Genomic DNA, 72,089 nt, shown 5'->3' on the forward strand with positions numbered 1-72,089 from the left:
AAGAATTAAAATCAGGACTAGAACTTCTATAAATATTTATGGCATCAGGATCCAACAAATCCACATCATCTTTAGGAGAAATATACAAAGAAATACTTATGTATACAAGATATAGAAATAGGATACAAGAACAAAAATATTGGATCAATAAAGGATGTACATCTGTACGATCAAAGTATAAACTTAGCATATTTAATCTAGCAACTAAAAATATCAGTTTCAGAATAGATATGACTAAAGATCTATTAGAGACTCATACAAGATTAGAGACTCATACAAGAGCCCTAAATTACTCTTCGATTCCTGAAGAAGACGATATAATAATCCAAGATATAACAAATATTGAACAAGAACTTATAAATCTTGAAAAAAAAGGTCTTCCGTTATTTACCAACGAAAAATCTAGAAATAAAAGAAATTGAGAGTAATAAATAATATGATTTAAATATCATATTCAACCAACAAAAATTCTTAGAAATTAAGAAACTTAAAAAAATGATAATTATTCACAACAATTGCTAATTAGCCAATGAATTTTTACTAAAATATCTCAAACATTAAACTCAAAAAATAATCATATATTCTATTCTTTAAAAACAAAAGAAAAATCCTTACGAATAAACCTTGAACATAAAAATGAAATACTTCTACTAACGACAACATAAGTAAAATCAATTATGAGATGAGCAAAAGAATCCGAAAGAAATAAACTAAAATATATCTATATTGGAGGAATTTAAATAACAGTTTCAGCTCATTTTAAGAAAGGAATCGATTCACCAATAAAAATTATTGTACGAGATAAACGAATAAATGACTATGAAGATTCTATACTAGGGATAATTACAGGTAATCTCTGTTATTCAAAACTTAAATTTTACTTATATCCAAAATTCTCAGTATCTATACAAGATAGAGATATTAACAGAGTTTTAACACTAGAATATCACTTTAAGAGAAAAGATCTAATGAGATCAGGAAATGCACCAATCAACATACATTATGTTGTTGGATTAGCATTATCAAACAATGTGCATTCAAACAGTTCACAATCTAAAGAAATGATCGAGATTCCAACGATCTTTTAGGACATCACAAGGGTTGAAACACTCAAGAAAGTATTCATTGAAGAAATAAATCCCCATAAAAGAGTTCAGATGATCTCCAAATAACAAAACATTCAATACCAAGAAGATCATTATCATTTGCTAGAAATGAAGATATACTCGAGAAAATTGGAACAATGAACCAAAATATTTTAAAATCAAAACGGCTATCGTTAATGAATCAACTTCATCATAACTATTTTAAATGTCATCCATACTTAAACTAGAGAATGCTCTAGAATAATTAGAGAACAAGCATAACAAGATTAATCTAGCAATACAAGAATTAGAGAAAAATCTCAAGGAATACATCAAATTAGCCACGACCAGATTAATAATAGAACAAGAAAAATATAGCCTGAAAATATTAAGCTACCTTAAAGAAGTTCTTCCAAGGGAAAAAGGAAAAAAAAAGCTAGAAGAAGAACCACCATTCAAAATTGAATCATGGTATAGAAACTCTCTCATTTATGGAAAAACGAAGTATGGAGATGTTTAGTGAAACAGAGCAATCTGATTATGAACAAATAGGAATAAATATAGAAAAAAATGTATCATTCACATCAAGAGTCAGAATAATATAGAGATATGGAGATCTCGGAATCAGAATCAGAATCAAAAGATTATTCTAGACCACAATAACACTACGAATGAATGAAGAGAGTAGTAGAACCAAAAATGAAGAATTTGAATATAACAAAGACCAATACTCTGGGACATATAAAGATGTTAGAGATATCCTTGGGGAATAAAAAATATCAGGATTTGTAAAACAAAATATTTTAGATTTAGTATGCTCAACAACTAAACAAAGGAAATCAAGGATAATCATTGTGCAAATGAATTATAAGTACAAATTCAATTAACTCCATTGTTGGATAAAAGTGAGAATGTCCAAGTATTAACACATGAGATGATAAAAATGACATTGGTAGGAGCAGTAAGAACTTGGATTGAAAACATAGTGATTACAAATCTACCACAAGGTATGACAGAACATCGATATTTTGAATTATTTGTTGATGCCCTGCACCAAGAATTTTTAGGAGTACCAAATAATGATACCCATTTAGTAGCTAAAAACATAGAGCAAAATAGAGCAATTTTTCATTCTAGATAATATCAAATTATGCAATTTATGCTACTTAGAAGAATTTATCTGTGACTATGAAACAAACTATTATCAATTAATAGACGCTGATAAAAAAAACATTACAATTTAAGTATTTTTAATAATATCTCCAATATACCAATAAACAGTAAAGATGAATTCTTAACTAGTCCCTATGTCAAAACGTTAGGAAAAACTATTAAATTTATCAAAGATATTATAACAAAGTAATGTCATGAGGTGACATTAAATAAAAGGATATTCAAATCCTACAAAAAAAATAATAAGTTTTGTTGTGACAAAATAGAATTCATAATAACAGAGTATGACTGTAAAAATAACAGGTCACACAAAAATCTAAAACGGCACAAACAAACCAAAACGTATAAACCTTATAAATAATTCAAGAGAAATTCGTTCCTTATAAGAAAATAAATTCAAAAAAAATTTCTTCAAAAAAAACCTTACAATGAAAATTATATAAAAAATTTGATAACAAAAAACCACATTGCCCAAAGGGTAAAGGAAAGTGAAACGACCCAAACTACTATTTATTTTTTTAAAATACTTTATTTTTTTTCTTTACTTTAAAATAATAATACTATATATATGCTCATACATATATATACTATACTTAAAATAATTTTTCCATAAAATAATATACAATATATAAATATATATTACATGCAATTAAAAATATTATTGTAAATACTTATACTTTATTTTATATCCATGCATGAAAGTCTCATAACATAAAAACTTAAAAATCATAATCTAACATAAAATCTCATGCATACGTAAAAATTCCTTAATCATGCAAATCCATAATAATACTTAATTTTCATGTGCGAAATAAAATAATAACATATAAAATCCCATAATAAATCTCGTATCATAAGCGTGCGATGATCACGGGTAAGCTAGCTGCACTGGATACTCAGACGTCCTCACCGCCAGTAGGAACCACATCATCAGTCATAAAATCATGCTCAAATGAACCATTTAAATCTAGTGAGCCTAGAAGCTCAACACGTTCTATCCTTATATAACAATATGAAACCATATGCAAGCACATATCATATAAAATATCGTGAATATACTTATACATGCATGATTTTAAAAACATTACATAATGATGAATCTTAACCAACATCATCATCATATCTCAACATAAACATCATCGAATACATAATAATATGTTGAGCTTGATCATTATACATAATATCATGTGGCATGTCATAAATTCAAACTTTCATATAGGTTGTATCAAAGCCGAGTGACCGTGACATATTCGATTGATCAATCTAAAAACTAACGTACGTGGCGGTGCGATCTCCACCTCTTTTTCCACTTCACCATGGCTTGTCCCATATTCATAGGCGCATAAACATAATCATATGGAAAGGCAATCGGGCCCAGTATCCCGACTCACAGTCCCGCAAGCATATAGAAAGGGCTCCGGGCCTAGGCATCCCATCTCCAATCCCGTAATTGTCACACGCTCACTTCAAATTCATTAAAATATTTTTACATGCCCATAATCATTCATAAAATATTTCTTTCATAATGCATGAACTTAAAATTCTTCATAATTTCTCATTATCCTTAAAAAACTGCCCACAAATATATATTTAATTATTTTCTATAAAAATCATGCTTATATAAAAATAATACATATATATATATTAAATATATATTTATGAATTATTTTACTTGTCATGGGCTTAATCGATTGGCGAGCTGTCCCATTACTTATGCCCGTTAAACTAGACTAACTCATTAATACATAACCCGGTACATTAATACTTAGACCATCATAACTAAGTCCGATTACTCTCATGGATCACTAGACCCAATACAACTAATAGATAAACTTAAATTAATAACTTAAGCACAACAACCAACTTAAACACTCAAGCCCATTACTACTATAACTTAATAAACTACTTAGACCTATAATTAAATTATCCAGGCCCCAAACTAAACTAACCCGGACCTAGAACAACATGACTTGACCCATCTAACATCTAACCATACCCAAGAAGACCCTGACCAAGCCCCCTAACTGCTGCCCGTTTCAGAACACCACAACCCTAACCCTCTTCACGCCTACTTCTGAGCAGCTGCCCTAAACTCAATCGGACCAATGGTGGTCGGAGCCCCGCCACCCAGACCTTCCTGAGGTCTAGGCGGTCCTAACCAGCGAAGCCTCAGACCGAACACCCTCTACAAGAGCAGCCCGAACTAAAACAACACAGGCCATATCCTCTCAAGTGTAGCCCTGAGCAGTCTGCCAAATCATGTTCGTGTCGCCTGCTACGACCACCCTTGGCCGGAGAGCCACCGCCCAGAATTAGCCAACATCTGGGCGGTACTAACCTGAGCAACATTACCCCAAACCATGCCCTATAGGAGGAGAACAAACCACTCTTCCATGGAACCCTAAATCTGCATTTTCTGCTCCTGTTCTGCTTAACCTGTTCGGCCCTCTTCTTCATTGCTTCAAACGACTAAACCAACCTATCAAATAAACCCCTAATGACCAAAACTTGACCCATGAATGTCCCGGATCAGCCCCCTTCGACAACCATGATAAAAAAACGTAAGAAAATGTAGAGCAACAACCATAAAACATGAACATGCATGAAACTCATGTATTTCTTGTTCGTACCTAGATGCAGGGCGGTCAGACATCTTTCCGGTGCTGTACGGTGGCGCCGATGCTCAATGAACGGGTGAAATCCCCTCCCAAGTAGAGTTCCTCTCCCAAAGCAACAGAGCCATGATGGCTACAACGAGCATCCGAGAAAGAAACGGGCTAGGGTCCAAATTTCTTCGAGATGTTAGTATCCATAGGTAGATTAGATCAAATACCACCCAAAACAGTGGTCAATTTTCGATTTTCCAGAGGCCACGGCCTCAAATCAGGGCGGCGAAGTGGCGGGTGGGGTTGGGAAGGTGTTGGGGATCGATTGGGGGGAGAGAGAGGATATTTGTTGAGCGCATATATCAAACAAGCATATAATTTTTTAAATTTTTACCGTGAAAAAAAAATAATTTTTAGAATAATTTTTTAAAAAATAAAGACAACATTTTTTACAAAAACTGTTGTTGTAGCTTCAAAAAAACCCGCTCATAGACAACAGTTTTTAAAACTGTTTTTTTTACCCCTCAAAGACAATAGTTTTTTAATATTTGTTGTCTTTGATAACAAAAAAACGCTTAAAGACAATAGTTTTAGTTAAAACTGTTGTTAAATAAGAAAAAACAACATTGTTTTGAAAAATTTTTGTCTTTTGAATGTTGTTGTTTTGAGTTTTTCTTGTAGTGTTCATATTAAAAACAGTGTAATATGATCTAAATGGTGGCCAAGAATGGATTCGGGACATGCCATTGTGTTAATTACGCTCAAAACTACGATACCATCACATAGAACGTTGTCTGCGAAAGTGTGTGTGATGGTGAAAAAGACGACTGGTGATCAGATATGGGGGCTAGGTTACGTGAGACAGAGGTGATGAAGGGATTATGAGGGCTAATACAAAATATTTATTTGTATACAAATGGGCTAGGCTTAATAAATAACTTAAACTATTAAGCCCACTAATTTATCAGATTAAAACTTTAAAATTTCGTAATAATTTATTATGAACTTTTGAAAGTGTACTAGCTCGGTTTCATTTTACAAGATTAATTGATTAAAATTAATTAATCATGGATAAGAGGCTTAATATGGATTTTTGATCAAGGGTAGATCGGAAGGTCCGAACCCAATTTCGGAGGGTCCGAACACTTCCGAAGCTCTGTTCCAGGAATCGGAGGTTACGTTGAGTTTGGATCGTCCGAACCATGATCGGAGCGTCCAAACTCAGTTAGGCCATGCATCTGGTGAGGTGTCATCACTGATCGGACACGCAGAATTTTGAAGCCTCCGAAGTAGAGTTCTGAGCGTCCAAACTGTGCATGCAATGACGTGGTCTGCATGCAGAGATCGGAGCGTCCGAACCCCCGATCAGAGCGTCCGATCTTCGCCTATAAATAGGGCATCCGAGAGCCTCATTTCTCACAACATTTACACAATATTTCTCTCATTTTTTGAGTATTTGGGGCAATTTACAACCTTCCTAGGCTCTTTCCGGGAGTTGGCGAGGTGCTCCGGAGTTGCAGCGGAGTGGTGCCCAAGTTCTGGGGCCGTTGTCATCAGTAGGCTGACGACGGACGAAGGTATAGCTCTAGCTCCTTATAGAAAATAGGGAGTATGCTATAGCTTAGTTAAGGTTTTTAAAATCAGATTATGATGCATGAGTATTTTTCATTGTAGTGTAGACTATAGGCTTGGAGTTAGAGCTGGTGTAGCTTGCCTAGTAATTAAAGTACGAAAATATTGTTCAAGATATCCAAACTGAGTATGCATGTATTATGTGATTGCATGTTTTATATGACTTTATATGTATAGCATGTCATGATTGTTCGAATTGAAAGAGTGGGTGCCCAGCGAGCCAACTTGTGGCTAAGGGCTTTGATGACTCTTTGTATAAACAATCTTTTGTTTAATATAATTTACACTTTTATTAATGGCAATGACTTTATCTTTCTTCATATTGTTATATTGTGATATACTATTGTTGTTTTGATAAAGACCTTGAATATACTATAGTGTATGTAAGATGTGGTAGAACATGGAGATGTCTATCATGAAACACATCTTATAGTCACTGTATATTCTAAACTGTTCCTAGTCGATTGAGCCGTCCGATAATAAGGATAAGGATCGCTCGAGTTTGAGACTAGCATTTGCGATGCGGAGTACCACGTTTCATTGGTAAGGAACATAGAGATGTTCGAAGCATGCAAATGGATATTCATATGATGAATGATCGAACTACCCTATCCGGACTTTCCAAGTGGTTATCACTTATCGAGTGGATAAAGTCCGCGGTTTTGGTTGTACACCATTAGTCCTTATTACTTGAAACATCATTGAGACTCTATATGCTAGTACTGTGCTTTGACTCGTTTACCGACTCTATTGGGGTCATCAGGTGTCGGGATTGGGTACAGTTACAACACATATAGGAGTCGATGCTTTGTTGTCAAGGATTCACCACATACTTGCGAGTGTGGATATCCTATGCGATCTGAGGAGATATTAGTGTGACGAATCTCTGGCCAGAGTACATGATGTGATTTAAGAAATGGTTTCTTAGTAGCGCATGCGATGTCACTATTTGATCTTCAAGATGCATTTCATAGTTATCGAATCTCGAGCGACTCTCGATATACCAATGGTTGTTGATTCGATCGGGATATATGGATGAAGGGACCGTACTGTACGCTAACCAAAATCTACTGGTTCTTGTAGGCACTATCAGTGATACCTAGGGAATCATGGGGCGATGTTGCTAGGCGCTCATACCATGATTCGATGGGCAAGTCGGAAATTGTTGTTCCGAGTCACAAGGAGTTGTGAGCCCACGGCTAGCTGTATTCCTGAACCATTGAGGGTCACACAGTGTAATGGATTTTTAATCCCCGTTGAGATAGTTAAATTTAAAGAGTTAAATTTAATGAACGAAGAAGTTGGACTTCTTATTTAAGAGTAGAGGAGTAAGATTTCCTAAAATGACATAGGGATGGCCATTTTTGGAAATCACAGAATTCGGATTCAGAAAAATTTATCTTGACTTTAAAAGGTGCAGAAATGGTTTCTGTGCACATTGGTGAAATCGGTTTATCAATCGGAGTCACGATGAATTTTATATTAATTTCTGAACATGCGGGCTTTGCTTGTCGGGCTTGAACTTATGACTAATGGGCCCTAAGCTGTTAGTGGCCTGCATTATAAATAAGTTATTGCAGTACAGAAATTACAACATAACAGGCACAAAATTTTCGAAAACCCTAAGCTATTTTTCTTAAAGTGGCCGCCCCCTCTCCCTCTCTCTACTCGAGAAAAATTCCAGCCTGTGATTTTGAATTACAGTCTGGTTTAACGGATCAAATTCGTTAACTCTCTTCGTAGAAAACTTCTGATAGATTTTCTAGTGCAATCTATCAGAGGGATTAAATCTCTATTCGTGGACCTGATTGAAGAACTGTTCGTCCATCGGTTCCAGGGAGATACAACAAGAGCAGAGAAATCTGTTGGTGTCCAGAATCTCGATTCGAGATTAAAGGTAAAAATTTTATAATAGTTATTTAAATTTTTACACACACAATTTAATCGTAAAGATTTGATACCCAATATGGAATCGTTCCATATAATAAAAATTTTAAACTTCCGCTGCACCGGGTATCAATCTTGTTTGATCTGAACGCCGCGCACTCCAACAGTGGTATCAGAGCCAGGTTGCTCAGATCAAGCGATTAAATTAATCGATTGTACAAAAATTTTTAGGCCTCGGTTTTTGAAACAAAATAAATATTTTAAAATAAAAATATTTTTTTTTTCGGGCAAAAACCCGGGCAGCGATTGGATCGCTGCCCGGGAGGGGCAGCGCTGGGCGCTGCACAGGGCGGCGCACGGCGCTGCCCAGGGCAGCGCACGGCGCTTCCCAGGGCAGCGATCGTCGCTGCCCTAGGGGCAGCCGGGCTGCCCGGCCCGGGAACGTCCCGGGCGGCCCGCGGGAAAAATTATTTTAATTTTTTAAATTAAATTTTAATATGTTAAAATTCTATTTTTGGTCCGATCGAAAATTGTTTTGATTGGTCCACGAGGCGTCGGATCGAATTGTTCGAGTCCGAAAATTTTAAAATTGATTTTTGGATAAATTTGAATTTTTGGAAAATTTTAATATTTTATCCTTTAATTGAATTTTGAAATTAATTAATTTTTGGTACAATTGATGATAAGATGTGATCTTATGGATATATTGAGTAAAATATGATTTTATGTATAAAATTGGATTTTATAGATAAAATATGATTTTATTTGATAAAAGGATAAAATATGATTTTATATGTAAAATAAGATTTTATGTATGAGATATGATTTTATCTTTTTAAATTTAAATTGCCATTGCATGTTATCCAATAAATTAATTTTGAATTAAATGTTATTGGATAAGGATGATCGATTGCCATGACCAATTTTGTAGGTGTATGTTAGGAATTTACATTTGTTTTATTGTTGTTGGTTTTATTAATGGGCCTGGTTTATGGCCCAATATGAATGTCATATGTAATAAAAGTGGGCTTGGTTTATGGCCCGTTCCCACCCCTTAAAAATGTATCCCCTACTTGTCATTGTTATTTATTGTAAATACATTAGATTTAGTGGGAGATCAAGATTTGAAGATGGAGGTGGGCCCAGCAGACAATAAAGACAGAAGAAATGTAAATTGGAAGCAAATGTAATAGGATTGCATTTCATACTGCATATTACCTAGGATTGGACTAAGACTCGTGATTGGCAACCACGGGTCGATTAGAAATGGAATCGATCATCCTATATAATATGTGATATTATAGTTGTATGCATGTTTTAGACAAAATTGTGTGAATCCGACAAGCATACAAAATTTTAAAAATGATGAGACAAATTTTTATAATTAAAAATCCCTCATTTTAAATATGATTTAAAATTGATATCAAGATAAATAAAGGAAATTTAAATTTGTTTAAATGTTCCTACCTTCCATCAACGATCAATGTATGAGATGCTACCCGCGGATACGGTCCGGCTCATATTATTGGGGGGGCCCGTTCGTCGGAAAGCTGTACATTGGATCGACACATGTTGTAAGTTGGGTGGAACTCCCATGGGATCGGCTCATATTATTGGGGGATCCACATGGCGACCGTCCATCACAACTTAATATTGATGGGTCATCTTCACATGTCACAATAATCGGCGTCATATTATTGGGCCCTTATTGGACATGAGGTAAAAAACGTGGAGGTTGCTTTAGAAGCAATTGGGCTCTACCTTTTGAAAATTATGGTTGGCTGATATTATTCGGGACTATAAGTTTGTCAATTGGACTCCATGTTCTCACTAAGGAAAACAGTTTCCCGTTTTCACTAGAGGGTAGTGAAATCGTTAAAATAGTGGGAGTGAGATTCATAAAATAAATTTCGCCTATTTTATGTCTTAGTAAATTGCTTAAACAATCACTGATATTTGTCTGTTTCTTTTCAGTATTTCATACAATGAATTCGCGTAATCCACTTTTCTCGATCCTCGAACAAAATAAGTTGACTGGCGCCAACTATACGGAATGGTTCCGCAAGTTGAAGATTGTCTTGACTTCGGAGAAGATGCTCTACGTGTTAGAAAAATCTCCTCCGAAGGAAGCACCAGCTGACGTAAGTCCAGAGGAGTTAGCGAAGCTTGATACATGGTGGGACCATGATATCAAGACCAAATGCTATATGCAAGCCTCGATGTCTGATGAACTCCAGAGGCGATTTGAGGACACCGTGAATGCTGCTGACATTCACGTTCAACTCAAGGAACTTTTTGGGGCTCAATCGAGGGCTGAAAGGTTCGCTACTGTAAAGGAGCTAATGACGTGTCGCATGCGTGAAGGGACTTCGGTCCGTGATCATGGGGTACGAGTGATTTGGCTCATACAGAAGTTGGCAACCCTTGATTTGGTGTTGGAGCATGAACTCAACGTGGATTTACTACTTCTGTCTCTTCCTTCTTCGTTTAACAGTTTTGTGGTAAATTTCAATATGAACAAGATAGAGGCCACCCTTGAAGAGATGGTCAATATGCTTGTGACATATGAATCCACATTAAAGAAGGATAAACCGGCTTTCTTGGTGGGCTCCTCTTCTTCTGCTAAAAAGGGGCCAAGTACAAAGGGCAAGAAACGTTCTGCCCCACCCAAGAAAGTCGAACCCGAGAAAAAGTACAAGACAAAGGCTTCAAACAATGAAAAATCCAAGGATGTTTGTCATTACTGCAAGAAGCCCAGTCATTGGAAGCGTAACTGCAAGGAATATCTAGAGCAGTTGCGAACTGCGAAGGGTATGTTCTATATTGAAATAAATGTTTCACTTAATACTACTTCTTGGGTATTGGATACCGGATGTGGATCTCACATTTGCAATGATTTGCAGGTGATGACAAGAAGTCGCAGGCTTAGGATGGGTGAGACCCAGCTGAGGCTCGGAAATGGTTCCAGAGTTGAAGCAAAAGCCGTGGGAGATGTTTATTTAATTTTGCAGAATGGTTTTAAGTTACTTTTAAGAGATGTTTTATTTGTTCCGGATTTAATTAAAAACATTATTTCTGTTTCTATGCTTGATAGAGATGGTTATTCTTGAAATTTTGTGAATGGGATTTGCAATATTTACGAGAATGAATGTTTGATTGGAAATGGACAACTTGAAAACGATCTATACAACTTAAAACTAAAAGACGTTCCAATAAATTATGTTGATAAACCGGCAACAACAAACAAAAGGAAAATCGATAGCCAAAACCCGGCAAACCTTTGGCACGCTAGGCTAGGTCATATTTCCTCAAGGAGGATGAACAAGCTAGTGGGAGAAGGCATGTTTGATATGTCTGATATTAACTCTCTACCTACTTGTGAATCCTGCCTAAAAGGAAAAATGACTAAATCTCCTTTTAAGGGGAAACCTGAGCGTAGTCAAAATCTGTTGGATTTGATCCATACAGATGTTTGTGGTCCATTTAGAGTTGGGACTCAATATGGCCACACCTACTTCATTACCTTTACTGATGATTATTCAAGGTATGGGTATTTATATTTAATGAAATATAAGTCTGAAGCATTTGAAAAGTTCAAAGAATTCAAGGCTGAAGTAGAAAACAAGCTAGGTAAAAGTATTAAAGCACTTAGATCGGATCGAGGTGGAGAATACTTGAGTACCGAGTTTTTGGACTATCTGAAAGAGAATGGGATTCTCTCTCAGTGGACTCCTCCTATGACACCACAGCTGAATGGTGTATCGGAGCGTCGTAATCAAACTTTGTTGGACATGGTTCGATCCATGATGAGCTTCACTGAGCTTCCACCTTCGTTTTGGGGCTATGCGCTTGAAACGGCGGTATTGTTGTTGAACAACGTCCACACTAAAGCAGTGAACAAAACGCCATACGAGTTATGGAATGGCAAAGCTCCTAAGTATTCGTACTTGAGGATTTGGGGATGTCCTGCTTACGTGAAGCGGACAGTGGGAGATAAGTTGGATAGTCGATCCAGCTTATGTTATTTTGTAGGGTATCCGAAGAATTCAATCGGATATTATTTCTATTATCCTGCTGAAACAAAGGTGTTTGTTTCGAGGAATGCCACCTTCTTGGAGAAGGAGTTCTTATTGGATAAGAAAGGCGAGATGATGGAACTCGAAGAAATTCGAGAAGAACCCGAAATACAAAATAACGATCCTACACCTCAGGAACCATTGATAGACACGCCTGTACCTAGAAGATCCGAGAGGACTTCTAGACCTCCTATTCGATATGGTCTTCTTCTTGAAGGGGATCAAGATGAACCCGATGTTGGATGTGATCCAAGAAACTTCAAGGAAGCAATTTCTGATGTGGATTCAAATTTATGGCTTGAAGCTATGCAGTCGGAAATAGATTCGATACATACAAACCAAGTTTGGTCTTTAGTAGATCCTCCCGATGGAATTGTTCCAATAGGGTGTAAATGGATCTACAAGAGAAAGCTTGGGCCTGATGGTAAGGTATTGACCTACAAGGCGCGATTGGTGGCAAAAGGTTATACTCAAAGACAAGGAGTTGACTATGATGAAACCTTTTCACCAGTTGCAATGTTCAAGTCCATAAGAATCCTTATTGCCATAGCAGCATGGTATGACTATGAGATATGGCAAATGGATGTGAAGACTGCTTTTCTTAATGGAGACATTAAGGAAGAAATCTATATGAAGCAGCCTGAGGGGTTCACATCCATGGGAAGCGAGCATAAGGTATGCAAGCTTCAGAGATCAGTTTATGGTCTAAAACAAGCATCAAGAAGTTGGAACCAAAAATTTGATGAAACAATAAAAGATTTTGGTTTCATCAAGAATCCGGAGGAACCATGCGTGTACAAGAAAGTAGTTAAGGATGCTGTGACATTCTTAGTACTTTATGTTGATGACATCCTACTCATTGGAAATGATGTAGGGATGTTGCAGTCAACAAAAATATGGTTATCAGGTAGATTTTCGATGAAGGATTTGGGTGAGGCATCCTATATTCTTGGGATACAGATCTATAGAGATAGATCTAAGAGAATGATAGGACTCACTCAATCAACCTACATCGACACCATATTGAAACGGTTTTCAATGGATGGGTCCAAGAGAGGACATCTACCCATGTGTCATGGAGTTTCTCTATCCAAGTCTATGTGTCCCAAGACAGATGAAGAGATAGAGAAAATGACACATGTACCATATGCGTCAGCCATAGGTAGTATCATGTATGGGATGATATCTACCAGACCGGATGTAGCATTTGCTCTGAGTGTCACGAGCAGATATCAAGCTAATCCTGGTCAAATGCATTGGAAAGCCGTGAAGGACATTCTTAAGTACTTACGAAGGACTAAGAATATGTTCATGGTATATGGAGGAAGAGAACTAAAATTGGAAGGCTATACCGACTCTAGCTTCCAAAGTGACGTGGATGACTCGAAGTCAACCTCTGGATTTGTGTTCATGCTCAATGGCGGTGCTGTCTCTTGGAAGAGTTCCAAGCAGGACACCACAGCGGATTCCACCACTGAGGCTGAATACATTGCAGCATCAGCTGCTGCTAAAGAGGCCGTTTGGATGAGGAATTTCGTCCAAGAGTTGGGCGTCATTCCTGAAGTTGTTGGTCCAGTCCCGGTGTACTGTGACAACACGGGTGCCGTTGCTCAGGCAAAGGAACCAAGGTCTCATCAAAGATCCAAACACGTACTGAGGAAATACCACATCATCCGGGAGATTGTGGAAAGAGGAGACATCACTGTCGAAAGAGTGGCCTCTGCAGACAATATTGCTGATCCACTTACTAAGCCCTTGCCAGGACCATTATTTGACAAACATCGCGAAGCAATGTGTCTACGTAGTATGACTAGTTGGCTATAGGGCAAGTGGGAGATTGAAAGAGTGGGTGCCCAGTGAGCCAACTTGTGGCTAAGGGCTTTGATGACTCTTTGTATAAACAATCTTTTGTTTAATATAATTTACACTTTTATTAATGGCAATGACTTTATCTTTCTTCATATTGTTATATTGTGATATACTATTGTTGTTTTGATAAAGACCTTGAATATACTATAGTGTATGTAAGATGTGGTAGAACATGGAGATGTCTATCATGAAACACATCTTATAGTCACTGTATATTCTAAACTGTTCCTAGTCGATTGAGCCGTCCGATAATAAGGATAAGGATCGCTCGAGTTTGAGACTAGCATTTGCGATGCGGAGTACCACGTTTCATTGGTAAGGAACATAGAGATGTTCGAAGCATGCAAATGGATATTCATATGATGAATGATCGAACTACCCTATCCGGACTTTCCAAGTGGTTATCACTTATCGAGTGGATAAAGTCCGCGGTTTTGGTTGTACACCATTAGTCCTTATTACTTGAAACATCATTGAGACTCTATATGCTAGTACTGTGCTTTGACTCGTTTACCGACTCTATTGGGGTCATCAGGTGTCGGGATTGGGTACAGTTACAACACATATAGGAGTCGATGCTTTGTTGTCAAGGATTCACCACATACTTGCGAGTGTGGATATCCTATGCGATCTGAGGAGATATTAGTGTGACGAATCTCTGGCCAGAGTACATGATGTGATTTAAGAAATGGTTTCTTAGTAGCGCATGCGATGTCACTATTTGATCTTCAAGATGCATTGCATAGTTATCGAATCTCGAGCGACTCTCGATATACCAATGGTTGTTGATTCGATCGGGATATATGGATGAAGGGACCGTACTGTACGCTAACCAAAATCTACTGGTTCTTGTAGGCACTATCAGTGATACCTAGGGAATCATGGGGCGATGTTGCTAGGCGCTCATACCATGATTCGATGGGCAAGTCGAAAATTGTTGTTCCGAGTCACAAGGAGTTGTGAGCCCACGGCTAGCTGTATCCCTGAACCATTGAGGGTCACACAGTGTAATGGATTTTTAATCCCCGTTGAGATAGTTAAATTTAAAGAGTTAAATTTAATGAACGAAGAAGTTGGACTTCTTATTTAAGAGTAGAGGAGTAAGATTTCCTAAAATGACATAGGGATGACCATTTTTGGAAATCACTGAATTCGGATTCAGAAAAATTTATCTTGACTTTAAAAGGTGCAGAAATGGTTTCTGTGCACATTGGTGAAATCGGTTTATCAATCGGAGTCACGATGAATTTTATATTAATTTCTGAACATGCGGGCTTTGCTTGTCGGGCTTGAACTTATGACTAATGGGCCCTAAGCTGTTAGTGGCCTGCATTATAAATAAGTTATTGCAGTACAGAAATTACAACATAACAGGCACAAAATTTTCGAAAACCCTAAGCTATTTTTCTTAAAGTGGCCGCCCCCTCTCCCTCTCTCTACTCGAGAAAAATTCCAGCCTGTGATTTTGAATTACAGTCTGGTTTAACGGATCAAATTCGTTAACTCTCTTCGTAGAAAACTTCTGATAGATTTTCTAGTGCAATCTATCAGAGGGATTAAATCTCTATTCGTGGACCTGATTGAAGAACTGTTCGTCCATCGGTTCCAGGGAGATACAACAAGAGCAGAGAAATCTGTTGGTGTCCAGAATCTCGATTCGAGATTAAAGGTAAAAATTTTATAATAGTTATTTAAATTTTTACACACACAATTTAATCGTAAAGATTTGATACCCAATATGGAATCGTTCCATATAATAAAAATTTTAAACTTCCGCTGCACCGGGTATCAATCTTGTTTGATCTGAACGCCGCGCACTCCAACACGAATTTCAAACCTTTCAGCAAGATACATTCACAAAAAAAAAAATGTATATCCTAAATATGTTTAAAACAAATTGTAACAATAAGGAAAATTCTAACGCATGCAAAAAGAATGTTGCCAAGTGAAGTGTTATCAACAATGTTGGCAACATCTTGTAGTAACACTCAAGGTTTCCAAAAAAATTTAATGAAAAAACAGCCATATAGAATTATTTCAACAGAAGTGGTAGCCTGCACACTAAAGGAACGGTCTTCAAAGGACTTCTTTAGGTATCTTTTTCCATTTTCTTCTTATTTTCATAAAAGCTTGATGGTAAATATGATTGTCATTGATAAATTCATCAAGTTGAGCTTCTGAATTTGCGAAATCACTGTTCAAATGGACAAGATCATGGAATACACGAAATCCCTCAACTACTTAGTGATTTAGTTAGAGATCTATTCAAATTAACAACTATTAGGCTGTAAAAAAAACAATTTTTCATATAAACCTGATTGTAGACTGGTCGATGGTTACAAAGTATCAAACACTTCAAAAAAAATATGAATGCATGAATGCAGTATGTCTAAAGATCCTAGAATGTTCATGCATGTTAGGTGTTGTCTCAGGTGTTGGAAACACTCGAGACAACAAATATGACTTTTTTCAGTGCACACATGCTAAGAGACTTCCTTAGATCAGAAAATCTCTCAAAATCCAATGCTTTATTAAATATATCATCTAATTGGTTATTAGTTCCAATAAACTCAATGCAGATCATGCCTTTCTCGACCAAATCTCAAATGAAGTGATGTCAAATGTCAATGTGTTTGGTTCAAGAGTGTTGTACTGGATTTTTGAAAATGCCAACAACACTTTAATTATCACAGTATACTATGAGAGTTTCACTCCTTATGCCATAATTATCTAACATTTGATTCATCCAGAGGAGTTATGTGCAACAACTTTCAACTGCCACATATTCTGATTCAGCAGTAGAAAGAGATACACAATTTTGTTTTTTACTGTATCATGATACTAAGTTATTACCCAAGTAGAAACAAACTCATGTGCTCCTCTTCCTCTCATCTAAATCTACACTCCAGTCAGCATCACTAAATCCTACCAAATTAGTGTTGGTTTTCTTAGTGTACCACAAAGCCAAATCCAAAGTCCCTGCCACATATTTCAATATTCTTTTTACGGCCTTAAGATATGTAATTTTTGTGTTAGACTGATATCTAGCACACAAACATACACTAAACATAATATCTGGTCTAGTAGCATTCAAATACAATAGACTCCAAATTATGCTACTGTAGAGGGTGTTGTCAACATCATCGACAACATTTTCCCTACACAGTTTTTCACTAGACCCCATAGGTGTGCGCATGTGTTTAGTGTTGTCATTCAAAAACTTTTTCACAAGAATTCTAGCATACTTAGTCTGACACAAAAATATACCATCATCCATTTGTTTGACTAGCAATCCCAAAAAATAATTCAATTCACCAACCATACTCATATAAAAAGTAGAAGATATGCACTTGACAAATTCATAAAAAAACTTTTCAGAAGAAGCACAAAAAATTATATCATCTACATAAACTTGGAAAATAAGAATATTACCTTCAGATTTTTGCACAAAAATTGTCTTATCTAGCTCACCTCTTTTAAATCCAAGATCAAACAAGTACTCTATCAATCTTCCATACCAAGCACGAGATGCTTGCTGCAACTCATACAATGACTTGTTCAACTTATACACATGATCTAGGTATTGTGGATCCTCAAACCCCTTTGGTTGTCTCACATACATCTTTTCATTCAAAATACCATTCAAAAATGCACTTTTTATATTCATTTGGAAAAGTTTCATTCCCATATGACATGAAATTACAAGCAGAGGTCGGACAGACTTAGTCCGGGCTACAGGAGCGAAGGTCTCATCAAAATCAACTCCCTCAACCTGTGTATACACTTGAGCTACCAACCTAGCTTTATCCCTTACGCTGTTTCCTGATTCATCAGTATTATTTTTAAAAATTCATTTTGTTCCAATTACATTACCATGATCAGGACGAGGTACCAAGTACCAAACATTGTTTCTAACAAACTGTTCTAGATCTTCATGCATTGCATTAACCCAAAATTCATCTTTTAAAGTGTCAGTTATATTTTTTGGTTCAATGTTTGAGATAAAGCAAGAATATCTTACCTGTGAGAACATGGAGCTCATGCAAATCAGTCCAGCCATCTTTTTATAATCCATTTTTTCTTTCCTATGGGTTTGCATATTCCCATGTATATCTCCAATAACATGTGAAGCTGGATGATTCTTCTGAATTTTGCTAGAAATATTCTGTCCTCCTTCTCATCATCATTAGTGGACTGGTCAATTTTTGTTTCTGGAGATTCTGATGAGGATGTTGTCACAGGTGTTCTGACATCTGGGACAACATCTGAACTTCCAAAAATTTCTAGCAGATCATCTACTTCATCTTCGACAGTCTTCTTCTTCAAATCTCTAAAGTCATCAAAAATAACATTAATAGACTCAAAAATTGTTCTAATTCTCAGGTTAAACATTCTATAAGCTTGACTATTCAAAGCATAACCTAAGAACAAACACTTGTCACTTTTAGCATCAAACTCTGCAAGGTGATCTCTATAATTTAAAACGTAACATACACAACCAAAAACATGAAAGTAATTAAGGTTCGGCCTCTTTCCCATGATAATTTCATAGGAGGTCATAGTAAAATCATTCCTCAAGTATACTCTATTTGAAATGTGACATGCTGTGTTAAGGTTTCTGCACAAAAATGTTTTGAAATGTTTTTAGAACTCAACTTCAAATGAAGTCTTTTTAAACTCCTTACCATGATGAGTCCGAATTCTGATTACCTTCAAGTTTTGTAGATTAACAATGCTTGTGAGAAATTTCTTAAAAGCATAAAAGAAATCTGATTTTTCTCTCAAAAAGCAATACCAATTATATCGTGAAAATTCATCAACACAAACAAAGGAGTATTTCTTACCGCCAAAGCTTTTCACGTCCATTGGACCCATCAAGTTCATATGTACAAGCTCAAGGCACCGTGTTGTCTCAGATGTTGACAACATCTGGTGTGACACCCTGGTTTGTTTTTCCTTTTGACATGCTTTACACACAAATGAAATTTCAGACATTAAATTAGGCATACCTCTAACATCATCAAGCTTACTTAAGTCCTTCAAAGTCTTGAAGTTTGCATGACCCAAATTTTGATGTCATAGGTTGAATTCATTCACTTTTGTATGTCTACAAGCCATCTCTTCTCCAAGTTGGTAACAATTATCAACTGATCTCGTACCTGTCATGACACAAGAATTAGAGTTATCAAAAACTTTACACACATTCTTATCAAACATCACATGCAAATTATCATCACAAAGCTGGCTAATGCTTATTAGATTTATAGTTAATCCTTCAACATGTAGCACATTGTGAAGTTTAGGAAGTCCAACTAAATCCAGTGTGCCTTTTCCAATGATATTTCCCTTTGATCCTGCTCCATAAGTCACTTTTCCACTTATTAGTTTAACATAATCTGTGATAAATTGTCTTGAACCAGTCATATGTCGAAATCTTCCACTATCAAAGTATGAAGAACCTGAAACATTAGTTTTCAAAGCAGTATAGATAATATAACAATGAATTTCAGCTTTTGGTACCCAAACCTTTCTTATAGTACATCTGTTCCTGGAGATGTTGTGGTTGATGTTGGGCAACATCTTAGGCAATATTTGAGATGCAGGCCTCTGTGTGAAGTCTTCTTTCAACTTGAAACATAAAGGTTTGATATGACCAAGCTTGTGACAGTAGTGACACACAAACTTACGTTTTCTTTGGGGCTATTTTGGACCAGAAGCTTGTGGCTTTGATGAGGGATATTAGTTGTTGAGGCCTTTTTTAACGAGCAATTTCAAATGCTTCTTTCCTTGATAAACACAGTAGGTTTTAAAGTTTCACCAACTTCAAACTTAATGTTTTCAAAGCCTAGTCCTTCTTTACCATCTCTGCCCATCATGAGTAATGAGTCAAGCTTGCTTTTGCTTGAGTTGAATATGGTCGGTGTGGCCTTGGCTTTCCCAAGATCTTCCTTTACCTGACACAATTCCAAATATTTCTTACTCAACATCACTTAAAGTCTCGAGTCTTGACACAACAACCTTTAACTCAGAATTATCCTTTGAGAGGATAGTGTTCATCTTGTTTCTTTCAATCCAATCAGCATACAGTTTTTCATAAAGAGTTTGCACATCTTCCAGAGTCATTCTTCCATCATCTGCATCAGGATTGAAAGAAACAAGATGAACACCAACATATAGTTCTTCATAAAGAGTTTACACATCTTCCAGAGTCATTCTTCCATCATCTACATCAGGATTACTCAAGACATCAATAGTAGATGAATTTAAACATACTGACCTTAGGGAGATGTTGCGGCCAGATGTTGCAACACCTGTGGAAGCACCTAAATGATTGACTTGAAACAACTTCTTTCTTTCCATCAATGTTGTCAAGGATGTGTGACTTTCTTCTTCAGTCTGTTGTTCATTTTCTTCAGATTCTCCATCATTCAAGGATGTGTTAATCCCTTTCCGAAGCCTATTTGCACATTCATTGGCATAATGACCATAGCCTTGACATTTATGACACTGCATCGTGTCAATATTCTTTGCAGTAGACTTTTTCTTCCCTTCCAGCATGAGTCGATGATTATGAGGATCAGGAAATTTCCTTGGTGATTGTTCAGGCCCACCTATTCTCGGAGGTTTTTTGGCAGTAGGAAAACTTGGAGCTTTGAGTTTCTGATCAGACCTTTCTGTCTCCCTCGTCATTTTTAGATAATCACCAAAGTTCTTAGTGATGAGTGATATGGAGTCATCTTCCAAATCTGATTCAAGGAGTTCTTGACCGAATTGAACTATATTTTTGTATGTGTCATTCGACACCTGGAAGGCTATATATTTCCCTTTGTATTTATTCTGTGTGCTCGTGTTCATTTCAAACACTTGAAGAATGCTTATTAGTTCTGTTAACTCCATCTTTGAAGTATATTTTACTAATTCAAGAGCCCAAATCTTTTCATTGAATCTTTCTGGCATAGATCGAAGAAGCTTGTTCGCAAGTCGCTCATTAGCTATCGGTTCGCCAAGAGTAAAAGATTAAGTGGCTATCTCCCGAAGATGATGATCATAAGCTGCAATAGTTTCATCTTCTTGCATCTTGAGGTTTTTGAATTTGGTGTTTAGCAACCTCATCTTTGTTCGTTAAAACTCTCAATTTTCCCTTCACAATGTTCTTGTAGAGCATCCCATGCATCCTTGGCAGTGATGCAATCAGCAATGAGTCCAAACATCCTCAAATCCACGTTTGAGAAAATTGCATTTATTGCTTTGGCATTGTAGCTCGAAATTTGTGCCTCCTCCGTGGTTAGGTTGTTTCTGGCTTAAGAATATATTCACCCTAAGAATCTAAGATCTTTCGAGATGAACATCCAGTGAGAATAATCTGCCATGCACGCTCGTCCATCACCTTGATATTAAAACACATCCTAGTCTTTCATAGGGCATAGTTTGTACCATTTAGAACTGGAGGTTTGAGAAAGGAGTTTGTAGTTGCTGAATTCATAATATTCCTGTATCAATAAAATAACTAGGATCAATCTTAGTGTATCATGGCTCTGATGCCACTTGTAAGGAATATTGAGGTATGAAAAATATCAGAATCAGATGTTGTCACTAAATGTTGACGACATCCGACACAACATGCAGCGGAAATATTTAAAAAGCGTGAAAAAAAAACAAACCAATATTAAAAAGACTCAAGAATAATTATGCACAAGTACTCAGTGCCTCATGACAAAAGGCTTCACTAGAAAATTATAAACTGTTTTACAAAACCTTAATACTAGTGAATGTCACTAAAAATCAATTTTCTCAAAAGCAAGTGAGAAAATAAAACAATCAAAACAACTCTCTAAAATTCTACTGAAAGTGGAAAAATAATCTTCTTATTTTTAGAGGTTGCAAACACTACCTTAGCATTTGGATTATGAAAATAGTTTCCTTTCCGTTTCTGATTGGATCCGGATTAATTTGTGAAGAGAATCTCAATAATCTTCTTATTTTTAGAGGTTGCAAATACTACCTAAATGTGAGATATTAATTTTTGATACAATTTCTGATGAATTGTATAAGTTATGAAAGTTAATTCCTTCATTATCCAAAATAATGAGAGTTAAATGGTAGTTCAGAAACTACTACCTCCAAGAATTCAAATTACCAATTTGAATCTCTTATGGGCGACCCGTTAACCCATTATTAATTTCTTACACAATCAACCTCCTATTCTATATTTTATCTACAGATTTTGACATGTTCCCTTCCAATTTCAATGATTCATGCTACCAGGAAATTTGTTGTGAAAACCGGGATTCAAACTAATGTTGAAGGACATGAGAACTGAGGTTAGAATTCGGTCTCTGCTTCAGCTTGCGATGAGTATGGAAGACGCAAATATCAACGACATGATGATTTTAATGTAATATCTGTCTTGTTTTGTGATTATCATAACATTTCTTTGCAGACTTTCAAAAATCTCTGTGTTTTCCTACCACAAAGTGTCCTCACGTGTAATTATTTGATGCTTGGTACATTATTTGATAGCCGTCAAAGAAAGTTTTAAGGGTGAAAGCTAAGATTACTGTACGTCCACTTAGTACACATCATGAAGTTCATGACCTCTGGTTTATTTAGCGAGGTTCTTGAATGCATAATTCTTTGTCAAATATATTCATTTTGAATTTCAAAATGGCAACATTATCAATTTTGTTTTTAAACGGTCATGAATTAATAATCATAATCTGTCATATTTCGCTTGAACAATCAAGAATCTCTTCATATCCTGCCCTAAATTATTTGTTACATCTGCAGCCAACAATTTTGGCCTAGATATATATATACAATATTTGTGTACAGTATTTAGAGACACGGGCAGACAGCGACACCAGGATGACGCTTAATTGAAATTGCTGACTATAGAAGTCTTTAAAATGATTTGTGATTTTACCAATAAGTAACCAACATCGAAAGTTGGTGATAACATTCGTTTCATTGATCCAATTTCCCCTTAACAATTGGTATCACGAACACCCCACACATAATTTTATTTATTAATATGTTTGGATTAATATGCCATAATTAATGTTGGATATAATAATAAAATATGTTATCACACTAATTAATCACTAATGTACGTACATTCATTGGGTGCATGGCCGTAGAGATGATCACGGTACAGTTTGAGCGGTTTTCTCATTAAATTCAAACCGAATTATGAGGTATACGGTTCGGTTTGAAAAATATTTTTTAATCACGATTTTTTTATGTAAAAGTATTAAGTACGGTTTCGGACGGTAATGTGGTTTTTCTTATGAAAGACTAATAAAAAAACTTACAAACATAAGATAGACTAAAATAAAATAGAAGTTAGAATTAAGTTAATAATAATAATAATATTATTAAATGAACTTAGATTAATGTCTTTCAAATGAAATCTAAATTATGTAAAATAAATATTATAGATAAAAAAATAATTGAATCATGCAATCTTATAGTTCAAAGAAAATCAACCACAGATGAAGAAACAAATATTTTAGCAAATGTTAGTTAATTATTTCACAAAATATTTGAAGTTTTCAACAAAGTCTATACGTTTTTAAGATAAGAAATGCTTATGGTTGACAATTGAGAAAATATAATGAATTATTTGACCACAGTTGAAGTAATGAGATGAAATTAAGTTCTATTCAATAGTTAATTTTGTTCATATACTTATTTTTTATTTATATATGAAAAGAGTTTTAAAAGATATTTTTTTCTGGCCTCCAATTTTTTCCTTAAATGTGCTTGCATCATGGATGCTAATATAACAAATTAAATTAAATGAAATATGAAATATTATCATTAAATTTTAATTCCTCAAGTTTCGTATCAAATTTAAGTTTTTATTTTGTACCATCATGAATTAAATCTTATCATTTTGAACATTGTGTAAAATTGAGTCAAATTTGGAAAAAATATCTAATAAATTGGGTTGTATTTACTAGTTATTTAATGTTAAGTATATAATAAATAATATAAAACTCAAGTAAATTACTACGCGGTGCGGTGACGCGGTTTTTCATTCAAATTGCCATCGCATCATTATATACGGTGCGGTTTGATTGTTTAATTTTCAATCGCGATTTTAATCAAAAATTGTACTTGGCAGCGTTGTGCGGTTCGGATTGGTCGATTCGTGCAGTTTTTCATAAAATTTGATCACCACTACAGGGCTGGATAAAACCATTGTATTAATGCATCAAAGTTATTCATAATCCAGGCTCGAACCACAAATAATAATAATAATAATAATAATAATAATAATAATAATAATAATAATAATAATAATAATAATAATAATAATAATAATAATAATGTTTTTTTAGGTAAATAATAATAATGTTTTGGTGAATCATGTTATTATTTTAAATCAATTTCAGTACTTCAACATTAAATATGTTTATATTTATTTCTAAAGTATGCAATAGCCAAATCAATTGTTGTGTACATTTTTTTTCTTGATTCTGTGCGTTTTTTTTTTTCTATCTAAAGTTAAGTAATTTGATGTCTTCATAATAAAATATATGATCATGTTTTTTTCGTGATCCTGTTCATCAGTTATTTTTTATTTTATCTAAATATTACAATTATAATAAATAAGTAAATAACAGAGGGAACATTTAAAATCAATTAAAATTGGAAAAAAAATCCCACTTAATTCAATATATTGAATGAAAATGAAAATAACAAAAAAAAAATTGAATAAGAATTTTTTCTTTTAAAAAAAGTCCAAATTCCTTTTAAAATAAATCCAGATAACAATTTTAAAGATGGCATTTTGGTAATATATTCCATCCCTCAAAAACCTTCTCTTCCTCCAAAATGGAGGACGACAATAGCAGCACGGTTGGAGAATGGTCCTTGTGCCTGACATTTACTGTTCCCACATCGCGATGTTATTAAAAAAATTAGTCTTTTATAAATGGATTAGCTCAAGCATTTTATCGCCGGGCTCAGTTGCGTGAGCCTGTAACCTAAGCAGGGGCATTAAGGCAGAGAGGGAGGTGGAGAGGGGAGCCATGCATGGAAGAAGGTAAGTGGCAATCTCACATGCCAGATTCTCTCGTCAATCTCCTAATAATAATAATAATTTAATAGAGGGTCCATGCCATTCCTCGGAGCGTGGTGTTGGTGTTGTAAATTTATCTGCCACCCGACGGCCGATATTGTATTGTATGGTGGCCGCACCCACCTTTGTACGGAGTGATATCCATTTCAAACTGGCTTGACAGAGCAGTAGCTTCCGGTTGACAGAGATCTGCTTATGAGTTTGCAATCTGTGTATGGCTTCCCCTCCTCCAATCCGGACCCCTGACCTTTTCTTAGATTGATTAATTTTTCTTTCTTTGTAGCTTGCAGGATATGTATGCATTTTCAATATGAGGAATTGGCTGCTGCAGATTTAATTTGATGGAATTAATGGTGTTTGTGGTTGTGTCGTTTTTTATTTCGTTGTTGGTTGAGTGTATTGATTGCGCATTTTGGTTTCTTGCTTGGTATCTATATATAATATGGTTTCATTTTTCTGTTCCTAATTGCAATATTAATTTAATGTATTCTGTTTATTTGATTTAATTTGATGGAATTAATGGTGTTTGAGGTTGTGTCATTTTTCATTACGTTGTTGGTTGAGTGTATTGATCGCGCATTTTGGTTTCTTGTTTGATATCTATATATAATATGGTTTCATTTTTCTGTTCTTAATTACAATATTAATTTGATATACTGTTTATTTGATTTAATTTGATGGAATTAATGGTGTTTGTGGTTGTGTCGTTTTTCATTTCGTTGTTGGTTGAGTGTATTGATCGCTCATTTTGGTTTCTTGCTTGATATCTATATATAATATGGTTTCATTTTTCTGTTCCTAATTGCAATATTAATTTGAAGTATTCTGTTTATTTGATTTAATTTGATGGAATTAATGGTGTTTGTGGTTGTCGTTTTTCATTTCGTTGTTGGTTGAGTGTATTGATCGCGCATTTTGGTTTCTTGCTTGATATCTATATATAATATGGTTTCATTTTCCTGTTCCTAATTGCAATATTAATTTGATGTACTATTTATTTGATTTAATTAGATGGAATTAATGGTGTTTGTGGTTGTGTCGTTTTTCATTTTGTTGTTGTTTAAGTTTATTGATCGCGCATTTTGGTTTCTTCCTTGTTATCTATATATAATATGGTTTCATTTTCTGTTCCTAATTGCAATATTAATTTTATGTAATGTTTATTTGATTTAATTTTATGGAATTAATGGGTTTGTGGTTGTGTCGTTTTTCATTTCGTTGTTGGTTGAGTGTATTGATTGCGCATTTTGGTTTCTTGCTTGGTATCTATATATAATATGGTTTCATTTTTTTGTTCCTAATTGCAATATTAATTTGATGTATTCTGTTTATTTGATTTAATTTTATGGAATTAATGGTGTTTGAGGTTGTGTCGTTTTTCATTACGTTGTTGGCTGAGTGTATTGATCGCGCATTTTGGTTTCTTGTTTGATATCTATATATAATATGGTTTCATTTTTGTGATGACCCGAGTTCTAATCTCTCATTAATCTCATTAATCATTATTAAACCATGTTAGACAATAATCAAAGTCTAAACAAAAGAATAAAAAAAAAAAATTTTTTTTTTAAATAAGTTGCACTGCGCACGCGCGGGCATCACCCCTCGCGCGCGCGCCGGCCAATGGGACCGAGGTCCCCTGGCTTGGCTCGCGCGCGCGCGAGCAGGAGCTCGCCCGTGCGCCAGCCAAACCAACAGAAAAAAATAATGGTTCAGCTGCTGTCAAAAACGAGATCATGCCTATGATTGATTCAAGATCATGTCCTACCAAAGTCTAGACATGATGAAATCAAGCATAACAACTACCATGCATTCTAACATGCTTTTAATGCTAGTAATAAACCATTCCAAGGCTTTACAACATAATCATCATTCTCATAACATGTAATAACATTGTCATATATCCAGATCAAGACACCTTATGTTGATTCAAGGATTTACAACATATTTCCAACCCTATAAACATCAACAAAACCACAACTCAATCATCTACAAGTCTTGGTACAAGTATCTTCTAACATGATCATGTTTAAGACTCAATAAACTTCATGACAGCACACATAACTCCTAACTCGGATCCTCACGCTATATCGATTTCATCCCTTGTTCTTTAAGTCCGCCTTTGCCCGGTTCCACTTCCTCCTATTGCAATGACACATACAACAAAACAATACACTAAAACAAATATGTTAATTAACCACACTAAAAAGACAACGGTTTTATAAATAAACTGTTGACTTTTGGCCTTTAACAACGGTTTTTACAAAAACCGTTGTCGTTGGCCTTATTTTAATAAAAACGACAACGGTTTTTAAAAAACCGTTGTCTTATATGTATCAAAGACAACGGTTTTAAAAAACCATTGTCTATGTGCGCTGTTTTTTGGAAGTTTACAACAACAGTTTTTAAAACCGTTGTCTATGTGCGTGTTTTTGGAGCCCTACGACAACGGTTTTTTTAAACGTTGTCTTTTTCTATCGTTTTATGTAATCTAAGACAAAACTTTTATCAAATCGTTGTTGTTTATTTTTTTTAATAAAAAAATATACATATGCATATATAGCGCCTACAGCCACACACGTAAGTTTTCATAGAACTACGAAATAAAGAAAGAAAAGGGAAACCCTACCCGTAGCCCCCTTCGACTTATCTCAACTCCGGCTCGCTGATCGTTCATCGGAAACAGGTCAATGATTATTTTCTTCTGCGTTTACTCTCTCTTCTCGATCGTTTTCTTTCTTCAACCCTTGACCATCGCCGCCTATTGTTGCCAACGTATCTTTTGAGTCGGCCGTTTTTCGCCGCTGCCACGCCGTCGCCGACCGCCAAACAACCTGGAACCATCGTTTTAGGAAGCTTGGAGATTTATTTCAGAACTTAAGAACTAAAATTCTCATTGTTGAAGGTAAATTCAAAAACTAGGGTTTTAAAATTTGGGAATTTTGATTTATTGGATTTCCAATAATTGATATAAGTTGTATTATTGGTTGTAGGTGTCATGTTTGAACCGATAGGAGGTATTGGTACTTTTTCAGAATATTTTTCAAATTAATTTTGAATATTCAGAGTTAATTTTTTTAATTTTAGTGTTTAGAAATGAGTTGTTTGTACCCTGGGTTTCAGTCAGAAACAAGATTCAAAGGTGGACATACCATTAGATACCATGAGTGTAATGTAGAGGAGGAGGTGCTTTGGTTGGTGCTGAAGTGCGTGCCGGTAGCACACCTGGATGCCATGAGGCAGTGCTTGGGAATTGGTGATGAGGATGGTGTAGTTTTGCACATTAGATTTCTTCGTTTGGAATGTGGAGTTGAAGAGGCTGAGTATCGGTATGTGTACCCTTGTTCTCTTGGCTAAAGTTGAGCACGGTGATGAGTACATCCTTGTTTTGCATTTCCTGATTTTTCCTACGTTGTCTACAAGATCTTTGTTGCTTGTTTTTCTCTCTCTCAATCACTATTTCTAACTCGCCAATTGTTGATTATTGAGACAAGTCACATGCTACGAGGAAAAAATTGCTCTCTATATATGCAAAAGCGCTTTCATCTCATTCCACTCCCCTTCTGATGATGCTTCAGGTTAACTTTATGCTTCAATCTTTTTTTGCTGGTTTTTCATGTTTTACTTCTGAGTGAATTCTTACTTCAACTAGTAAATTGCTCTTTATGTATTTGATAAGTGTTAAATGCGTATGAACTTGTGCATTCAATGTTTCAGTTTAACTGTTGTTGGCAGTGATCCCATAACTGAGTAAAACTTTTGACAAGCGTAATGTCCAGGAAACTACTATAGCATTGATAGAACAACTTGTTGAATACAATACTAATTTCAGGGATCAATGTGACAATATTATTTTCACCTTCAAGAATTTTCCTACATACTTGCCGTTAAAACTTTTTTGTTTATATCACCGTGAAAGGATTAGTTTGTGTGATGATTGGTCTTACAGCTTATTCAAGATGACCTAATTTGTGAATATATTGAGGCATATAAGGCGTGTGAAGCTAACCAAATTCCTATTCCTTTTCAACGCCTTCAAACTTTATGTCAAAAACAACACTTGAGACAAATTTAAATGACTCATCATTGTCACTGGAGATTGCCACTGCTTCTTGCATGCGGGACTTGTATCATTATGCTCGTGTGCAAGGCTTCCACACACTGCTATTGGTGAATTAATTTTCCATCTTAAAGTGTTAACTTTTACACCATCAATTATAGATTTTATTGTTGTCTATTAACCAACACATGCCTTATGATACGAGTCAGAAAAACATATCCCATGGTCTCCAGTTATGTTTTATTGTTTTAATGAAGGAACCTTTTGTGCATGATCCCGTTTGAAGGCTTTCTCTTTAGGGAAAAATAGTGTTAGGACAATTTCCACATGTCGTGCTTCCACAGTAAAAATAAGATAATTTTTTATTTTTATTTTTTATCGGAGAGTTGAAAACTTGAAGTCATCAATGACTTTTGGTCCTACAGTGATTTTTTTCTTATTCTGGTCACTATATGTATTCTAATATCTTGAATTTTGCACATTAGGTTATTATGTTGTTTCCTTGGCTTCAACCCCTGGTAGCTGCCTTGGGTTGGGATCTTTTGGCTGGGAAAACCAAAATGAGAAGAAAACTTAGGCAGTCTCTATGGACAAGCAAATCTCAAGCGCTTAGGTTGGAAGAGTCTTCTCCTTATGCTAATAATCAGATGAGGTGAATAATGCCATAAACCTTTGGTGCATAAACCAAACTCCTGCATATTTGCATCACATCACATCCTCAACAGATCCACCTAGGCTTGAATATATATATCCTAAATTTTGCTTCTGGTTCAGTTTCTTGCTAAGTTACTAGAGTACTAGACAACTGTTTAACAGCTGCTTACTTAGAAATTTGAATGATGATATTTTGGGGTGTCTTGAGTGCTTCTATTTGACTCGAAAGTAAAAAAGCTTCAGTACAGGTTTACTTTTTTGTGTAAAAGAACTTCAGTGTTATACAGTCATTTACACATTTATCAGTTCATATTTATTTGTTATGAATATAAAGACTCTTTGAAGGTTTTGGAAGCTGATATTCAGCATGCAAATGCTCTGTAAGCTTCTTTTTCATCTGGGTTTTTTTGTGTATCCACTTATAATTTATGTGCACCCGTGTTTTCTCTTTATGAAGTGTTTTGTGGTAAAAATAATTGTATTCTGAATTAGTGGATGAAATAAACCAGAGGAGAAAATTATAAGCCTGCAAATTCTAATGCGACTTTGTGTTTGGTGCCACTTTTATGGCAATTTTTTGATTTTTTTTATTTCTTGGTACAATCAATGATTTCTGCTTATTAGGTTGTATAAATTCCTCTGGTTGATGGTTGATAGGATGGTTTGTAAAGAGATTCCTGAGCTTTTACATGAAATTTTTGGCCTCTGTTTGTTGTTGGTTTTAAATGGTTTAGGTATTATCCTATCCATTGGTATATAAGTATATCAGGCAGAAGTAGACCAACCCTGCCTGCCTATTGAGACCCCTTGGCAATGGAGCGCACATAAGCAACCGTTCGCCATTTCTCCGTGGAGGAAACTGAATCGAGAGGCAGCTGAAAATGGTTATGCTATGCTTCGTTCTGGATCTCCGGACCATACCACCTCCAACTCTGAAAGATTTGAAGCAGGTATACTTGCGGCAAGCTGGAATGAAATAATCGAAGAAGTTAGCTAAATCGATTAATTTTTTGTTCGCGTACCCTTAATCTCGACATCCGAGAAATCAATTGTGGATCGAACACTTATTGAATTCAATTTTTTCTCGATTTCTTTCTGATTTGGTAGTCGTTGACGATGCTGGGGAATTACTGCGCACTTTCGTTGTCCAAATACGATTACATTTCCAGTACCACTGAGTCGAAGCCCCTGTTGGATCTCATTGGACTTCACTACTTCTACACGGATATGAGTACCTATTAAGATGAGGTATTCTGCTCGAAAATTTTCTCTTATGCACAAATCAGTTTATCTGGGAGTTTATTAATTTTTTTATGCTATTTCCGGCTAATTATAGTAGTTAATGGTATGCATAGATTGACTGTATGAATTCAACTTTAAGCTAGTAGCGTGTTTTTCTATGATTTAGTAAAGTTATTGTTTGTGTCTGGCGATATTTTTTTGGGGGGAACAGAATGTTGTTTAGTATTAGGATTGGCATTGCCGTGATTTTTGTATCCACAGGATCTCATTGTGTTCATATTAGTGTGGCTTTAGAGTTGACAAGTATAAAATCTTTTATGACTGTTTTGTTTGTCTATCTTAATGATGTTATTTCGATTCCTAATGATGCTTGTAAATTGCTCCTCTGACTGGAGGTCGAGCTTACATAATTGAAATCAGAAGAGATTAATGGGTGGTTTTAAGTTCATATTTATTTGTTATGTATTATTATTTTGTGTTTCTGTAGTATTTGGTGATAAAATAAAGTGTAGTTATTTTTTTTCTGCCGTAGTTCTTCTCCTTGCTTTAATTTCATTTGCGAATCCATTTTCTGTCCATGTGTTTCTCTCTGGCGACATTGAGATTGCGATTAATTAGTTTTCTATTTATATATTCATTCTAGTTTCGAAGTCATTGATTATCTCCACATGTGTTTTGCTTCTATTAATTGTTTGCATCTGTATTTTCTAATTCACTTTTGTTTCAGAGCGTGCATGAAAAGAAACCTTTCTTCTTGAAAGGTAATACTTTTAATCTTGTTAAGATGTATGGGTTTATAGGTTTGGTGCTATATCAACTAAGGGTTGGTCGTGTGTTCTCTAGATTTGCTGTATGATGTGTCCATTAGTTTTTTTTGCATTCTGTTAATGGTCTAAAAATCAGTGGACAGATCGAGTCTTTTAGTTAAGATGAGTAGCACTGATGGAGATACCACATATGCTAATTTTTTTAGTGGACAGTGAACTGAAAGGGAGTTTCGCTGACCTATTGATTCACGAATATGGAAGCATTGTGGTTAAGAAATTGATGGGTGCATCCCGAGGGAAACGTGTACCTCGAATCATCAACGAGATAATCGGGAGTCCAAGGTTCTTGTATGTCCTAGTAGAACCTTCTCAAGACTTTGAATGATCTGATCTGCCAACACTCCTAAGTCCCAACTGCTGGATAAGAATTGAAAGAGGAATCATCTCTGCTTGCCGAGAAATAATGCTTCCTTTCTGTTTGGCTTCTGTATTTTTTCCGATATATATTTCCTCTCTCAATTATTCAATTTTTTCAAGATTAGTTCATAGATCTATTTTCTAGAATGCATTAAATTAGAATTCGAGTTTTGAATGATTTGTAATACTGGAAAATTATATATTAAATTTTATTTTTGAAATTTTAAATTTTGATTGATTTATAATATTGAAAATTTGTATATTAAATTTATTTTTTTTTGTTTTTTATTTGAAAAAAGACAACGAATTTTCACCGTTGTCGTATGTAGTATAAAATTGTTGTTGAAGGCCCTGTTATTTAAAAGACAAGCTTAAAGACAACGGTTTTTCACTGTAAACGACAACGGTGAAAAATTGTTGTTGTATGCCTCAAAAGACAACGGATTTAAACTGTTGCAGAACCGTTGTCTTATGCCTTCAAAGACAATGGATATAAACTGTTGCAAAACCGTTGTGGTATGCTACCAAAGACAACGGATATAAACCGTTGTCGTAGGGGATGCTTTTTACAACACCTACAGTTACAACGGTTTTATCCCCCCCCCCTACGACAATGGATAAAATCCGTTGTCGTTTTGCGTTTTTCTTGTAGTGCTCATTTTAGCCGGATAACTCCGGTGAGAAATAGATTTCCCAGTAAAAGCAACTAAACATGCATAATCAATATCACAATCATGATATAGAAGTAAATACAATGCATGCTTTCAAAACAAGGTTCTTTTCATCATTCATCAATTGGGATCCCGAGAAGAAGATATCATAGCTAATCCACCGACACACCCTATCGAGGTGGGGCTACTATCTTGCTCCTCTAGACTTTGAAGCCATTATATATGTAGCTCAGACGCTAGGCTCAAACAACCACCCAGGCCATACATATACAATCCCTCAAATCGTCTATTCGAACGTGTCCGTTCATTTCAAACTCAAAGGAATAAGTAATCAAGATGAATGCAACATGTAACATAATCAGGGCATTCATTATATCAAGAACTTATTCAAGTAATCAAAAGAAAGCACATAAGAGCACTTAAACAAACAAGTATGTGAATTGAGGGAACTCGATACAAACCATCTCGAGTTGTAATCCCAATCAAATTGTAGTCCACTTTTACCTTTCAAATGTGATGTCTAGGATGTCTTCAAACTTGTCAAAAACTGTACAATATCAAGCACCAAGCACAACTCAAAATCTGCTCAAGATCAACCCCAAACTTCAACAAGAATGCCAAAGGAAACTCTACCAACCTTGTGCTATCGTCTATCGGTTTCGACGTCGAGATTAATCAATTGAAATGTCCTGTTCAAGCACTGAAACAACAACATAACAAGCAAAGAATCATCAGCTAAGAGCTCATCCACTTCTAAGCTGAAGAATGATAGCAAATCATTCCAATTCAAAAGTTCGACAGCATTTCAGTATTACTTCGGCGATCCCGAACAACTCTAAATCATTTCTCACATTCATATCAGATGTTCAACAACTCAACTCAACATATCAGCAAGTATATATCAATCGAAACATATCTGGAAATCATAAGGACATGATATACACATCACTCTTAAACCAAACTTCAAGAACATCAAAGCTAGAAGATCAAAACCATCAAATTCATTCCAACTTCTGATCCCTGTCCATTTCGAATTCTCAAACCAACATGAAAGACAGAAAAACTTACATCAAATCGAAGGTCTTGTTGAGAGGATTCCAGAACATCTTTCGGAATCGAAAACGGATAGCCAGATCAAAAGATACGGCGATCTGAATATGAAAATTGCAAAGAAAAGCAAAGGGATCGATTTGCTCTGTTCTTCTTTCTCTCAACTTGTCTGAATTGATGCACATAATCCACGTACACCTGCTAACTAAGCACTTAAAATTCTGAACATTTCCCTTTAATCCCTCAACTATGCAATATTTGCAATTCAGTCCTTAATTCCTTCATTCATTCAATTTCAATCCTAATCAATTTAAGAATATTAGAATTTAAATCAAAACTCCAAATATTCCCAAATTAATTATTCTCGGATTAAAATTAAATAATTCCGGGCGTTACAATTTTTTTGTTCTTAATTGCAATATTAATTTGATATACTGTTTATTTGATTTAATTTGATGGAATTAATGGTGTTTGGGGTTGTGTCGTTTTTTATTTCGTTGTTGGTTGAGTGTATTGATCGCTCATTTTGGTTTCTTGCTTGATATCTATATATAATATGGTTTCATTTTTCTGATCCTAATTGCAATATTAATTTGATGTATTCTGTTTATTTGATTTAATTTGATGGAATTAATGGTGTTTTTGGTTGTGTCGTTTTTCATTTCGTTGTTGGTTGAGTGTATTGATCGCGCATTTTGGTTTCTTGCTTAATATCTATATATAATATGGTTTCATTTTTCTGTTCCTAATTGCAATATTAATTTGATGTACTGTTTATTTGATTTAATTTGATGGAATTAATGGTGTTTGTGGTTGTGTCGTTTTTCATTTCGTTGTTTGTTGAATGTATTGATCGCGCATTTTGGTTTCTTGCTTGGTATCTATATATAATATGGTTTCATTTTTCTGTTCCTAATTGCAATATTAATTTGATGTATTATGTTTATTTGATTCAATTTTATGGAATTAATGGTGTTTGTGGTTGTGTCGTTTTTCATTTCGTTGTTGGTTGAGTATATTGATCGCGCATTTTGGTTTCTTGCTTGATATCTATATATAATATGGTTTCATTTTTCTGTTCATAATTGCAATATTAATTTGATGTACTGTTTATTTGATTTAACTTGATGGAATTAATGGTGTCTGTGGTTGTGTCATTTTTCATTTCGTTGTTGGTTGAGTGTATTAATCGCGCATTTTGGTTTCTTGCTTGGTATCTATATATAATATGGTTTCATTTTTCTGTTCAAAATTGCAATATTAATTTGATGTACTGTTTATTTGATTTAACTTGATGGAATTAATGGTGTTTGTGGTTGTGTCGTTTTTCATTTCGTTGTTGGTTGAGTGTATTGATCGCGCATTTTGGTTTCTTGCTTGGTATCTATATATAATATGGTTTCATTTTTCTGTTCCTAATTGCAATATTAATTTGATGTACAGTTTATTTGATTTAATTTGATGGAATTAATTGTGTTTGTGGTTGTGTCGTTTTTCATTTCGTTGTTGGTTGAGTGTATTGATCGCACATTTTGGTTTCTTGCTTGATATCTATATATAATATGATTTCATTTTTCTGTTCCTAATTGCAATATTAATTTGATGTACTGTTTATTTGATTTAATTTGATGAAATTAATGGTGTTTGTGGTTGTGTCGTTTTTCATTTCGTTGTTGGTTGAGTGTATTGATCGCGCATTTTGGTTTCTTGCTTGATATCTATATATAATATGGTTTCATTTTTCTGTTCCTAATTGCAATATTAATTTTATGTACTATTTATTTGATTTAATTTGATGGAATTAATTGTGTTTGTGGTTGTGTCGTTTTTCATTTCGTTGTTGGTTGAGTGTATTGATCGCACATTTTGGTTTCTTGCTTAATATCTATATATAATATGGTTTCATTTTTCTGTTCCTTATTGCAATATTAATTTGATGTAATGTTTAGTTGATTTAATTTGATGGAATTAATTGTGTTTGTGGTTGTGTTGTTTTTCATTTTTTTGTTGGTTGAGTGTATTGATCGCGCATTTTGGTTTCTTGCTTGATATCTATATATAATATGGTTTCATTTTTCTGTTCCTAATTGCAATATTAATTTGATGTACTGTTTAGTTGATTTAATTTGATGGAATTAATTGTGTTTTTGGTTGTGTCGTTTTTCATTTCGTTGTTGGTTGAGTGTATTGATCCCGCATTTTGGTTTTTTGCTTCATATCTATATATAATATGGTTTCATTTTTCTGTTCCTTATTGCAATATAAATTTGATGTACTGTTTATTTGATTTAATTTGATGGAATTAATGGTGTTTGTTGTTGTGTCGTTTTTCATTTCGTTGTTGGTTGAGTGTATTGATCGCGCATTTTGGTTTCTTGCTTGGTATCTATATATAATATGGTTTCATTTTTCTATTCCTAATTGCAATATTAATTTGATGTACTATTTATTTGATTTAATTTGATGGAATTAATTGTGTTTTTGGTTGTGTCGTTTTTCATTTCGTTGTTGGTTGAGTGTATTGATCCCGCATTTTGGTTTTTTGCTTCATATCTATATATAATATGGTTTCATTTTTCTGTTCCTTATTGCAATATTAATTTGACGTACTGTTTATTTGATTTAATTTGATGGAATTAATTGTGTTTTTGGTTGTGTCATTTTTCATTTCGTTGTTGGTTGAGTGTATTGATCGCGCATTTTGGTTTCTTGCTTGATATCTATATATAATATGGTTTCATTTTCCTGTTCCTAATTGCAATATTAATTTGATGTACTGTTTATTTGATTTAATTTGATGGAATTAATGGTGTTTGTGGTTGTGTCGTTTTTCATTTTGTTGTTGGTTGAGTTTATTGATCGCGCATTTTGGTTTCTTGCTTGGTATCTATATATAATATGGTTTCATTTTTCTGTTCCTAATTGCAATATTAATTTGATGTACTATTTATTTTATTTAATTTGATGAAATTAGTTGTATTTGTGGTTGTGTCGTTTTTCATTTCGTTGTTGGTTGAGTGTATTGATCGCGCATTTTGGTTTCTTGCTTGATATCTATATATAATATGGTTTCATTTTTCTGTTCCTAATTGCAATATTAATTTTATGTACTTTTTATTTTATTTAATTTGATGGAATTAATTGTGTTTGTGGTTGTGTTGTTTTTCATTTCGTTGTTGGTTGAGTGTATTGATCGCGCATTTTGGTTTCTTGCTTGATATCTATATATAATATGGTTTCATTTTTCTGTTCCTAATTGAAATATTAATTTTATGTACTATTTATTTGATTTAATTTGATGGAATTAATTGTGTTTGTGGTTGTGTCGTTTTTCATTTCGTTGTTGGTTGAGTGTATTGATCGCACATTTTGGTTTCTTGCTTGGTAATCTATATATAATATGGTTTCATTTTTCTGTTCCTAATTGCAATATTAATTTGATTTACTGTTTATTTGATTTAATTTGATGGAATTAATGGTGTTTGTGGTTGTGTCATTTTTCATTTCGTTGTTGGTTGAGTGTATTGATCGCGCATTTTGGTTTCTTGCTTGGTATCTATATATAATATGGTTTCATTTTTCTATTCCTAATTGCAATATTAATTTGATGTACTGTTTATTTGATTTAATTTGATGGAATTAATTGTGTTTTTGGTTGTGTCGTTTTTCATTTCGTTGTTGGTTCAGTGTATTGATCGCGCATTTTGGTTTTATTGCTTGATTTCTATATATAATATGGTTTCATTTTTCTGTTCCTAATTGCAATTTAATTTGATGTACTATTTAGTTGATTTAATTTGATGGAATTAATTGTGTTTGTGGTTTTGTCATTTTTCATTTCGTTGTTGTTTGAGTGTATTAATAGCGCATTTTGGTTTCTTGCTTAATATCTATATATAATATGGTTTCATTTTTCTGTTCCTTATTGCAATATTAATTTGATGTAATGTTTAGTTGATTTAATTTGATGGAATTAATTGTGTTTGTGGTTGTGTTGTTTTTCATTTTTTTGTTGGTTGAGTGTATTGATCGCGCATTTTGGTTTCTTGCTTGATATCTATATATAATATGGTTTCATTTTTCTGTTCCTAATTGCAATATTAATTTGATGTACTGTTTAGTTGATTTAATTTGATGGAATTAATTGTGTTTTTGGTTGTGTCGTTTTTCATTTCGTTGTTGGTTGAGTGTATTGATCCCGCATTTTGGTTTTTTGCTTCATATCTATATATAATATGGTTTCATTTTTCTGTTCCTTATTGCAATATTAATTTGATGTACTGTTAAGTTGATATAATTTGATGGAATTAATGATGTTTGTGGTTGTGTCGTTTTTCATTTCGTTGTTGGTTAAGTGTATTGATCGCGCGTTTTGATTTCTTGCTTGATATCTATATATAATTTGGTTTCATTTTTTCTGTTCCTTGCAATATTAATTTGATGTACTGTTTAGTTGTAACATACGTAGTACTGTTTCAATCAACCTCCGATCCTATTCTATATTTTATCTACAGATATATTTTGACATGTTCCCTTCCCAGTTCAATGATCGATTCAACATGCTACCAGGAAATTTGTTGTGAATGCACAGATTCAAACTAATATTATGTACACGAGAGACACGTACGGGCCACCAGCGAAGATGCATAATTCGCATTGCAACCGGATGTAACTCTGATATGGAAACTAATTAATATCAGAAAAGGATCCATCAAACTTATGAAGACGAAAGGGCTTATCAAGGTGGGTCTTGGATATCATTCCGACTTAATTCGGCTACACAAACTGTTGTTGTGTAGATCGATCAGGTGATTGATTATTTTCTAATATTGGATTCTGATTGATTGATTATATAGCTCAGATTTGAACATGGAAAGTTGAGATAACTAGCCATAGTACTCAAGCATGGATTTTTATATATAAACTCTATTTAAAAAAATGGTTGACTTCGAAAGAGACCCCATCCCACATGCGCACGAGCGGCATGGACCTGAGGGAGGGAGCAACATGACCAACCCCCAGAACATACCTCAACAATATTTCAGCAGGAAATATGATCCACACGAGGATCGAACCCGCAACGTTAGAGAATTTCTTACCATGAAACCTCATACCTTACCAACTCGCCTATACCCCTGTGGGCTATATTAATTCTATTTGATTAAGAGGACGTGGTTTTAGGCTTAGGACCATGTCCATTTTAATAAAACTACATCATTTTAATCAAATTGAGTTTATTTTTTCGAAATTAATTTTTTTACTAAAGTCGTGTTGACCAAGTGGAAGAAGTAATTGAGGGACGGAGGCAACTACATGCCCCTTATGTGCTCCACTCCAGTTCTGGTTCCTCACGTTCTAGTTCTTCGCTAATGTTGTCAAAAAATTGTGATTTTCTTGATTTTGGAGAGAAATAAATTTAGTATAAAATAACTTAACATAAAAAAGTCTAACAAATCAAACAAACTTTACAAGTTTTATGTTATTTTATTTAATAAAATGAATATTAAAATCGTAACACTAAAACATACATACATATATATACATATATTTAAAAATACTTTCTAAATTTTCAAGTTACATAGTTTGTATTATAAAAAAATATAATTTTTAATTTTTTAAAATTATACCAATTAATTAACATAATAAATGAGCAATGAAAGGTCAAATTAATGGGGGAAATTCCTAAACTAGCTAAAACACAAAAACTTTATCCGTGAGACGGGTCAATTACCCAACTCATATTTACAATAAAAAGTAATACTCTTCTCCTCCAAAGTGTTTGTTTCCCCCCATGTATGCTTCATTGAGTTTTTATTTCCTAAAAAATCTAAGCTTACCGAGATTGGGGTGACTGAGAAGAAGTTTTTCGAAAGAGGAGAGCATGGAGCGATTCATTTTGGGCATGCGATTGATGAGATATATAGATGGTTGTGGCAAAGTTAAAGGACCAAAAGGTAGGGGGTAGAGACGCCTGATGGAGAAGAGTGAGACCCATTTCAACAATATATCGATGGCAACGCTCAGCGAAGCCGTTGTGTTCAGGTGTGTGGGGGTGGGGTAGTGAGTTGGGTTATGCCACACTGAGATATGTTATCTCAGTGTGGCATAACCCAACTCACTACCCCACCCCACACGCCTAAACACAACAGCTTCGCTGGGTGTCGCCATTGACATATTGTTGGAACGAGTCCAGTGTGGTTTAATAGCGCAAGAACCTTGCCACCGTTGTTAGGGTAAAAAGAGATAATTTTACGGTGAAAGTAATTTTCGGCCAAGGTCTTGTAGGCGGAGAAAACATGTAAGACATCATATTTTCATCGTAGTGGATAAAGCCATATATATTTAGAGCAATGATCGACAATAAATAAGTAATATTTTTAGCCATTTGAGTAGAGGACCAGAGAAGTCTAGAAATCTGAGAAAAGTAATTCGAGAGGTGACGACGAAGTAAGCGTTGAATCAGAAAAGGAAAGTTTATGACTTTAATTGATATTGCACGAGTTACAATGAAAATGCAAAAATGAACTAGACATGAGTGAAATATCCTTATTTGAGACAACACAACTGACAACAGCAGGGGTGGGATGACCCAAGCGTGAGTGCTGGAGGAACAGAGACTTAGTGTAAGTGGTGAGGGCTAGAGGCGAAGAGGAGGTGAGGTTGAGAAGTGGCCAAACATAAAATCTATTCTTACATGGACCCGTGAGTAGTAAAGCCTCCGTTCGCAGGTCCTTCATCTGAAAAGAAGAAGTGTTGTGAAAAATGCTCGCAAGGGTACGAGTTTCAAGTTTTAGTAAGTGATGAATCAAGTATCGTTCCCACAGGGAGTAAATTGAAATATTAAGTACTTGTAATTATAATAGTCAAAACTTTATCTAGAAAATCAAAATTTGAGAAGTTTGTAGAAAATTAAATAATCAAATGACTTTTAGCAGCACACACACAATTTTCAGAGAAAATATTAATCAGATGAAAATGGTCTAGATGTTTAGATTTCACCTGGTTTCAACAACAATCACTCCTAATTAATTTATTTTCATGAATTCCTATCAATTAATTGCCAAGAACACTTAAGTGTATTATTTCCCTCTCCCGAGCAACAAATCATATTTATCATCTACAATTCAATTCTAATATCTCTATTAAGAATCTATTTGTAGTGATCTATGCAAAACAATGTTCTTTTTAAAGCTTTGTTAAAATTATACACTCTCCCAAACTATATAAATAATTAACAGTGTAGTTTCTATTGGTCCTATTCAAAATCTCCTCTCCCGAGTGCCAGATTTCAAATAAATATTACAATTGAATTTATGGCCAGTAAATTGAAAAGACAATCAATTTAAAAAAAAACAATTAATCTAGAAGAAACTCAATCCAATAAAATAAAAAATTCATAATTGTGTCTACACCAGTTTTCATCTGACCTCTATGCTTTAAAAATTTAGTTCATAATAAAATTCTGATAAAAATAATTCATATTCAAAATTCAGACATCAATCCTGAAATAAGTACATAAAAGGAAGAAAACAAAGCCAAATCTTCGATGTCGTGTCCGGACTATCGATATCCGTCTTCGTTCTTCAAGTTGGCACAAAATTCCTTCAGAAATCTCCCACGATCAAATTCTCTGATGTACGCTCTTCTGTGTGTGGCGGCTCCCTTCTCTAATCAGATTAGAAAATCCTTTTATATGTTACACCAAAAGCCCATTAAAAATCCCATTAAAATTTCCTTCCCGGTATAATTAAAATAGCGACGTGGCGGCCGCTCCAAATAGTCAGGCGGGCGCGCCTCCGTCTCGCTCTTATTTTCCCATTCAAGCGCGATAGCACTACTCCCTTTCTTCTTCAGTATTTTCCCATTCAAGCGCGATAGCACTACTCCCTTTCTTCTTCAGCGCTTAGTGAAACGCTAACATTGAAGCCCAATAAAAACCCAATACTCTTTTTTTATTTCTTTTTCTTTATTGAAGCCCAATAAAAATCCAATACTCTTTTTTTTTAGTTCTTTTTCTCTTTTTTTCTCTCTCTACAGCTTTCTTTCTCATTTTTTTTCATTTCATTTCTCTTCTCAAATTCTTATTTTTCTTCTCTTTTCCACAACACTTCAATAATTTTCTACAACCACAAAACAACAAAACTCCGCATAAATCTGCTCGAAACAAATAATTAACAATTAAAATTATATATAAATTAAGTGTATAAAATACACTTATCAAATACCCTCAAACTTAGACTTTTGGTAGTCCCGAGCAAAACTATTAAAACAATAAACAAATCAAACATCACACCAAAAATATAAAATCAATTAATCACACCAACTGGTCTCAGATATCCAAAATTAATCCAAGTACAGTTAAATTTCTCAAGAGTTCTCGTGCGTGTGTGAATTACCAATCCTGTTTATCCATCTAGCTTTCGATTCACTAATGTAACAAGTTAGTTTCATAGAATCATCAAATCCGCTCTCTAGTTTCAAAACACCATCCACCAAATTCAACTTCTACTAACTAAGATCAATAATAATTTTCAAGCTATTTCATATTTATTTTTCATAAAATTACTGGATTTTGCACCTATTTTTATTTAGCCCCATTTTATCCGCAAACTTAGCTATAACTAAAGATATGATTCGAATTTCAATCCCATCATCTATAGCTCGGATGAAACATCAACCCCATTATTTTTTCCGCAAACTTAGCATGAAACAGTGAATAGAATTTCAAACACTTTCCAAGCCCGGATGAAGTTGTTATTAATTTTTCAAAAATAATTTTTTTTTCGCAACCCCATTTAATCCGCATACTTAGCCAAGACAAGGAAATTAGAATTTCAATTCTTCATCAATGACCCGGATGGAGTTATCATTAATTTATTGCCTAAATCATTTCTAAGCTCGTAGAAGTTTACCACGCCTTCAAGTATAAATCACCAAAGTTAAGAATCAAATCATCCAATTCACTCACAAAATCACAAAGTTTCTCTAATCACTAGGGTGTAAACAATCATGGTATAGTGCATAATTTTTGTGAGAACTCAAAGAAAAATTTCAACCATACTAGATTTAAATTTTATTTTCACCTCATTCATCGTCATAGACCAATTATCAAACAACAACACCAATATATCAAATATATACATCAACATAAAACTCAATTTCTCACCTCAATAAATTCAACTTCTTCAACTTCATACATGCAATAATACTATTTACCCCCCAAACTTATTAAAATCATTGTACTCAATGATTAAATTCAAGAAAAAGAATAAGGACTCGTACATTCGTTACCAAGCATCAGGAATCGACGTCATCATCATCATCTCCATAATCGTCATGAGCTCCATCGAAGGAATAACTTCAGCACTAAATCACGCAATCATGGTGCTCAGAAAACACGTTGCATGTATTTTGCTTGGTTCAGGGCTGCTTAGTGCTAGGAGGTTCGCTGGTGGTATGTGCTATCGCGCAAGGGGTGCTTGTTTGTGATGCACAGTTGGTAGCTTGTTGGCACATGAAGGAGAAGCTGGAACACACGTTAGCACATGGTAAGAGGCGCGTTTGAGCATGTGCAGGTGCTGCTGAAAGTTGGTTGGCGCATGATGGTGATTTGTGACAAAGCGCAAACCCGCATGAAGTTGGCGTGGGAATGAGCGCAATCGCGCATGTATGTTCGCTCATTAGCGCAAGGTGAAGCGCTAATGGTTTGCGCGTCTGCTCATGAAGGTTGCGCGGTTGGTGTTGCTCGTTTGCGCATGGTGCTGCGCTGAAGGGAAGCGCGTTTGCGCAGGTTCTTGCGCTAATGATGTGTGCATTAGCATGTGTGTTGCATTGTTGAGGGTAAATGAAGGCATAGAGAGTGCGCGGGGGCTCGAGAGAAATGGCGCAGGCGCGCCGTTTGTTCTCAGTTCAACATCAATTTCTTCCAGGAGCTGCGCGGGCGCTTCGATTAATGAGGCGGGCGCGCCGCTTGCTTGAATTTGAGTTTCTGGAGCCTGAAAATTTTTAAAAATTAACAAGAATTAAGCTTCAAAATTGATAAAAAAAAATACTGAAAAATAATAAAGAACAAAAATTCAATAAAATGAAAATAAAAGCAAATAAAATAAAAGCAAATGCTTGGGTTGCCTCACAAGTAGCGCTCGGTTTAGAGTCGTTAGCCCGACTTTCACCGTTTTTAGGTCTTTCCCTTCTCCTTCATACGCAGATATATTCCATGAACCGCCTTTTAGATTTTGCTTTCTTTTTTGTGGTCTTCTTCTTTGGTGAACTTGGCTCTATCTTCTTTGACGATTCAACCGCAAGATCAGCTCTTTGACAACCCTCTAGCTTCACACCCGACTCAATCAAGCACAATTTCTCAATGGGTGGATTAGGTGTCTTGATGAATCTGTTGAAAATGACTCGTTCGCCTTCCACACCCATTGACAATTCACCTTTTTTACCTCGATTTTTGCATCCGCAGTGGCCAAGAATAGTCTCCCAAAAATCAGCAGAGCACCATGATCCGCTTCTATGTCTCCCAAAAATCAGCAGAGCACCATGATCCGCTTCTATGTCCAAGATCACAAAATCCGCCGAAAATATAAATTTGTCCACCTTGAATAGAACATCTTCAACAATACCAAGTGGATATGTGATGCTTATATACACCAATTGCAATGAGATCATGGTTGATTTCATCTCTCTCAACTCCAAGGACCTGTAAATAGACAATGACATTAAATTAATACTGACCCCTAAATCACATAGTGCAGTAGTAAAATTAGATTCATCAATAGAACAAGGAATAGTAAAACTCTCTGGATCCTTAAGTTTTTGTGGCATCTTCTTTTGAAGCACGACACTACATTCTTCAGTCAAATTCACCACTTCATTCTCTAACAGCCTCCTCTTCTTGGACATCACCTCTTTGATGAACTTTGCATAGTTCGGCATTTGCTCCAAAGCATCGACAAAGGAAATGTTGATATGAATCTTCTTGAAAATCTCCAAAAATTTTGAGAACCACTCATCAAGAGTCTTCGTCTTGAACCTTTGGGGATATGGAAGTGGAGGCTTGTACATCGGTTTCTGCTCAGGCTCAATCTCCTTCTCCTCGACTTCCTTCTCTTCAACTATAGCTTTTTCAGTCCTTTCATATGGCTAAATTTCTTCTCTATCCACTTGCTTACCACTCCTCAACATGATAACATTGCACTGCTCCTTCGGATTTACCTCTGTGTTGCTAGGAAACTGGCCTCTGTTGTTATCTTTCAAGGCATTCGCCAGCTGCCCAATGCTAGTCTCCATGGATTGAAGTACAACACCCATGTTGGCCACGTGCGTCTCTAAGCTGTCCAGGCGAGTCTCAGTCCTTGCCATCCTTTTATTCGATTCCTGCACAAAATTACTAACAACGTCCTCCAAAGATGGCTTACCCTCACCCTAAATTGTACTGTTTTATCCCGGAAGAGGATTCAACACATTTTTATTGTTAGCGTAAGAAAAATTTTCATAATTTCTCAAACCTGGGTGATAAGTGTTGGGAGCAGGATTACCTCTATAGCCTCCATAACCTCGGTAGCCATTAGGATTTATATAATTCGCTTCTTTTGGGGGATATGATCCTTCACTAGCGATGGAAATTCCAGCTGAATCTGCAACATTCACCTTATTCAAAGAAGCTACTTGCAATGTCAGTGCAGACAATTGGGCAGTGATAAAAGTGAGAGGATCAACACTATATACTCCCACAGGATTCTTGGCACCTATACGCTCAGATGGCCATTGAAAGCTATTTATCGTCATTTGCTCCAATATATCATAGGCCTGACAGGGTCCTTTGCAAAAATAGTTCCTCCAGCCGCAGAGTCCACCGACAATCGAGTAGGTGCGTTCAGAACATTATAGAACAACTCGATTTGCTCCCAATCTGCAAATTTATGGTTAGGACAATGTCTAAGTAACTCTTTATACCTTTCCCATACCTTGTAGAGTTGTTCAGAGTCCATCTGCCTAAAGGTGTTGATTTCAATGTTCAGTTGGGTGGACTTGGCAGGTGAAAAATATTTTGCAAGAAATTTTTCTGACATCTCCTCCCATGTTGTAATGCTCCCTAGCGGCAGTGATTGTAGCCAATTTTTGGCTTGGTCCTTGAGAGAAAAAGTAAATAACCGTAAGCGTATAATATCCTCAGAAACACCATTAAATTTTACCGTGTCTGTTATCTCCAGGAAAGTGCGCAGGTGTAGGTGAGGATCAGCAGTTGCACTCCCATTAAACTGGTTCTGCTGAACCATGTTGATCAATGCAGGATTTAGCTCGAAATTGTTAGCATTGATAGTTCCACGAGCTATTCTAGAGTAGTAAGCCTGGATTACTGGCCTGAAGTGATCTCTGATGGGCACCAGGGGAGCTTGATTAATGTACTCTTCAGCCATGTTCAGTTCTTCTTCTCTCCTTACTCTTCTCAAAGCACGTGCAGTTCGCTCGATCTCCAGATCAAAAAGTAGAGAATTTGCACTTTGAGATCTTTGCATAAACTGCAATTAATAACACAAGGAAATCAATCAGTAAATTTAAAATAAAATAAAATAAAAGCTCTAAATTAAAACTTAGACTAATTGGTAACAAGACTAAACAAAATAAAAATTTACTCCCAGGCAACGGCGCCAAAAACTTGTTGTGAAAAATGCTCGCAAGCGTACGAGTGTCAAGTTTTAGTAAAGTGATGAATCAAGTATCGTTCTCACATGGAGTAAATTGAAATATCCAATACTTGTAATTATAATAATCTAAACTTTATCTAGAAAATCAAAATTTGAGAAGTCTGCAGAAAATTAAATAATCAAATGACTTTTAGCATAACACACACAATTTTCAGAGAAAATATCAATCAGAGAAAAATGGTCTAGAGGTTTATATTTTTCCTGGTTTCAACAACAATAACTCCTAATTAATTTATTTTCATGAATTCCTATCAATTAATAGCCAAGAACACTTAAGTTTATTATTTTCCTCTCCCGAGCAACAAATCATATTTATCATCTACAATTCAATTCCAATATCCCTATTAAGAATCTACTTGTAGTGATATATGCAAAACAATGTTCTTTTTAAAGCTCTGTTAAATTATACACTCTTCCGATCTATATAAATAATTAACAGTGTAGTTTCTATTGGTGCTATTCAAAATCTCCTCTCCCGAGTGCCAGATTTCAAATAAATATTACAATTCAATTTATGGCCAATAAATTGAAAAGACAATAAATTCTAGAAAAAAGAATTAATCTAGTAGAAACTCAATCCAATAAAATAAAAAATTCATAATTATGTCTACACCAGGTTCCATCTGACCTCTAGACTCTAAAAATTTAGTTCATATTAAAATTCTGATAAAAACAATTCATATTCAAAAATCCAGACATCAATTCAGAAATAAGTAAATAAAAGGAAGAAAACAAAGCCAAATCTTCGATGCCGTGTCCGGACTATCGATCTCCGTCTTCGTTCTTCAAGTAGGCACAGAATTCCTTCAGAAATCTCCCACGATCAAATTCTCTGATGTACGCTCTTCTGTGTGTGGCGGCTCCCTTCTCTAATATGATTAGAAAATCTTTTTATATGTTACACCAAAAGCCCATTTAAAAGCCCATTAAAATTTCCTTCCGGGTATAATTAAAACAGCGACGGGGCGGCCGCTCGAAATAGCCAGGCGGGCGCGCCTACTTCTCGCTCTTATTTTCCCATTCAGGTGCGATAGCACTACTCCCTTTCTTCTTTAGCGCTTAGTGAACCGCTAACATTGAAGCCCAATAAAAACCCAATACTCTTTTTTTATTTCTTTTTCTTTTTTTCTCTCTACAGCTTCCTTTCTCATTTTTATTCATTTCTCTTCTCAAATTATTATTTTTCTTCTCTTTTTCACAACACTTCAATAATTTCCTACAACTACAAAAACAACAAAACTCCGCATAAATCTGCTTGAAACCAATAATTAACAATTAAAATCATATATAAATTAAGTGTATAAAATACACTTATCAGGAGGATAATAAGGAGATATAAACACGATTAGTGAGACATAACTGAGCGACAAAAGAAAAAATTTCTTCATGGAGGGAACACATAAGGTGTTAGACAGTAACAAGGATGACAAGGATGTAGGCAAATTAATGGTGCCAGTGTGTGAGATAGACAAACCAGAACCGTTCCTGACAACAATATTGTTGGGGCCATTGTAGGTCGAGTGCAGAGAAAGGTTTGCCAAGTCCGTGGTGACATGATGAGAATCCCCGAAATCCAAAATCCATTCAGCTGGACTAGGATTAGGGAAAGGGTGGGAAGTAGTATGGGCTTGGGGAGTGTTTTAGGCTGGATGTGGTGGGTGAGGCTGGGGCACAGGGTTCCAGGGCCGATATTGGTAGGCGGTGTAACACTTGGCATAGTGGCCGGGGGTTCCAGAGATCTGGCAGAGGCCAAGGTAGGGCTTTGGCTTGTGGTTAGGGTTGGATTGACGTGGTTGCTAGGGGCCATCAGGGCAATTATCTCAACCCTAAGGACCACCAAGCGAACGATTCTGGCAAAGAAAAAAGTTGGACGGTGGCTGGTTGCTAGACCGAGAGGCAGCAAATGCAGTGGTAGGAGTGATGGATATCGGAGCTTTGGCATTGAGTTTGGCCTCAAAGTGTATAATATTTTCATGGAGTACATCAAAGGAGACAGGGGAGTCACGTGCTTGGATGGCATGGGAGAGCTCTTTCAAGTTTTCATCAAAACCACTTATCACTTTGATGGTAAGGTCTTAATCATATATGACAACATTCATGAAGGAAAGGGCATCAAAAATGGCTTTGATGACGTGCATGTAGTCATTGATAGACATTGACCCTTTCATCGGATTGGAAATTTGAGTCTTGAGATGCAGGATACGGCCATGACTGGGAGCCACATAGGTTTTAGCCAAGGTGGTTCATGCATCATGAGAAGTCTTTGACACAGCGATAAAAAGGATTAGGGTTGGTGAGAGAGCAACAATAATACCGATTAGCAGCAATCGATCCTGAAAAACCCAAAAGTTGTTGTCCGGATTGGAGACTAGGATGTCGTTCCTAGAGATGGTGAGAGGTGGGCGTGGTCTTGAACCATCCACATATCCCAAGAGATCGTAGCCGATGAGTAGTGACTGGAATTGAAGTCGCCATGCCAGGTAATTTGTGTAGGTAAGTTTAAAAGGGCTTTGGGTGACCACGTTAATGGCGATAAGATTGAGCAATCCAAGTGGTGGAGGATCACCGATGTAGTGACAATTGGTAGCGCTTAATCGTGTCACGCCCAAATTACCCGACTCAATCAGATAAACAAATAATGCAGTAGTGTGAGTAATAATCGTTCCCACGCGGAAAGGTTAATTTAATGTGTTCTAAATAAACTAAAGGGGGGTTTTTGAGTTTTGGAATTAACTACTAAAAATTGAAGCAATTAAAAAAAATTATTATCACTATCATGCAAGATTGAAAATTAAACTGGAAAAATCAATAAGAGACAAGCCTTGGTATCGGTCGGCTACACCCTTGATATTCATTCATTCAATCATCGATTCCCTAAAGATAATTAATCCTATCAAATATTCATCATTGAAAATCAAATTCATGTTTCACCTTAATCTTAGTTAATTAGATACCAGCGTTCTAGATTAACCCTTACCAATAAATTTACCCGGATTCCAGCGATCTAGATTTAAATCTAAGGTAGCATTCAAATGAGTGAAACTGATGAAGCTAGACAACACAAACACCAGCGATTGTATTTAGCCTAGTCAATAGTTGTTCCTACGATTTAATAAATTCAACATAAGAAAATATCAACGAAGTTGCTTCAAACAATTACGGATTTGAATTTTAATTTAGCTATAGATTGTATAGCAAAATCCTATGATGCTCAATCCTAAAATCTCGCACACAAATATAAAATAAAACAAAACAACTATTGATACTCAACAAAGATTAAAGCATGAAAATCGAATCTCATGAATAAACAACATCAAGGGATTGTCTCCCTCAACCAAGAATAAAAGTTTATCTACAACGATTCATGAAAAACTCAAGAAAAATTCAAAAGAAAGGAAGAAAACTTGAGAGAGAGTTGTAATACAAAACCTAGTCTCCAAAGAGATTGTAGAAGTCTGATAATAATCTTTCAAAAAGAGAATAAAAGCTTAATAAAAACTAGAGTCCAAAATAAAAGAGTTTCTAAAAATAAAAATTCTTTCCCAAACCGAGATCCGCGCTCGATCGCATGAGTACGTCCGATCGAGCGCATGAAAAGTTGCGAACACACTGTTTTAAAAAAATCCTCGACCGCGCTCGATCCTATGAGTTGGTGCGATCGAGCGCATAAAAAGTAGGGAACCTACTGCCTTGAATCTTCAGATGTCGCGCTCGATCCTGTGAGTTCGTCCGATCGAGCGCATGAGCAAAAATATGATTTCTTCTTAAAACTTGATGATTTCTATACATTAAACCCAGGAGTATGTTATGTAGCTAAATGCATGCATAAAACAAAACTAAGATAAAACATGAACAAAGACATATGAATGCAAACTGCTAACAAAATAACATTAAAATATGCAAACAAAACGCGACTATCAACCATGGTGGTCGGTGTTGTAGTGCTGGCCATGAGAAAAGAAAATAAAATGTTACTGGCCTGTGTATTAACCATATTTCAGATTAAGCTAACCAACTGACTAAAATGATTAAGGGGTGGGGTACCTCAATTGGGTTTAAAAAGATGGAAATTGGATTCAGAATGATCATAAATGGTTTTGAGGGTTCTTGTGTTGGGACAATTCGGAAGCTCCAAAGAGTAGTTTGGAAGCACCGAACATGATCAAAAGCCAATGTTGTAGATCAGATATAGCGAGAAGTTCGGAAGCTCCGAAATGCAGATTGGAAGCTTCGATCTCCCTGTAATCAGACAGGGTATGGGTTTTGATTGATGATTGGACTTGACTAAGTTTGGATGCTTCGAACTATATTTCGGTAGATTCAAACTGTGTCGGCAGCAGTGAGTTATCCAATCAGATACACACGTTCGGTAGAGGGAGTTTCGAAGGACGATCGGAAGTTTCGACGTGGATTCGGAAGCTCCAAATGAGAGATCGGACGTTCCGATCGTGGTCTATAAATAGGGGAAGAAATTTTAATTCTTTTCTAACTTTAGGAATAAGAACTAGCAACTATAAAGAAGCTGAGAAAGAGCATGACATACAAAGAAAATCCAGTTCCTAATTTTAATCGTGAAGGACCTCCCCAAAAGTGGAAAATAAATAAATAAAACTAGAAAATCTTGTGTTTTCTCCCAAACAGGGCTTAGTTTATAGTCCTTAGCCCAATTGAGTCTGCACTTTCAAAACATTAATATATTTTCATGAACTGCAGACATAGGTAAAACAAAAAAAATTAAACTAAAAAATAGTAAATATAAAATTAAATCAAAATAACTCTAAATCAAAATCAAGATCATTTGGTAATAGTATTATAGCACAATAAATTAAATCAATCCCCGGAAACGACGCCAAAAATTGTTACATAATTTTCGCTCGCAAGTGCACGATGTCAAGTTTTAATATATGATAAGTAGAGTGTCGTTTTCACGAGAATTAAAAATTTATATTCACACTAAATATTATAATTAAAATAATCCCAACTTTATTTAGAAAATTAAGATTTAATATTTAACAAAATAAAATAAATTAAATTAACAAAAATTTAAATAACATTAAAATATGCAAACAAAACGCGACTATCAAATACCCCCACACTTAATCCTTACTCTCCCTCGAGTAAGTAGTGCAAAAATAGAATGAAATAGAACAAACAAAATTCAAGAAATACTACGGAACACTGGCCTCAGTACTTTCAAAATTTTCACATCCATCCATATCCAACTCACTAACATTCTTTTGAAAATTTTAAAACACAGACTAATTTCACCGCACAAACTTATAAACTCCGCAACTCAAATTCAAAACACTCTCTTCCAAATTCAGTTCACACATTCATAGATCATGAGGACTTTTCAAGGTTTCACAGGTTCAAAATGAATATATAAACAAATTAACACACTCACAATCTGTCAAATGCAAAGAATTCTAGTGTGTGCGTGTTTCGACCAAAAATTCATACTCATCAAAAGTGTCAATTGACAGTCCATAGGCAAAATTCTCGCAACCCCTCTCTACTAGTATATTAGGCGACTGTGACTCGGTCAATAGGTCTTAATCAGCTTACAATGTTAGGCTTGGCTCATGGCTACAATGAAGGAAAAGAAATTCAAAGAGGGAGTAAATTATGCTCTTTTTCTAATGTCCACTCCTTTTTATTCAGATTTCAACCTCTTTGCACTTCATTGATCTCCATTTTTTTCTATTGCTTTTCACCAACTAATTTTTTTCTTTTTGCACCACTTTCTTTATTATTTTCTATCCCCTTTCACTACAATATTTTGTTTTTAAATTTCTATCACCACACCATTCCATATTCACAATACAAAGTAGGAGCATAAAAATAATTTTGACATTCAACTTACTCCCTTAAAGGTAGGAAATAGTGTTTAGTTTATAGGTAGTAGTTGTAGGACCTTGAAACAATGCCGAATGGGGGTTTACCACACGTTTACATGCATGCCACTCGTTTTCAATTAGTCTCAAACAAGGTACTAGGGATAAATAATTCAGTGGGTGGCTTGAAAAGCTCAAATGATATTCAAAAAAATTGCCTACATCATTCCTAAGTCACAGTTTACCCGTATTGCGTCTCGAGGGGTGTCCGAACTTGTTCTAGACATGTCTCAATTCACCGTCAATTCATACAAATTTCAATCAGTGTAGAAAAGAAAAATCATCAACAGTAAACGATGATCTTGCACAAAAGTCAGAAGTATGAACCTCATGTGCTCATATATCACGCGAAAGCTCAACAGGGCATCTAAGGATAATTCAAAAAAAAAATTCGGCCCAAATAATCCAAACAATGCACCTCATGTGCTCATATATCACGTGAAATATCAACAGGGCATCTAAGGATAATTCAAGAAAAAAATTCGGCCCAAATAATCCAAACAATGCCTCAATCCTATCCATGTTTGTATGTTTCAAATTTTAGATTCAAGCACAAATCACCGAATATATAGGAGTTCACTCGTCTATTTGGTTCCATCAGTGTAAAAAGTCGGTTAGATAGGCATGGAAATCTGTTACTGAACAACAAAAATTACTCTTCATCATTGGCCAGGCTACCCATTTCTTTCTCAATTCAAAACAAATGCAACAAAATGATATGACACTAACATGAACTAAATGCAACAACGCGACAAAAAACAAATGCAATGCATAAATGCACACGAAATGCAAAATGCATGAAACACCCCCCCCCCCCACACACACACACTTAAACTAAGAATTGTCCTCAATGCTCGAGAACGAAACTAAGAAACACAACCAACAGACCAAATAACAAAAATGTAAAAGGAATGCAATGCAAAGAAAAGTAAACAAGACTCCCCTGGTTTAGCGGTTGTCGTCATCCTCCTCATCATGCTCAGGAGGAAGGACATGGCGAGTGGAAACTCGAAAGGTGGTGGAATGGTACAGCCGACGGAAGCGTGGTGGGGTCGATCCCTAGCCTCTTTGAGATGCCGCGACAAATGTAGTTCAAGGCCTGAAGATTCGAAGCTGTAGCAGCATTGAATGCATTTTGGTGTTGGGCGTAGTTGGCCAACTCCATAAAAGTGACAGTAGTAGTTCGGCGGGGAGGCGGCACAGGGCATATGGGATCGTGGACCGGCACAAACTGATTGTCCACCATGAATTGGGTTCTTTGATATGGTCGTTTGGCATCGATAGCCGCTTTGTCAATGGGGCGCATTGGTTGCAACCACTCTTCGTCGGGTCGAGGTTGCACACCGAAGCGCAGTCACAACTGTGTGATTGATGCGATCATGGATAGCTCGCATGTTGATCATGTGGCTAAGGATCCGTTGGAGATGCCTAGAGGACCAATTACGAGAGGTCAAGCTAAGGGATTCAAAGATGCGCTTCAATCGTTGATGATGAATTGTCAAGAAGGCATTGGAATGTCTGAAGAATACTTTGGGGAATGTTACAATCTTATTGAAGTCCAAAGAAGTCAAGAGAGTGGAGAAAATGTCAAAGAAAACCCAAAAATAAGTGACAGGACCCGAGAGGCATGCGCGCCCGCGCGCATCTGTGTGAATTTTGAAGAGGACGGACAGAAGCCCATGCGCGCTCGCGCCTTCTTGAAGAGCGCCCGCGCCTGACGGACAGAGAGCTATGCGCGCCTGCGCCTATTCACGCACGCCCGCGCCATCGAGTTTTACACACAGTTCGGCATGTTGTGTGTGTGCGAGACTTTTTGATATTTTTGGCATTATTTTCTTAATTTAAGTCTTTTATTCCTATTAGGAAACTTTTAGAAAGATATTATCATATCTTTAGATATATTTTTGAATTATTTCATGATATCTTTATTATTTGTAGTTGTATTATAAATACAATAAAAACATTCATAATTAAGATAGAATTCAGATTTTTGATATTGATCAATTAAAATTCTCTCTAGAATTTTTATTAAGCTTTTTGCTTGCTCAAAAATCAAACTTATCAAAGTTTTCAACTTTGTGGCGTTTGTCGATTGATTATCCTCGTGGGTTGTCAGAAAAAGGTTTTCTGAAGGTCCTGTTGTGATCAATTGTTTTCTCTTCGTGATTGTTTGTTGCTAGTTTCAAGTAAACTAGAGGTGAATAATCCAAAACCTTTACTTGTTTTCAATATTGGGCAATTTCTTGATTTCTTTTGTTATTGGATTGAGGGTACGATTTTAATATAGTCGTGTTTGCCTTCCATACATTAAGAATTCATATCATTTGGTATCAAAGCCAAGGTTTTGAATCAAGTAAGTATCTTATCTTCATATCTTTTCGTTCTTCGTGTTCTTCGCTCTTCATCTTTCGTTCTTCATCTGAGCCTATTCTATTTCAAATTTTTAAGTCGTTTCTGTGTCAATCTTGTCGCCCAAGTTTTTGTGTCTTGTGCTACAAGTTATTTTGAAAAAAAGAGGAGAAAATCGATCAAAAAAAAAATAGAACGACCGAAGGCTTCAAAAAATATATAGAAGAAGCAAGATAGCTTGTGGTCAATTAATTATTTCGCTCTTGTTCATCCTTGGGTGCGAGTCAAAAATTCAAGTTCATAAATTTCTTCATCTTGTTTTTGACAGTCTTCGAGAGTCAATCTTCAAGTGTCTACAAGTTGTAAACTTGAGAGTTTTATTAACTTCTACATAAAGCAAAAGCCTGCATAAAATTGAGTGAAAAAAAAAAGAGTGGTTGAGTGAATTCTTTGGAGTGACTAGTGAGAATTTGTGTGAGGAAATTTTTATTACTAACGTTTTCTTGTAGGTACAATGAGTTCTTCTAGCCAAAATTTTTCTCAAGGTCAAATGGATGAATTGACCAAGATGATGATGGCAGCTTTGGGGCCAATACATGAGAAGTTGGATAGGCTTGAAGTTAGTGGGGGTGATGGTAAAAATAAAAAGAAAATATTTGAAGAAGATGATGATGGTGGAGAGGGTGAAGAGAGTTTGGGTGAAAAATGGGGTAGAAATAGGAGGGATCTGAGGGTGGAAAAAATAGAAGGGGAGCTGTGAGAGGAAGATACATCGAAGGAGGTTGAGAGGATGAGAATATTAGTGGAATTAAGATGAAGATTCCTTCATTCCATGGGAAATCTGATCCGGAGGCTTACTTAGAGTGGGAGTTGAGGGTGGAGTCCATATTTGACTGCCACAACTACAGTGATGCAAAAAAAATAAAATTGGCGATTGTTGAGTTTGTGGATTATGCTCTTATTTGGTGGGATCAGTTTGAAAGAGTGGGTGCCCGGTGAGCCAACTTGTGGCTAAGGGCTTTGATGACTCTTTGTATAAACAATCTTTTGTTTAATATTATTTACACTTTTATTAATGGCAATGACTTTATCTTTCTTCATATTGTTATATTGTGATATACTATTGTTGTTTTGATAAAGACCTTGAATATACTATAGTGTATGTAAGATGTGGTAGAACATGGAGATGTCTATCATGAAACACATCTTATAGTCACTGTATATTCTAAACTGTTCCTAGTCGATTGAGCCGTCCGATAATAAGGATAAGGATCGCTCGAGTTTGAGACTAGCATTTGCGATGCGGAGTACCACGTTTCATTGGTAAGGAACATAGAGATGTTCGAAGCATGCAAATGGATATTCATACGTTGAATGATCGAACTACCCTATCCGAACTTTCCAAGTGGTTATCACTTATCGAGTGGATAAAGTCCACGGTTTTGGTTGTACACCATTAGTCCTTATTACTTGAAACATCATTGAGACTCTATATGCTAGTACTGTGCTTTGACTCGTTTACCGACTCTATTGGGGTCATCAGGTGTCGGGATTGGGTACAGTTACAACACATATAGGATTCGATGCTTTGTTGTCAAGGATTCACCACATACTTGCGAGTGTTGATATCCTATGCGATCTGAGGAGATATTAGTGTGACGAATCTCTGGCCAGAGTACATGATGTGTTTTAAGAAATGGTTTCTTAGTAACACATGCGATGTCACTATTTGATCTTCAAGATGTATTGCATAGTTATCGAATCTCGAACGACTCTCGATATACCAATGGTTGTTGATTCGATCGGGATATATGGATGAAGGGACCGTACTGTACGCTAACCAAAATCTATTGGTTCTTGTAGGCACTATCAGTGATACCTAGGGAATCATGGGGCGATGTTGCTAGGCGCTCTTACCATGATTCGATGGGCAAGTCGGAAATTGTTGTTCCGAGTCACAAGGAGTTGTGAGCCCACGGCTAGCTGTATCCCTGAGCCATTGAGGGTCACACAGTGTAATGGATTTTTAATCCCCGTTGAGATAGTTAAATTTAAAGAGTTAAATTTAATGAACAAAGAAGTTGGACTTCTTAATTATGAGTAGAGGAGTAAGATTTCCTAAAATGACATAGGTATGGGCATTTTTGGAAATCACTGAATTCGGATTCAGAAAAATTTATCTTGACTTTAAAAGGTGCAGAAATGGTTTCTGTGCACATTGGTGAAATCGGTTTATCAATCGGAGTCACGATGAATTTTATATTAATTTCTGAACATGCGGGCTTTGCTTGTCGGGCTTGAACTTATGACTAATGGGCCCTAAGCTGTTAGTGGCCTACATTATAAATAAGTTATTGCAGTACAGAAATTACACACAACAAGGTCACAATTTTCGAAAAAACCCTATTTTTCTCTCTGAAGTGGCCGACCCTCTCTCCCCTCTGCTCGGTAAAATCCAGTCTGTGAATTTTGAATGACAGTCTGGTTTAACGGATCAAATTCGTTAATCTCTTCGTAGAAACTTCTGATAGATTTTCTAGTGCAATCTATCAGAGGGATTAAATATCCGTTCGTGGACCTGATTGAAGAACAGTTCGTCCATCAGTTCCAGGGATATACAACAAGAGCAGAGCAATCTGTTGGTGTCCAAAATCTCGATTCGAGATTGAGGTAAAAATTTATAATCGTTATTTAATTTTCACACACACAATTTAATCGTAAGGTTGATACCTATTATGGAATTGTTCCATACAAAAATTTTAAACTTCCGCTGCACCGGGTATCAATCCTAATTGATCTGATCGCCGCGTTCTCCAACAGTGGTATCAAAGCCAGGTTGCTCAGATCAAGCGATTAAATTAATCGATTGTACAAAAAATATTTTTTATGGCCTCGGTTTTTGAAACAAAATAAATATTTAAAAATAAATTTTTTTTTTTTTCGGGCAAAAACCCGGGCAGCGATTGGATCGCTGCCCGGGGCAGGGGCTGCGATCGTCGCTGCCCCGGGCGGCGCACGGCGCTGCCCTAGGGGCAGCCGGGCTGCCCGGCCCGACCCCATTAGGGCGCGGGCAGCCCGGGAATGTCCCGGGCGGCCCGCGGGAAAAATTAATTTTTTAATTTTTAAATTAAATTTTAATATGTTAAAATTCTATTTTTGGTCCGATCGAAAATTGTTTTTGATTGGTCCACGAGGCGTCGGATCGAATTGTTCGAGTCCGAAAATTTTAAAATTGATTTTTGGATAAATTTGAATTTTTGGAAATTTAAATATTTTATCCGTTAAATTGAATTTTGAAATTAATTATTTTTGGTACAATTGATGATAAGATATGATCTTATGGATATATTGAGTAAAATATGATTTTATGTATAAAATTGGATTTTATAGATAAAATATGATTTTATTTGATAAAAAGATAAAATATGATTTTGTATATAAAATAAGATTTTATGTATGAAATATGATTTTATCCTTTTAAATTTAAATTGTCATTGCATGTTATCCAATAAATTAATTTTGAATTAAATGTTATTGGATAAGGATGATCGATTGCCATGACCAATTTTGTAGGTGTATGTTAGGAATTTACATTTGTTTTTATTGTTGTTGGATTTATTAATGGGCCTGGTTTATGGCCCAATATGAATGTCATATGTAATAAAAGTGGGCTTGGTTTCTGGCCCGTTCCCACCCCTTAAAAATGTATCCCCTACTTGTCATTGTTATTTATTGTAAATACATTAGATTTAGTGGGAGATGAAGATTTGAAGACGGTGGTGGGCCCAGCAGACAATAAAGACAGAAGAAATGTAAATTGGAAGCTCAATGTAATAGGATTGCATTGCATACTGCATATTACCTAGGATTGGACTAAGACTCGTGATTGGCAACCACGGGTCGATTAGAAATGGAATCGATCATCCTATATAATATGTGATATTATAGTTGTATGCATGTTTTAGACAAAATTGTGTGAATCCGACAAGCATACAAAAATTTTAAAAAATGATGAGACAAATTTTCATAATTAAAATCCCTCATTTTAAATATGATTTAAAATTGATATCAAGATAAATAAAGGAAATTTAAATTTGTTTAAATGTTCCTACCTTCCATCAACGATCAATGTATGAGATGCTACCCGCGGATACGGTCCGGCTCATATTATTGGGGGGCCCATTCGTCGGAAAGCTGTACATTGGATCGACACATGTTGTAAGTTGGGTGGAACTTCCATGGGATCGGCTCATATTATTGGGGGATCCACATGGCGACCGTCCATCACAACTTAATATTGATGGGTCATCTTGACATGTCACAATAAACGGCGTCATATTATTGGGCCCTTATTGGACATGAGGTAAAAACGTGGAGGTTGCTTTGGAAGCAATTGGGCTCTACCTTTTGAAAATTATGGTTGGCTGATATTATTCGGGACCATAAGTTTGTCAATTGGACTCCATGTTCTCACTAAGAAAAACAGTTTCCCGTTTTCACTAGAGGGTAGTGAAATCGTTAAAATAGTGGGAGTGAGATTCATAAAATAAATTTCGCCTATTTTATGTCTTAGTAAATTACTTAAACAATCACTGATATTTGTCTGTTTCTTTTCAGTATTTCATAAAGATGAATTCGCGTAATCCACTTTTCTCGATCCTCGAACAAAATAAGTTGACTGGCGCAAACTATACGGAATGGTTCCGTAAGTTGAAGATTGTCTTGACTTCGGAGAAGATGCTCTACGTGTTAGAAAAATCTCCTCCGAAGGAAGCACCAGCTGACGTAAGTCCGGAAGAGTTAGCCAAACTTGATACATGGTGGGACCATGATATCAAGGCCAAATGATATATGCAAGCCTCGATGTCTGATGAACTCCAGAGGCGATTTGAGGACACCGTGAATGCTGCTGACATTCACGTTCAACTCAAGGAACTTTTTGGGGCTCAATCGAGGGCTGAAAGGTTCGCTACTGTAAAGGAGCTAATGACGTGTCGCATGCGTGAAGGGACTTCGGTCCGTGATCATGAGGTACGAGTGATTTGGCTCATACAGAAGTTGGTAACCCTTGATTTGGTGTTGGAGCATGAACTCAGCGTGGACTTACTACTTCTGTCTCTTCCTTCTTCGTTTGACGGATTTGTGGTGAATTTCAATATGAACAAGATAGAGGCCTCCCTTGAAGAGATGGTCAATATGCTTGTGACATATGAATCCACATTAAAGAAGGATAAACCGGCTTTCTTGGTGGGCTCCTCTTCTTCTGCTAAGAAGGGGCCAAGTACAAAGGGCAAGAAACGTTCTGCCCCACCCAAGAAAATCGAACCCGAGAAGAAGTACAAGACAAAGGCTTCAAACATGGAAAAATCCAAGGATGTTTGCCATTACTGCAAGAAGCCCGGTCATTGGAAGCGTAACTGCAAGGAATATCTAGAGCAGTTGCGAACTGCGAAGGGTATGTTCTATATTGAAATAAATGTTTCACTTAATACTACTTCTTGGGTATTGGATACCGGATGTGGATCTCACATTTGCAATGATTTGCAGGTGATGACAAGAAGTCGCAGGCTTAGAATGGGTGAGACCCAGCTGAGGCTCGGAAATGGTTCCAGAGTAGAAGCTAAAGCCGTGGGAGATGTTTATTTAATTTTGCAGAACGGTTTTAAGTTACTTTTAAGAGATGTTTTATTTGTTCCGGATTTGATTAAAAACATTATTTCTGTTTCTATGCTTGATAGAGATGGTTATTCTTGCAATTTTGTGAATGGGATTTGCAATATTTACAAGAATGAATGTTTGATTGGAAATGGACAACTTGAAAACGATCTATACAACTTAAAACTAAAAGACGTTCCAATAAATTATGTTGATAAACCGGCAACAACAAACAAAAGGAAAATCGATAGCCAAAACCCGGCAAACCTTTGGCACGCTAGGCTAGGTCATATTTCCTCAAGGAGGATGAACAAGCTAGTGGGAGAGGGCATGTTTGATATGTCTGATATTAACTCTCTACCTACTTGTGAATCCTGCCTAAAAGGAAAAATTACTAAATCTCCTTTTAAGGGAAAACCTAAGCGTAGTCAAAATCTGTTGGATTTGATCCATACAGATGTTTGTGGTCCATTTAGAGTTGGTACTCTATATGGCCACACCTACTTCATTACCTTTACTGATGATTATTCGAGGTATGGGTATTTATATTTAATGAAATATAAGTCTGAAGCATTTGAAAAGTTCAAAGAATTCAAGGCTGAAGTAGAAAACAAGCTAGGTAAAAGTATTAAAGCACTTCGATCGGATCGAGGTGGAGAATACTTAAGTACCGAGTTTTTGGACTATCTAAAAGAGAATGGGATTCTCTCTCAGTGGACTCCTCCTATGACACCACAGCTTAATGGTGTATCGGAGCGTCGTAATCGAACTTTGTTGGACATGGTTCGATCCATGATGAGCTTCACTGAGCTTCCACCTTTGTTTTGGGGCTATGCGCTTGAAACGGCGGTATTGTTGTTGAACAACGTCCACACTAAAGCAGTGGACAAAACACCATACGAGTTATGGAATGGCAAAGCTCCTAAGTATTCGTACTTGAGGATTTGGGGATGTCCTGCTTACGTGAAGCGGACAGTGGGAGATAAGTTGGATAGTCGATCCAGCTTATGTTATTTTGTAGGGTATCCGAAGAATTCAATCAGATATTATTTCTATTATCCTGCTGAAACAAAGGTGTTTGTTTCAAGGAATGCCACCTTCTTGGAGAAGGAGTTCTTATTGGATAAGAAGGGCGAGATGATGGAACTCGAAGAAATTCGAGAAGAACCCGAAATACAAAATAACGATCCTACACCTCAGGAACCATTGATAGACACGCCTGTACCTAGAAGATCCGAGAGGACTTCTAGACCTCCTATTCGATATGGTCTTCTTCTTGAAGGGGATCAAGATGAACCCGATGTTGGATGTGATCCAAGAAACTTCAAGGAAGCAATTTCTGATGCGGATTCAAATTTATGGCTTGAAGCTATGCAGTCGGAAATAGATTCGATGCATACAAACCAAGTTTGGTCTTTAGTAGATCCTCCCGATGGAATTGTTCCAATAGGGTGTAAATGGATCTACAAGAGAAAGCTTGGGCCTGATGGTAAGGTATTGACCTACAAGGCGCGATTGGTGGCAAAAGGTTATACTCAAAGACAAGGAGTTGACTATGATGAAACCTTTTCACCAGTTGCAATGTTCAAGTCCATAAGAATCCTTATTGCCATAGCTGCATGGTATGACTATGAGATATGGCAAATGGATGTGAAGACTGCTTTTCTTAATGGAGACATTAAGGAAGAAATCTATATGAAGCAGCCTGAGGGGTACACATCCATGGGAAGCGAGCATAAGGTATGCAAGCTTCAGAGATCAATTTATGGTCTAAAACAAGCATCAAGAAGTTGGAACCAGAAATTTGATGAAACAATAAAAGATTTTGGTTTCATCAAGAATCCGGAGGAACCATGCGTGTACAAGAAAGTAGTTAAGGATGCTGTGACATTCTTAGTACTTTATGTTGATTACATCCTACTCATTGGGAATGATGTAGGGATGTTGCAGTCAACAAAGACATGGTTATCAGGTAGATTCTCGATGAAGGATTTGGGTGAGGCATCCTATATTCTAGGGATACAGATCTATAGAGATAGATCTAAGAGAATGATAGGACTCACTCAGTCAACCTACATCGACACCATATTGAAACGGTTTTCAATGGATGGGTCCAAGAGAGGACATCTACCCATGTGTCATGGAGTTTCTCTATCCAAGTCTATGTGTCCCAAGACCGATGAAGAGATAGAGAAAATGACACATGTACCATATGCGTCAGCCATAGGTAGTATCATGTATGGGATGATATCTACCAGACCGGATGTAGCATTTGCTCTGAGTGTCACGAGCAGATATCAAGCTAATCCCGGTCAAATGCATTGGAAAGCCGTGAAGGAAATTCTTAAGTACTTACGAAGGACTAAGAATATGTTCATGGTATATGGAGGAAGAGAACTAAAATTGGAAGGCTATACCGACTCTAGCTTCCAAAGTGACGTGGATGACTCGAAGTCAACCTCTGGATTTGTGTTCATGCTCAATGGCGGTGCTGTCTCTTGGAAGAGTTCCAAGCAGGACACCACAGCGGATTCCACCACTGAAGCAGAATACATTGCAGCATCAGCTGCTGCTAAAGAGGCCGTTTGGATGAGGAATTTCGTCCAAGAGTTGGGCGTCATTCCTGAAGTTGTTGGTCCAGTCCCGGTGTACTGTGACAACACGGGTTCCGTTGCTCAGGCAAAGGAACCAAGGTCTCGTCAAAGATCCAAACACGTACTGAGGAAATACCACATCATCCGGAAGATTGTGGAAAGAGGAGACATCACTGTTGAAAGAGTGGCCTCTGCAGACAATATCGCTGATCCACTTACTAAGCCCTTGCCAGGACCATTATTTGACAAACATCGCGAAGCAATGGGTCTACGTAGTATGACTAATTGGCTTTAGGGCAAGTGGGAGATTGAAAGAGTGGGTGCCCGGTGAGCCAACTTGTGGCTAAGGGCTTTGATGACTCTTTGTATAAACAATCTTTTGTTTAATATTATTTACACTTTTATTAATGGCAATGACTTTATCTTTCTTCATATTGTTATATTGTGATATACTATTGTTGTTTTGATAAAGACCTTGAATATACTATAGTGTATGTAAGATGTGGTAGAACATGGAGATGTCTATCATGAAACACATCTTATAGTCACTGTATATTCTAAACTGTTCCTAGTCGATTGAGCCGTCCGATAATAAGGATAAGGATCGCTCGAGTTTGAGACTAGCATTTGCGATGCGGAGTACCACGTTTCATTGGTAAGGAACATAGAGATGTTCGAAGCATGCAAATGGATATTCATACGATGAATGATCGAACTACCCTATCCGGACATTCCAAGTGGTTATCACTTATCGAGTGGATAAAGTCCACGGCTTTGGTTGTACACCATTAGTCCTTATTACTTGAAACATCATTGAGACTCTATATGCTAGTACTGTGCTTTGACTCGTTTACCGACTCTATTGGGGTCATCAGGTGTCGGGATTGGGTACAGTTACAACACATATAGGAGTCGATGCTTTGTTGTCAAGGATTCACCACATACTTGCGAGTATGGATATCCTATGCGATCTGAGGAGATATTAGTGTGACGAATCTCTGGCCAGAGTACATGATGTGTTTTAAGAAATGGTTTCTTAGTAACACATGCGATGTCACTATTTGATCTTCAAGATGTATTGCATAGTTATCGAATCTCGAATGACTCTCGATATACCAATGGTTGTTGATTCGATCGGGATATATGGATGAAGGGACCGTACTGTACGCTAACCAAAATCTATTGGTTCTTGTAGGCACTATCAGTGATACCTAGGGAATCATGGGGCGATGTTGCTAGGCGCTCTTACCATGATTCGATGGGCAAGTCGGAAATTGTTGTTCCGAGTCACAAGGAGTTGTGAGCCCACGGCTAGCTGTATCCCTGAACCATTGAAGGTCACACAGTGTAATGGATTTTTAATCCCCGTTGAGATAGTTAAATTTAAAGAGTTAAATTTAATGAACAAAGAAGTTGGACTTCTTAATTATGAGTAGAGGAGTAAGATTTCCTAAAATGACATAGGGATGGGCATTTTTGGAAATCACTGAATTCGGATTCAGAAAAATTTATCTTGACTTTAAAAGGTGCAGAAATGGTTTCTGTGCACATTGGTGAAATCGGTTTATCAATCGGAGTCACGATGAATTTTATATTAATTTCTGAACATGCGGGCTTTGCTTGTCGGGCTTGAACTTATGACTAATGGGCCCTAAGCTGTTAGTGGCCTACATTATAAATAAGTTATTGCAGTACAGAAATTACACACAACAAGGTCACAATTTTCAAAAAAACCCTATTTTTCTCTCTGAAGTGGCCGACCCCCTCTCCCCTCTGCTCGGTAAAATCCAGTCTGTGAATTTTGAATGGAAATCTGGTTTAACGGATCAAATTCGTTAATCTCTTCGTAGAAACTTCTGATAGATTTTCTAGTGCAATCTATCAGAGGGATTAAATATCCGTTCGTGGACCTGATTGAAGAACAGTTCGTCCATCAGTTCCAGGGATATACAACAAGAGCAGAGCAATCTGTTGGTGTCCAAAATATCGATTCGAGATTGAGGTAAAAATTTATAATCGTTATTTAATTTTTACACACACACAATTTAATTGTAAGGTTGATACCTATTATGGAATCGTTCCATACAAAAATTTTAAACTTCCGCTGCACCGGGTATCAATCCTAATTGATCTGATCGCCGCGTTCTCCAACACAGTTTGTTATTTCTAGGAGGAGGAATCGAGAGCGTCCTATTGAGACATGGGAGGAGATGAAGCAAATATTGCGGAAGAGATTTGTGCCCAATTACTACTATCGTGACATGTTTAGGCGTCTACAAAATTTGAAGCAAGGTCCAAAGAGTGTAGAGGATTATTTCAAGGAATTGCAATTTACTATGATCCGGGCTAATATTGAAGAGGATCGTGAAGCAACTATGGCTCGTTTCTTATGTGGTTTGAATAGGGAGATTCAAGACCAAGTGGAGCTTAGACATTGCATGGATCTTGAGGAGATGGTGCAAATTGCCATGAAAGTGGAACAACAACTCAAAAGAAGGGGCATGGGACGAAATCCTACTGTTGGAGGTTCTTCTACTCCTTGGCATCCAAACGTTGGTAAACAGGAGGATGTCAAGTCGGGGCCCAAGCCAAAATTCGACACCAAGAAAGAAATACCAAAACAAGGAGTGCAAGGTAAATCTGAAACTCCTATTAATCGTTCTAGAGATATCAAATGCTTTAGATGTCAAGGTGTTGGTCATATTGCTAGTCAGTGTCTGAATAAAAAAATTATGATTATGAATGCTTGTGGTGAGTTGGAGTCGGAGAGTGAGGAGGAGAATTATGGTAGTATGCCTGCATTGGAGGATCCCGATGATGAGGGATATGATGCGGTGATTGGAGAGTTGTTGGTGACTAGAAGAGTGTTGAATGTGAAACAAAAGGAAGAGGAAGAAAATCAAAGGGAAAATTTGTTTCATACTAGATGCTTTGTGAAAAACAAAGTGTGTAGTGTCTTCATTGATGGGGGTAGTTGTACTAATGTGGCGAGTAGTGAGCTTGTTGAAAAATTGAGTTTGCCTACTTTAAAGCATTCTTAACCATATAAATTGCAGTGGTTTAATGATAGTTCTAAAGTGAGAGTGACTAGGCGAGTTGTGGTGCCTTTTTCAATTGGTAAATATGAGGATGAAGTGTTGTGTGATGTTGTTCCTATGCAAGCTTGTCATATTTTGTTGGGAAGACCATGACAATTTGATAGAAAGGTGACACATGTTGGGTTTAAAAATCGTTATTCTTTTACTATGAAAAAAGAGTCTGTTGTGTTGTTGCCTATGACTCCAAAACAAGTATTGGATGATCATTTGAAAAAAAAAAGAAAGAAGAGGCCGAAAAAAAGAGTTAACAAAAATGTGAGATGACCTTAGAAAAAAAGAATGAAAGAAAAAAAAGATGAAAAAAAAATGAGAGGAAAGAGGCCGATAAAAAAAAATATATGGCCCAAAAGAGTGAGTTGCGAGAGATTTTACATGTACATACTCTACTTGTGTTGATCTTCTATAAGGAGATTCTCCTTAATACGAGTGATACAACCTGAAATCTTCCGAGCAGTGTTGTTTCTCTCTTGCAGGAATTTGAAGAATTATTTTCGGAGGATTTACCTCAAGGATTACCACCTTTGAGGGGAATTGAGCATCAAATTGATATTGTACCCGGAAGTGCATTGCCGAATCATCCAGCTTATAGGAGTAACCCGGAGGAAACAAAAGAGTTGCAACGGCAGGTAAGTGAACTTCTTGACAAGGGATTTGTGCATGAGTCTATGTCTCCTTGTGATGTACCTGTTTTGTTAGTGCCTAAGAAAGACGGTTCATGGAGAATGTGTGTTGATTGTAGAGCCATTAACAATATTACCATCAAGTATAGGCATCCTATTCCTAGACTAGATGATATGTTGGATGAATTGTATGGTTCTAGCACCTTTAGTAAAATTGATCTTAAAAGTGGTTACCATCAAATTCGGATGAGAGAAGGTGATAAATGGAAAACTGCTTTTAAAACTAAGTACGGATTGTATGAGTGGTTGGTTATGCCATTTGGGTTAACAAATGCACCTAGTACTTTTATGAGGTTGATGAATCATGTTTTGCGTGCTTATATTGGAACATTTGTTGTGGTGTATTTTGATGATATTTTGGTGTATAGTAAGAACTTGAATGAGCATGTTGAACACTTGAGAATTGTGCTAATCACACTAAAAGCTGAACATTTGTATGCTAATTTAAAAAAGTGTGTGTTTTGTACAAGAGAACTTGTGTTTCTGAAAGAGTGGGTGCCCGGTTAGCCAACTTGTGGCTAAGGGCTTTTATGACTCTATGTATAAACAATCTTTTGTTTAATATAATTTACACTTTTTATAATGGCATTTAATTTATCTTTTATCATGTTATTATGTTGTGACGTATTATACGATGTTTAGATAAAGACCTTGAATATACTAGAGTGCATGTAAGATGTGATAGTACATATGGATGACTATCATGAGACACATCTTATAAGCACTATATATTCTAAACAATTCCTAGTAAATTGAGCCGTCCACAAATAAGGATAAGGATCGCTCGAGATCGAGACTAGCATTTGCGATGCCAAGTACCACGTTTCATTGGTATGGAACATAGAGATGTTCAAAGCATGCAAATGGATATTCATATGATGAATGATCGAACTACCCTATTCGGACTTTCCAAGTGTTTATTATTAATTGAGTGGATAAGTCCGTGGTTTTGGTTGTACACCATTACTCCTTACTACTTGAAACATCATGGAGACTCTATATGCTAGTACTATACTTTGACTCATTTACCGATTCTATGAGGGTCATCAGGTGTCGGGATTGGGTACAGTTACGACACATATAGGAGTCGATGCTTTGTTGTCAAGGATTCACCACACGCTTGCGAGTGTGGATGTCCTATGCGATCTGAGGAGATATTAGTGTGACAAATCTCTGGCCAGAGTACTCGATGTGATTTAGGTTACTTGGTTTCCTAGTAGCACATGCGATGTCACTATTTGATCTTCAAGATGCATTGCATAGTTATCTAATCTCGAACGACTCTCGATGTACCAATGGTTATTGATTCGATCGGGATATATGGATGAAGGGACCGTACTGTATGCTAACCAAAACCTACTGGTTCTTGCAGGAACTATCAATGATACCTAGGGAATCATGGGGCGATGTTGCTAGGCGCTCTTACCATGATTCGATGGGTAAGTCGGAAATTGTTGTTTCGAGTCACAAGGAGTTGTGAGCCCACGGCTAGCTGTATCCCTGAACCATTGAGGGTTATACAAGTAATGGATTACTAATCCCCGTTGAGATAGTTAAATTTAAAGAGTTAAATTTAATGAAAGAGAAGTTGGACTTCAAAACTAAAGGGAGTGGAATTTCCTAAAATGACATAGGGATGAACATTTTTGGAAATCACTGAATTCGGATTCAAAAAAATTATCTTGACTTTAAAAGGTGCAGAAATGGTTTCTGTGCACATTGGTGAAATCAGTTTATCAATCGGAGTCATGATGAATTTAATATTAATTTCTAAAATAACAGGCTTGACTTGTTGGGCTTAGGTTATGGATCATGGGCCCTAAGGAGTTAGTGTCCTAATAGACTTATAACTTAATCTAGTCTAGAAATTATATATATATATATATATATATATATATATATATATATATATATATATATATATATATATATATATATATTCAGTTTTCAAAAATACTAAGGTATTCCATCTTGCAATTTTCGAAAATCATATAATTTATTCTAAAGGGTTTTTCGAAAATCCTGTCCCTTTTTGAGAGAATTCAGTCTGTGATTTTTGTGAAAAATTACATTCTGAATTGACAGATCAAATCTGTTTAATCTCTTCGATAAACATCTGAATGATTTCTAGTGCAATCAATCAGAGGGTTTTAGTTTTCTGTTCGTAGACCTAATTCCGGAGATTGATCGAGCAAGTCATCAGTTCCTGGGATTTACAACAAGAGCAGATTTAATCTGTTGGAGTCCATAATCAAGCCATAGCTTGAAGAGGTAAAATATTAATTGTTATTATTATTTTACTTGCATAATTTAATCGTTAGGATTTGATACCCATGATATGGAATCGTTACATATAAAAATTTTTAAACTTCCGCTGCACCGGGTATCAGATCTATGATCTGAAAACGTGTTCCAACAGTGGCGTCAGAGACAGGTTGCTCTCAAATCAAACGATTAAATTAATCGATTGTACAAAATTTTTAAGCCTCAAGTTTTAGAAACGAAAACAAAAATTTTTAAAATTATATTTGATGGGCAAACCGGGGCAGCGACGGGCTGCCCGATCCCATGCCCCATGTGGGGGCGGGGCTGCCCGAGAACGTCCCAGGCAGACCGGAAAATTAATAATTAGAATTTTAATTTTTTGAAATTTTAGTTTTTGGTCCGATCGAAAATTGTTTTTGATTGGTCCACGAGGCATCGGGTAAAATTGTTTAAGTCCGAAATTTTTAAAATTGATTTTTGGATAAATTTGAATTTTTGGAAAATTTATAAATTTTATCCGTTAAATTAAATTTTATAAAATTAATTATTTTGGTACAATTGATGATAATATATGATCTTATGTATATATTAGATAAATTTTGATTTTATCTTTTAATTATGTTGACATTGCATGTTATCCAATGATTTAATTATTGAATTAAATATTGGATAAATGATGATCGATTGCCATGACCAATTTTGTAGGTGTATGTTAAAAAATTTACATTTGGTTTTTGTTATTGTTGTTGGGTTTTATTAATGGGCTTGGTTTATGGCCCAATTTGATTTGTCATTTGTAATAAAAAGTGGGTCTGGTTTATGGCCCGTTCCCACCCTTAAATATGTATCCCCTACTTGTCATCGAAATTCATTGTAAATTTATTAGACTTAGTGGGAGATAAAGATTTGAAGACAAAGGTGGGCCCAACAGACAATAAAGACCGAAGAAATGTAAATTGGAAGCTCAATGTAATAGGATTGCATTGCATACTTGCATATCACCTAGGATTGGACTTAGACTCGTGATTGGCAACCACGGGTCGATTAGTTTTGGGGTCGATCATCCTAAATATAATATATGATATTATTGTTGTATGCATGTTTAGACTAAATTGCATGAATCCCGCAAACATACAAATATGATATGATGAGACAATTTTTCAAAATTAAAAATCCCTCATTTTAAATATGATTTAAAATTAATATCAAGATAAACAAAAAGGAATTTAAATATTGTTTAAATGTTCCTACCTTCCATCAACGATCGATGTATGAGATGCTACCCGTGGGCACGGTCCGGCTCATATTATTGGGGGGGCCCGTTCGTCGAAAAGTTGTACATTGGATCGACACATGTTGTAAGTTGGGTGGAACTCCCATGGGATTGGCTCATATTATTGGGGATCCATATGGCGACCGTCCATCACAACTTAATATTGATGGGTCATCTTGACATGTCACAATAAACGGCGTCATATTATTGGGCTCTTATTGAACATGAGGTAAAAAACCATGGGGGTTTCTTTGGAAGCAATTGGGCTCTACCTTTTGAAAATTATGGTTGGCTGATATTATTCGGGACTATGATTTGTCAATTGAACTCCATGTTTCCACTAAGGAAATCGGTTTCAAGTTTGTCACTACGCGAAAACTATATGGAATGGTTCCGTAAGTTAAAGATTGTTCTAAGTTCGGAAAAGGTTTTCTACGTGTTAGAAAAGCCTCCTCCGAAAGAAGCCCCGGCTGATGTGAGTCCGGAAGAATTGGCCAAACTTGACAAATGGTGGGACCATGATATCAAGGCCAAATGTTACATGCAGGCTTCGCTGTCTGATGAACTTCAAAGGCGATTTGAGAATGCAGTGAATGCTGCTGACATTCACGATACTCTCAAAGAACTTTTTGGAGCTCAGTCAAGATCGGAGAGGTATGCCACCGTCAAAGAGCTCATGACATGCCGCATACGAGATGGGACTTCGGTCCGTAAGCATGGGGTACACATGATTGGGCTCATTGAAAAGTTGGTAACACTCGATTTGACGTTAGAGCATGAACTGAACGCGGACTTGTTACTTCTTTCTCTTTCTTCGTCGTTTGACGGATTTGTGATGAACTTCAATATGAACAAGATAGAGGCCACCCTTGAAGAGATGGTCAATATGCTTGTGACTTATGAGGCAACATTAAAGAAGGATAAACCGGTATTCTTGGTTGGTTCCTCTTCTAACTCTAAGAAAGGGCCAAGTGGAAAGGGTAAGAAACGTTCTGCCCCACCCAAGAAAATTGTACCAAAGAAGAAGATCAAAACAAAGGCTTCAAACTTGAACGGGTCTGAAGACGTTTGCCATCTCTGCAAGAAACCCGGTCATTGGAAACGTAACTGCAAAGTATATCTCGAGCAGTTGCGAACTGCAAATGGTATGTTTTACATTGAAATAAATATTTCACTTAATACTACTTCTTGGGTATTGGATACCGGATGTGGATCTCACATTTGCAATTATTTGCAGGTGATGACAAGAAGTCATAAGCTTAGGATGGGTGAGACCCAGCTAAGGCTCGGAAATGG

At 36.1% G+C, this 72,089-nt stretch overlaps 2 long non-coding RNA genes across 6 annotated transcripts; both read left to right on the top strand.

Moving 5' to 3' along the window:
- Window positions 1-28,033: 28,033 nt before the first annotated feature.
- Window positions 28,034-28,990, top strand: LOC140866011 (uncharacterized). Of its 2 annotated transcripts, XR_012144783.1 has the most exons (4): window positions 28,034-28,319; window positions 28,408-28,431; window positions 28,538-28,743; window positions 28,909-28,990. It is a non-coding gene; the product is annotated as an uncharacterized lncRNA (long non-coding RNA). The 2 variants fall into 2 exon arrangements; XR_012144782.1 differs by having other exon boundaries at window positions 28,538-28,968.
- A 61-nt stretch (window positions 28,991-29,051) lies between these two features.
- LOC140866010 (uncharacterized) lies at window positions 29,052-32,729 on the top strand. 4 transcript variants are annotated; one of them, XR_012144779.1, is made up of 5 exons: window positions 29,052-30,126; window positions 30,863-31,078; window positions 31,236-31,376; window positions 32,098-32,131; window positions 32,344-32,729. It is a non-coding gene; the product is annotated as an uncharacterized lncRNA (long non-coding RNA). The 4 variants fall into 4 exon arrangements; XR_012144778.1 differs by having other exon boundaries at window positions 29,052-31,078; XR_012144781.1 differs by lacking the exon at window positions 32,098-32,131 and having other exon boundaries at window positions 29,052-31,078.
- Window positions 32,730-72,089: the final 39,360 nt, after the last annotated feature.

Source organism: Henckelia pumila, chromosome 4 (assembly GCF_033568475.1).
Source record: "Henckelia pumila isolate YLH828 chromosome 4, ASM3356847v2, whole genome shotgun sequence".
Classification (NCBI taxonomy): domain Eukaryota; kingdom Viridiplantae; phylum Streptophyta; class Magnoliopsida; order Lamiales; family Gesneriaceae; genus Henckelia; species Henckelia pumila.